The following is a 72,089-nucleotide window of genomic DNA, read 5'->3' as shown; positions in this document are numbered from 1 at the left end:
TTCTTTTTTCCATTATTGGCCAAAGCCAGCCATCTCGTAACCACGCCTCCATCCCGCCTTCCATACCCTGCTGAAACGCCCCCTTGAACTTTGGCCGGCCCTGCGACAGAAAGCAATTGAAGCCAGCAAAAATCGGCTTTTGATTATACCGATTTTGCCGGCTTCAGGAGATGGCCGGCCATCTCTCAATTTGTGTCGGAAGATGGCCGGCCTTCTCATTCGAAAATAAGCAGGTTGGACGTCTTTGAGCCATAATGGAACAAAGCAAAAATGTCCAGCACTAAAACTTGGAAGTTCTGAGCTGGACCTGTTTTTGATACAAATAAGGCACAAAAAGGTTCCTCAAATGACCAGATGACCACTTTAGGGGAATCGAGGGTGACCTCTCCTCAGTGGCGTACTAAGGGGGGGGGGCGGTGGGGGCAGTCCGCCCCGGGTACACGCCGCTGGGGGGGATGCCGCGCATCTGTCGGCAACTCTCGTTCTCTGCTCCCTCTGGCCCTGGAACGGGTTAATTCCTGTAATGGGACAGAGGGAGCAAGGAACGAGCGTTGCTGACAGACGCGCACCGCCACCCCCCCAGCAGGTAAAGATGCATCGGGGGGTGTCGTTTCGCTGGGGGGAGCTGCCCCTTTCTCGTCCCCTGTCCGCCCCTTCCACGCCCTCACCTCCCCCCTGTCATCTCTCCTCCCCCTCCCCTCCCCTTACTCTGCTATCCCAATCCCTGGTGGTCTAGAGGTACCTCTTCGGGTCAGGAAAGAGCCCCCTCTTTCCTGCCCGGAGCTGCTAGCTGCCCTGCATCCTCCTGTCCTGGTGAGTCCGGCTCTTGGCGTTTCAAAATGGCCGCCGAGAGTTGAAGTCTCGCGAGGCTGCTTCAACTCTCGGCGGCCATTTTGAAACGCCAAGAGCCGACCTCACCAGGACAGGAGGATGCAGGGCAGCTAGCAGCTCCGGGCAGGAAAGAGGGGGCTCTTTCCTGACCCGAAGAGGTACCTCTAGACCACCATGGATTGGGATAGCAGAGTAAGGGGAGGGGGGATAGTCGCATTTCGCCGGGGGGGGTCGCTGCACCCAGGGGGGGGCGCATCGGCGATCCGCCCCGGGTGTCAGCCCCCCCTAGGAACGCCACTACCTCCCCTTACTCCCCTAGTGATCACTAACCCACTCCCACCCCCAAAAAGTGTGGTGAAGAACATTACTTGCCAGCCTCTACGCCAGCCTCAGATGTCATATTCAGGTCCATGACAGCAGCATGCAGGTCCCTGGAGTAGTTTAGTACACTTCATACAGGTAAACCCAGGCAATCCCCCCACTACCTGTTACACTTGTGCAGGAAACTGTGAGCCCTCCAAAACCCACCAGAAACCCACTGTACCCACATATAGGTGCCCCCTTCACCCGTACGAGCTATGGTAGTGTTGTAAGTTGTGGGCAGTGGGTTTTGGGGGCTCAGAACACAAGGTAAGGGAGCTGTGTACTTGGGATCATTTCATGAAGTTCAACGCAGTGCCCCCTAGGGTGCCTGATTGCTGTCCTGACATGTCAGTGGGACCAGTCTACTAAAAATGCTGGCTCCTCCTACGTCCAAATGGCTTGACTTTGGATGTTTTAGACTTGGACGTCTTTGTTTTGAAAATGGCCAAAAATGAAAGACGTCCAAATTGCAAAACGTCCAAATTCAAGGATGTCCATGGTATTTTGGAACACAAAAGATGGACGTCCATCTTTTTCGAAAATGACCTTCTCCCCGCCTCTGAATGTGGACGTCTTTCTAAAACGTCCAAATTCTGACACGTTTCTTTCGAAAATGCCCTCTAAGTATATTTTGGGCTGGTACTTATTCCTATACCCCAGAATTTTGTATAGTTGCCCAAAGTTGAGCGGACAATTTTGGGTGTAGGTCACAGAACTGTATATAAACTAGTTGGCTAAATAGGAAATAACTATTAATTATTGCTCGCACACAAAACTAGGAGAACAGGACAGTGACACAGCATTAGGCGGTCATAAGCACAAATGGGCGGTGGCCCAGCACAGCAGGAATAGGAGGGGGTATGGGGGTCCTCACTGCTTGGCTTGCCTGTGTCTTCTGGATAGGGTGTAATGTGCCCACAGAGAGGCGGAGTGCTGGTGAGTGTGCCAGCGGCCGTGGTAAGAACAGCATGGTTCCATTTTATAGAAGGGTGCTGCTGGATTGGTTGGGAATCGGTATGCATCTGTGGCTCTGGCAGACGCATTTCCGCTCCTGCATGTGCGGAGCAAACCATGGTCGCGGGTAAATGACTGTGCTGCTGTGATGGGCGGTGTCTGCAAAATCATGATGAGCCATCCGCGGTGCACTTGGGGTGCACAATTAACATCAGCTGTGCTGGTACCAGGCATTGTTTGAGGGCGGATTGCAGGCAAGTTTCAATTTAAAATGTGTTTGTGCCAGTGGTCTGGGTTTACTATATAATTTAGGGTTCAGTATGGCCCCTGGGCGTCAGGCAGCATCTGTATAAGGGATGCCCCCTTCTCTGTGAACCATCAGGTCATGGGTTTGTGACCATGAAAGCGTGTGCGTTGCACATGGTCGCATCTGGGAATGTGGACAATTTTTAGGCCTTTGAGTTGTGCCGTGGTCCTCCTGAGTAGGCAGGTGTGTTTTTCCTTTGCATGCATGTGACTCTGTGAATGTGCCGCTTCGATGCACAAATCGCAGTGTCAGGGTGGGGAACATGTGTCAGCTCATAGTGCCCCTGATCAATCTGTGGGTTGATTCTGAGTCGCTGCATATAGGGCCATTCTGTGCAAGCCGGGCGGCAGAGAGTGGTTTCCAGGTGAATCACTACAGCACCTGGCGGTCATCTTAGGAGGGGTTATAATACTGTGCAATTCAGTTATTGTGGCAGCCATACTGGTGAGGTCTTAGGACACTCAGTGCGCAGGTGGCTATTTTATGTCCCCCCTATGTCCCCCTCCCCCCAAAAAATATTCATTCCACCTATAGCAGAACAGGAAAGAACTCCTTTTCAAATCCATCCGCCAGCAAGTTGGTTGTACTTAAAAGTGTTACAGATTAATAATTAATGTTTTTGGATTTATATAAAAAAAAATCCTCCTCTTGTATGAAGAAAGGTTAAAGAGGTTAGGGCTCTTCAGCTTGGAAAAGAGATAGATGAGGGGAGATATGATTGAGCTCTACAAAATCCTGAGTAGTGTAGAACGAGTAGAAGTAAATCAAATTTTACTCATCCAAAAGTACAAAAACTAGGGAACATTTGAGGAAGTTACATGAAATACTTTTAAAACAAATAAGTGGAAGTATTTTTTCACTCAACAATAGTTAAGCTCTGGAACTCTTTGCCGGAGGAGGTGGTAACAGTAGTTAGTGTATCTGGATTTAAAAAAGGTTTGGACAGACTCCTGGAGGAAAAGTCCATAGTCTGGTATTAAGATAGACATGGGAAGCAACTGCTTGCCCTGGGATCTGTAGTATGGAATGATTCCACGATCTGGGTTTCTGCCAGGTACTTGTGACCTGTCTTGGCCACTGTTTGGAAAACAGGATACTGGGCTAGATGGACCATTGGTCTGACCCAGTATGGCTACTATTAGGTTCTTATGTCTTATGCTACTAAAGATACATTGGATAAATATGTTTCCCATATATATAGTACTCTCTCTGTCTATACATAGGCTTTAGAACATCCAGCAACTTTATAGAGGACTTATTCCATTACTATACTTTGAAAGACATACTAAAGGACAAAATCAGGGCTGCAATGAGATATGCACTCCAGGCAGCCAAGCTACACCACACAAGCAAAACACTGCCAAGGAACTATACTATTGTAAGGTTACAAAGGACTGCTCATTAGAAGGCACATTAAGGTCAAGCTGACATCATACAATATCTATGCCTATGGAATGTTTGTGCTGTTCAATGGATATATCCAGTGGTGTGCTGGAGCTGGCTCGCACCGGCTCGCAAGAGCCGGTTGTTAAACTTTCTACCGACTTGCGAGCCGGTTGTTAAAAATCGCGAGCCGGCTCTGGCTCTCCTCCCTCCCTCCAGATCCGGTCCCTCACCGACTCCTTGTCCTTCTAATTCTTCGAGGCAGGCAGTCTTGCCTGACTGCTGCCAGCTGACTCTCCCCCGCTGCCGATTTGCGCTTTAAAAATGGCCGCCGAGACTTCCAGAGGCGGCCTCGCGAGACTTCTGCTGAAGTCTCAGCGCCCATTTTGAAGCATGAACTGGCAGCGGGGGAGAGTCAGCGCTGGCAGCAGGCAGGCATGACTGCCTGCCCCCAAAAATTAGAAGGACAAGGAGTCGGTGAGGGACCGGATCCGGAGGGAGGGAGGAGAATTCGCTGAACAACTCAGGAGGGGGTGGCAGGGGAGAGAATGGAGTCGCTGGGCATGGGTGGATGGAGGGGAGAGAAGGGTCGCTGGGTATGGGTGCATGCATGGCAGGGGAGAGGAGGGTCACTGCTGGACATGGGTGGATGGAGGGCAGGGGAAAGGAGGGTCACTGGGTATGGGTGTATGCAGGGCAGGGAAGAGAGCCTGTTGTTAAACATTTACCAGTACACCACTGGATATATCATACTAAGTACATAAGTACATAAGTAATGCCATACTGGGAAAAGACCAAGGGTCCATCGAGCCCAGCATCCTGTCCACAACAGCGGCCCAATCCAGGCCAAGGGCACCTGGCAAGCTTCCCAAACGTACAAACATTCTATACATGTTATTCCTGGAATTGTAGATTTTTCCAAGTCCATTTAGTAGCGGTTTATGGACTTGTCCTTTAGGAAACCGTCCAATCCCTTTTTAAACTCTGCTAAGCTAACCGCATTTATCACTTTCTCCGGCAACAAATTCCAGAGTTTAATTATACGTTGGGTGAAGAAAAATTTCTCCGATTTGTTTTAAATTTACTACACTGTACTTTTCATCGCATGCCCCCTAGTCCTAGTATTTTCGGAAAGCGTGAACAGACGCTTCTCATCCACCTGTTCCACTCCACTCATTATTTATATACCTCTATCATGTCTCCCCTCAGCCGTCTCTCTCCAAGCTGAATAGCCCTAGCCTCCTTAATCTCTCTTCATAGGGAAGTCGTCCCATCCCCGCTATCATTTTAGTCGCCCTTCGCTGCACCTTTTCCAATTCTACTATATCTTTCTTGAGATGCGGCGACCAGAATTAAACACAATACTCAAGGTGCGGTCGCACCATGGAGCGATACGACGGCATTATAACATCTTCACACCTGTTTTCTATACCTTTCCTAATAATACCCAACATTCTATTCGCTTTCCTAGCCGCAGCAGCACACTGAGCAGAAGGTTTCAGTGTATTATCGACGACGATACCCAGATCCCTTTCTTGGTCCGTAACTCCTAACGTGGAACCTTGCATGACGTAGCTGTAATTCGGGTTCTTTTTCCCCACATGCATCACCTTGCACTTGCTCACATTAAACGTCATCTGCCATTTAGCCGCCCAGTCTCCCAGTCTCGTAAGGTCCTCTTGTAATTTTTCACAATCCTGTCGCGATTTAACAACTTTGAATAACTTTGTGTCATCAGCAAATTTAATTACCTCGCTAGTTACTCCCATCTCTAAATCATTTATAAATATATTAAAAAGCAGCGGTCCTAGCACAGACCCCTGAGGAACCCCACTAACTACCCTTCTCCATTGTGAATACTGCCCATTTAACCCCACTCTCTGTTTCCTATCCTTCAACCAGTTTTTAATCCACAATAGGACATTTCCTCCTCTCCCATGACCCTCCAATTTCCTCTGTAGCCTTTCATGAGGTACCTTGTCAAACGTCTTTTGGAAATCCAGATACACAATATCAACTGGTTCCCCTTTGTCCACATGTTTCTTTACTCCTTCAAAGAATTGAAGTAAATTGGTCAGGCAAGATTTCCCCACACAAAAGCCGTGCTGATTTGGTCTCAGTAATCCATGTCCTTGGATGTGCTCTGTAATTTTGTTTTTAATAATAGCCTCTACCATTTTCCCCGGTACCAACGTCAGACTCACCGGTCTATAATTTCCCGGATCTCCCTGGAACCTTTTTTAAAATCGGTGTACATTGGCCACCCTCCAATCTTCCAGTACCACGCTCGATTTTAAGGATAAGTTGCATATCACTAGCAGTAGCTCCGCAAGCTCATTTTTCAGTTCTATCAGTACTCTAGGATGAATACCATCCGGTCCAGGAGATTTGCTACTCTTCAGTTTGCTGAACTGCCCCATTACGTCCTCCAGGTTTACCGTGAAGTCAGTAAGTTTCTCCGACTCGTCCGCTTGAAATACCATTTCCGACACCGGTATCCCACCCAAATTTTCCTCCCTGTTGTTTCATTATTAAGGGGTAACTGTTAGCTCCAAGTTGTTCAATGCAATTTTATGTGCATTATGTCCATTCAGGTGTTATCGTGGTATGATGGTAACCCTATGGTAAGTTTAAAGTTTATCCAGTAACCTGTGCTACACTTCCCGGGACGTATTGCTTGGAGAAGAGGTAATCCCAAGGACATGTGTATAGCAATAAACAGGATACCGGATAGGGTTAAAAACACGGTATCCATTCCCTTCTTCACTAAATTTGCCCTCCTGGCACTGAACTTATGACCACTTGGACCCACTTAGTTCCTCTGCTTTAGAACTTTTAGAATATCTGTGTTGGTGTTGAGGGTAGAGGCTAATTGTTAATATGATTGAGAGTATTACACTCACTAATTTACATCCTCTTCAGTATGGTTTTGCAGGTATGCCTCCATTCACGGAATACTCTGAAGCAGCAGGCAGAGAGACGGTACCAGCTTGGTGCCAGCAAATAATGGCATGGATGTGAAGTTTTCCTGGCCTTCCAGGGCACACTACATCTGCCTTAGTATAGGTATGTAGAATTTGTCAGCAGGTACTGCCGTGCCTGCATGCATTCAGTCTACCGTTTGGAAGACATGTAGCACACCATATGGTTATTCCTAGCTTTCCTACTCATAATTAGTAAGTATATTATCTCATGCTTATTGTTGACTTAAACTTGAATAATGAATGTTAACTGCTGGGTAGACGGGATGGATCATTCAGAACTATATCTCCTGGCACTCACTATGTTACTAGCATTCGGACTCATGGGGCATGGTACATCTACACATATTTTACATACCAACATATACTGTACAGCCTTTTCCGAATGGTGCCTGCAGGAGGGTGCTGAATCCAACTAAACAAAATCCATGGCTTGGATCATGACAGATGGCACTCTACACACGCACACCAGCAACTAGCCACTGAATAGCACTCAGATCATACTATGTTTTCACAATTCAGTTTTGACATGCACGCACTCACATGTGACTGGGCCCCAGTTCAGATCCTTGGCGTTACACCTCAATTGATACGCTGTGGTGTGCATATAACTAGCATAACTAGCTTTGCACTTGGAAACCTGCTACGGTTAACTGGAATGTACATCAAGAAATCAGTGGTTAACCAACATTCAGTATGTGGTATTTAAGGCTGAGGTCGACAATGCTTAGTGATGAGCATGAGGCTATTGACAAAGGGCTTTGGGAACAGAATTCATGACAGCAATTCTTACCTTTCTATCAGTACAGAGTCTCCATTGGCTTTGATGTTCAACTTGGCATCACTTAGGTTCCCCAGCTAAGAACATACCTGACTGCTAGATAGGGTAACTACATCTACACTGTTGGTAGTCTCAGGCATAATGGATTTACCTTGAATGCTAGCACTTACAATGGTAAAACCAGCATATAATTGAGGCTGGGTGGGGTAATTACATAAACACTGGAGGTTACAGTGTAGTATCAGCACACATTAGTTTTACATCTATCGGCTCTCAGGCTTGTTAACTATCGAAGGGTGACACATCCATCTTTTCTACAGCACATCTTCTCTTCAGCACTTACCTATACATAAGAGTGTTTTCTTGCATTTATGTCACCAGTATTCTTTATGGGGTATCCATGGCAACAATGATTAACACACTGGTTATTTGCATTTTGCTCGCATTTCGCTTGGGGTAGACAAAGGGCTTTATGAACATAAGACATGGCAATAGTTCTCACTTTTCAGTTTGGTTCCTTATACTAAAAATATACATTGCTGCTACACCGAGTACTGACACCAGCACAGGAGGTCATCATTAGGCACATAATTGATGCTAGGTAAGGTTATTATACCAACACAGCAGATTACACATAACCTACGATCAAGCTGGTTAATTATTGAAGGACTTAACATTCAAGTAATCTATCACAGTTGACTCACGACATTTCACTATGCACCATATAGTGTTAAGACAAAAGGGTCACTTTCATGTGCAGTTGATATTGCACTCTCCATAGAGCCCAATCCACTTACTTAGATGCACTTCGGAGTGTCAATCAAAGGTCATAGGAAAGGTAGTAGCATGACCCCTTTTCCTGTTCCTCATTAGCCAATATGGTTCCATCAGGCTATAGCGTTTTTGCATTGTGCCTTCCTTTTATCATAGGCTATCAGTGGGGCAAGTTTAGGGCACACGTGGAAGGATTACACACAGAATTTCTTCTCCAGGCAATAGTGGGTATAGTAATTTCATCCACGTATTCTTGGTTGGGTGAGTATAGAATAAGACACGGGTAGCGAAACTACTGTCCTATCATTCTGGACAGTGCAAGTTGGGTCCCAGTGGCATCCTAATGTTTTGTCGGGCCACCATTATAGATTTAACTGCCACTACGCCGGTATGAGATGAGGTGCCCGTATCAGATGAGCATGACCCTTTGACTTTATGGAATGAGGAAGCGCTCTGCATCACAGGACAGCACTGCTCAGGTTTAAGATGCATTACAGATGTCAAATCAAGCGCTGCTCATGTTTAAGATACAAATCAAGCGCTGCTTATGTTTAAGATATGATCAACTACAATTGTCAGATACTCTTCACGTATTTGAAATGACTTAATGGCTGGAATTATAGGTGCCAGCTTTGGCTGTAACACATATATACAGGACACAAGATGACAGGTGCACATACATGCGTACGTACGGGATACTGGTCCATGCATAAGTTCCTACTAGAGGGAATGCGCTTCTTATGCCAGAAGGTTCTGACGAGCCTCAGTAGAACATATGATGTCACGAGTGGGAGAGAGACATGGGGACGGAGGCAAGTGTGAATTAAAACTGTTTGGTTTGGGCCACAGAAATGCACACCACTAATTACCACTGATTGGTTTGGGGCATAGAAAGGCCCACTGGTGAGGTGTGGTGCCAGTTGTTTGTCAGTTGTAACATTACCTGTGTTGGCAGTCATGACAAGCTGCAAGAGACTCACACGGCAGCAGCCTAACAGGGAGCAAGGAATGAGTTGGATGTAGTAGTGCACATAGTATGGACAGATCAGCGCAAGATCTAGCGAGGCTCTACCAGGGAATTATTTGCAGTCCAGCCATAAGTGTCAGAGTGAATGTGGCCGCAGATAGGATGGATTATGGTGGGGGACCGCGACAAGTGAGGTTTCGCTGTCCCAGTCTGTGGCGGTGGGTCCTAGCCTGAAAGAGTACACAGCACTATGTTTCAGGCCAAAGCAAGGTCAGAGGTCATGTGGTTGTTGTCCCATGCTAGCAGTGGCATGGATGATGTCTAAGATCAAGGGCAGTTCCCCTCTTGTACTGAGGGGGGCCAGTGCCAGATTAGCAGATGATCAGCGGAGCCCACCTCAGACTTGGATGGAATGGGGAGGCTGAAGGCTTCAAGAAAGAGAGTCAACGGGTATGAGAGGGAAAATGCTTTTACGGCAATCCCTTGAGCAAAGCTGTGATGTTAGCGCCTGGGCATGTCAGTGGTATATGCCCCAGGTGGAGCAAAAAGCTACAGCGTAATTATGCAGAAAGAGAGAGAACTGTGTGACTCAAAAAGGCTAGGCCACTTGCCTCAAATGCTCTAGATAGAAATCGGGTCATATATTTGATTGTTTATTACTGTAAAATGTATACATGATTGGAAATTGCTTGCTATTGTGAATAATTCATAGACATAAATTGTAGAATGCTGCAGCCACAATAAATTCCACTCTTTATCAGATAACTGGTCAAGTGTGAATATATACTGTGTATGGTCTGGACTGAAAGAAGAGTGTTGAAGTGCCACCTGCCCGATTTGTGTCTTTATCGAGTGCTAGCTTTGTTGGCCTAAATTTGGGCAACATTTACTAAATAGTGGCGTCTGGGCCTGTAACCTTTATTAAACCCATAACTGCTGTGGTGTTTGCTGAGTCACAGACCTACTGTGAGCAGAATCACTTTGGAATCATGACTTTTGCAGTATATCTGCACTTTACTCTCAGTCTCAGTTTATCATTGACCAACAATTCACTCAGAAAGCTTCAGTAATTGTACACAAGGATATTTTACTTGGGAGAAATGGAGATTGTGATCAGCAGTTTTTCAAAGGGATTCACCATTTTTCCCAAGGCATTTATTCCCAAATTTTTCTCAATATTTCCACACTCTCCCCCTTTGAGTATTACAGCTTTCCCTCTCAGCTGGGGTGAGGTTATGGCCATCACCTTGCCTCTGAGTTGGCTGGACATAGACTCTGTTTTGCAGACGTTTATAGTAAGTTCACCTTGCATCTGAGTTGGCTGGACATGGACTCTGTTTTGCAGAAGTTTATAGTAAGTAGTTTATAGTTTTATTACATTTACTGTACTGCTTTAACTGACAAGCAGAGCAGAACAGTGTACAAGGTAATTAAAAACATATAGTAAAAGGAAGAAGGAAAAGAAGCTACAGTTTTTGATAGGACAGTTAAATCAATCATACAGAAGGTAAAGTGGGACAGACTAACTATCACTGGGGAACCTAATCAAATACCCTCACTGAATGCCTCAGAAAAAAGTCAGATTTTTAATTAACTTTTGAACTTAAGAGAGATTTACATGGAGAGAGAGAAGAAATCCATTCCAGATAAAAGGAGCAAGAATAAAGAAGACAGACTATGTAGTTGATTTGAGTTGAGCAAGTTTAGGACCAGGAAGAACCAGGCAACAATCACTGAGTGAGCGGAGAAGTCTGACAGGAGAGTACAGAATTGTGAGACAGGATAGGTAATCAAGTGTGCCAAGACGAAAGGCTTTAAAGGTGAGTGATATGGTCATTACAATGAGCATGACAATGAAGATGAATAGTGGTATTCTGGAGCATTTGGAGTTTCCTTATTGTTGATCATGGAAGATCAGCATAGAGGATATTACAGTAGTCAAGACATGTCATAAACAGAGAATGAATCAGAGCATGAAAGGTATAGAGATTAAAATAATGTCGGATAGCACGGTGTGAAATTTGAGGTAAAAATGTAAGAGCTTCAACACTGATGGTCACTATAAAAATTTAAATGCTAGCTATGGTGTTTAAATAAATGTATATAGTCATTGGCACTAAATACATATGCAGTGTAGTAACTGTTCTTGATGCCATCCTAAATGTATGGTTTCTCTATATAGCAGTTGAATATCGCTGTTAAGAGGAAGATATTTGGTCACTGCCCTTGCTTTCCCTTCCCTTTGCTTTTTCACTGTCTACTTAGTTCTATAATCTTAGTGCCTAAATGATATATGCCACTTCCATGATAAGATTATACTGGCCGATATTCAAAATATTTCACCAGCCAGGAATGGCTCCTGGCCAGTTTAATAGCATTTTAGCTCCCAACCACAGATATTCAGCGAGAAATAACTGGTTACTGTGCAACATGGCTGGTTAGGCGTGGATATATAGGGTCAAACCGGCTATGTTTAGTGGTTAAAATGGGCTGCATAAATAGCAGGCCTATCTTTAACCACTAAACAATTGGCTGTTAGCACTGAATATCAGTGTCACTAGATTGGGGGTGGGGGGGGGGGGGGGGGGGGTGAGGTGAGCCCTTGGGCTGCAGCTGAGTTTAAACTGCTTAAATAAACCCAGAGGCTAGGTAGGTCCTGACTGGCAGAAGGCGAGTCACATCCAGGCTAGGATCAGGGCAGACCAAGTCTTGAGGTTCACCTCTATTCTGTTCCTGTCTGCTCCAGCATGTGTCTTACGCACTGTTCTTGACTCGACCCAGTCTGTGCCCTCCATCTAGTTCCCTATTCCATTCAGTAAGGCATGGAAGCTGTTTACCCAGCAAATAGGACTCTTGGTTTTCTCATCAAACTAACTATGGGGTGAAACACAATCTACTTTTGACTTGTATTTGTTATGCGCTAACTGCCAATTAATTCTTCATTACTCAGGCAGCATGAAGTATGGGGCTTGGGCACTAGACGGCTTCAGCTGATGGCGCTTGGGCATGCACACCTGCAAAGGAAGGACTCAACGTTACTGTGGGGAGTTAGAGGGGTGAGGGAGAAGATCTGAGAGGAAATGTGAGGCCTAGGGGTGCCTTGAAGAAATTGCATAAATACTAAGGGCGCCGTCAGCGGAGAAAGTTTTGATCATGTTTATGATAACCCTTCCATGTCTACCAGCTCATCACGAACATTCCTGAATCTCCACTACCCAAACTGTAAGGGACTGAAATATAAATTAACATATGCATCCAGCTTCTCTTACATATGCACGCAAATTTGGAATGAATTACCAAAATCCATAAAAATAACACACGACATCATGACCTTGTGTAAACTATTGAAAACTTATCTATTTAAGAAAGCATACAATAACAACTCCTCATAAATTCAAATTAACAAAACGCAATTATACAGCATGTATTCTCTATATCTCAACTGTTTTGCTAATTATCTTGATTTCCAGTTTAATGATCCTAATTGTTCAAGCTATTTTTTGTCATGATTGAAGTTTAACCTAATACCTTTAGCTCTTATCAAAGGACGAACTTTCCTCTTGTAACCTAACCTAATCTGTCCCTTTGCCCCAACTATGTATTTCTCCTATCCGGAACTGGTAATCACCACTTGCGGAATTATGTAAGCCACATTGAGCCTGCAAATAGGTGGGAAAATGTGGGATACAAATGTTATAAATAAATAAATATACAGCAATGCTTTGGCAGGAGTTTTTGACACAGCAAACAATGCACCTGAATAATCATTTGGAAAGTTTCTTGAGTAAATAATATGGAAGACTTGATTGGAAGTTAAGTTCAACCAAGTTCATACAAATATAGCCCCATGATAATCCTATTAAATGGTAAACTGATTAATCAGGTTCCACCCTGGCTTCCACCTCTCAGCTTCTAAAGCTAGAACCCTGAATGGAGCTGGTAGGAGCTAGCATTTTCTTGCTGGTGGGATGTCTCACCTTACTAATGTTAGGCACAGTCCAGAAGAGAAGGAAGCAAGGTATCGGCAAGCTTCGCCCTGGACCCACTGGTCTCCCATTCCTGGGCAACATCCTGCAGCTGAACAGTAAAGATATCTCCTCTCACTCAATAAGGTGCATCATCTTCTTCTTTCTGCTCAGTTGGTAGTAGCTTAAGCCAAGGACAGAGCTGCTTTATTTAAAGAATCTGATCTTGAATCTTATTTTAGAAATAATCCTATTATCTTATTGCAAGCGAAGGGGGCATAGTGAGACAGAAGCAGATGTCATAGCATAAGATTAATAGGAGCAATATACAAACTATGTATTTTGTTACAAAGTGTGTGGTCACTTTTTATCCATGTATTTTGTCCCTATTTTCAAAGCAGAAGTATGCATGTCTCCCAGAGACGTCCAAATCGGTATAATCGAAACCCAATTTTGGACATCTCCAACTGCAGTCCGTCACAAGGACGTCTAAATTTCAAGAGGGTGTGTCGGAGGCATAGTGAAGGTGAGACAGGGCGTGCCTAACACTTGGACGTCTTTGACGCATAATCGTAAAAAACAAGGACATCCCTGTCGAACACTTGGACGTTTTCACCCGGACGTGTTTTAATTACGAATAAGGAGCAAAAAGGTTCCCGAAATGACCAGATGACCACCGGAGAGAATCGGGGATGACCTCCTGTTACTCCCCCAGTGGTCACTAACCCCATCCCACCCTCAAAAAACATCTTTAAAAATATATTGTGCCAGCCTCTAAGCCAGTCTCAGATGTTATACTGTGGTCCATGACAGCGCATGCAGGTCCCTGGAGTAGTTTTAGTGGGTACTGCAGTGCACTTCAGACAGGTGGACCCAGCCCCAAAACTCCCTACCTGTTATATTTGTGGAGGAAACAGCGAGCCCTCCAAAACCCACCAGAAACCCACTGTACCCATATATAGGTGCCCCCTTCACCCATAAGGGCTATGGTAGTGGTGTACAGTTGTGGGTAGTGGGGTTTGGGGGGCTCAGCACACAAGGTAAGGGAACTATGTTCCTGGGAGCATTTTATGAAGTGCACTTCAGTGCCCCCTAGGGTGCCCGGTTGGAGTCCTGGCATGTCAGGGGAACAAGTGCACTATGAATGCTAGCTCCTCCCACGTCCAAATGGCTTGTATTTGGACGTTTTTGACATGGATGTCTTTGGTTTTGAAAATCGCTGAAAGTCAGAAACGTCCATGTCTAGGGATGTCCAAATTTAAGGATTTGGACGTCTCTGACGGTATTTTCAAAACAAAAGATGTACCTCCATTTTTTTCCAAAAATATGGGTTTCCCCTCCGCTGGATTTGGATGATTTGCAAAGACATCCAAATCGCAACTTGGATGTTCCTTTTGAAAATGCCCCTCCATGTTTTTTTAGTTACATTTGTACCCCACACTTTCCCACTCATGGCAGGCTCAATGCAGCGGGCAATGGAGAGTTAAGTGACTTGCCCAGAGTCACAAGGAGCTGCTTGTGCTGGGAATTGAACTCAGTTCCTCAGGACCAAAGTCCACCACCCTAACCACTAGGCCACTCCTCCACTATCAGCTGTCTCACCTTTATCCATGTCTTTATTTACACCTTAAAAGAAATGAAGCAAATTGATAAGGTAAGATTTCCCTTGGCTGAACCCAAGTTGACTCTATCCCATTAAACCATGTTTGTATACATGATATGTAATTTTATTCTTTATACTAGTTTCCACTATTTTGCTCAGCAATGATGTCAGGCTTACTGGTCTGTAATTTCCCGGATCACCCCAATTGGAGGCTGGCCAATGTGACGCTGATTTTTAAACTCCAATCTTCAAGTACTATGGACAATTGTAATGACAGATTACATATTACTAACATCAGATCAGCAATTTCATGCTTGAGTTCTTTCTTGGATGTATACTATCTGTTCCAGGTGATTTGCTACTCTTTACTTTGTCAATTTGGCTCAGTACATCTTTGAGGTTCATTGAGATTTCCTTCAGATTCTCCACATCATCACCCTTGAAAACCATTTCAGGTACAGGCAGATCTCTTACATCTTCTTCCGTAAATACCGAAACAAAGAATTCATTCAATTGCTTCACTATAGCCTTGTCCTCCCTGAGTGCCCCTTTTGCTCCTTCATGATCTAACGGTCCCACAGATTCCCTCGCAGGCTTTCTGCTTCTGATGTACCTGAAAAAGTTGTTCTGTGAGTTTTAGCCTCTGTGGGAAGTTTCTCTTCATATTCTCTTTTACCTTTCTTTTTTTAATGCTTTGCATTTGACTTGCCAGTGCTTATGTTAGAACACCAGTCTTGCAATCCAGAGGTGGCCGGTCCAAATCCCACTGCTGCTCCTTGTGATCTTGGGGAAGTTACTTAACCCTCCATTGCCTCAGGTACAAACTTAGATTGTGAGCCCTCCTGGGACAGATAAATACCCAGTGTACCTGAATGTAAGTCACCTTGAGCTACTACTGAAAAAGGCGTGAGCAAAATCTAAATAAATAAATAGATAGCATCAGGCAAGTGAGAGGGATTTTTGGCCTGACCATCTGTAGAAGAGGCAATTGTATAACATGGCACCACCATTTATACGCCATATTACACAGGTAATGAAACTACCAGTTGTTACACGGCAAGAGGATTGTGTATGAGACTGGGATACTGGGCATTCAAATGGCAGATGGCATTTAATGTGAGCAAGTGCAAAGTGATAAATGAGGGAAAGAGGAACCAAACTGTAGCTATGAGATGTAAGGTTCCACTTTAGGAGTCACCACCAAGGAAATGGATCGTGGTGTCATCACTGATGATACTATGAAACTCTCCGCTTTGCATCTAAGAAAGCAAATAGAATGTTAGGAATTATTAGGAAAGGAATGTAGATCAAAATTGAGAATGTTTTGAAGCCTTTATATAGCTCCATAATGCAACTGAACCTCAAATACTGTGTGAATTCTGGTCACTGCATCTCAAAAAATATATAATGGAATTATAAAAGGTACAGAAAAGGGCAACAAAAATTATGAAGGGGATGGGACAACTCCCCTATGAAGAAAGGCTAAAATGGCTAGCACTCTTCAGCTTGGAGAAGAGACGGCTGAGGGGATATATGATAGAACTCTATAAAATACTGAGTGGAGTGGAATGGATTGACGTGAATAATTTGTTTACTCTTTCCAAAAATACTAAGTCTCCTTTACCTAGACGACATCCTAGTTTACGCTCCCACTTTTGAAAAACATTTAGAACGGCTGGACCTTGTTCTACAGAGATTGAAATCGTGCGGTCTTAAGCTAAAACCCTCAAAGTGCAAGTTTCTCTGCCAAGAAGTGAGGTTCCTCGGTTTTATAGTTTCCAGTGAGGGTGTCTCTGCGGATGTGGAGAAAGTGAAAACGGTACAGGAGTGGAATACTCCGAAGACTAAGACCGAAGTGAGACGATTTATGGGACTGACGAGCTTCTATAGAAGGTTTGTGAAAGATTTCGCCAAGATAGCAGCTCCTCTGCATGCCCTGACAGGAAAGTCAGTTCCGGAGAATTCGATGATTTGCTGGAATCATGAATGTCAACAGGCTTTTGACATCTTAAAAAACAAGCTTACGTCAGCACCTATATTAGCCTATCCAGTATTTACTAAGCCTTTCATTCTCACCACGGATGCAAGTTTTCAAGGACTGGGGGCGGTGCTAAGTCAGATTCAAGAGGGTGAAGAAAAAGTGATCGCATTTGCCAGCAGAGGCCTAAGAAAATCGGAGAGAAACGCTAACAACTATTCAGCGTTTAAGCTGGAGCTGCTGGCTCTGAAATGGGCGGCCACAGAGAAGTTTCGGGAATATCTAATCTATCAGAGGTTTATCCTGAGAACGAATCACAATCCCCTAAAATATCTAGAGACCGCCAGGATTCAAGCTGTAGAGCAGAGATGGTTGGCGCAACTAGCTGACTTAGAGTTTGAAGTGGAGTACAAGCCGGGCCGTAATAACATGGTGGCTGATGCTCTTTCTCGTATTCCTAATGAGGAAGAGCCAGAACTGGAAGGACATGATGCTGAAAAAGATTTCTTTGGATTTACTTGTAAAAAAATCTCAGTGGTAAGCAGAAAGAAAAGAGTGGGTGCTCAGAAATTCTGTCAGGGGTTGACAGGGGAAAGTCTAAATGAAACAGTAAAGAGAGCCCAGAGGGAGGATAATGCGATCAAGACCATAATTGAATGGAAAGAAAATCAGTATATTCCTTCCTCAGAAGAACTAAGCAGTCCGGAAGTGAGAGATTTATGGAAACATAGAGAGCGACTGCAGGTGAAAAATGGAATGTTATTCCGAAGATATGAGGATTGCCGTTTAGGGAAAGACGTTTGGCAGATCGTAGTGCCTGAGGTATTGAGGAAGGAAATGTTGGAAATTTTCCATAATCAGATGGGACATTACGCCCTAGATACAACCTTCAAGAATCTTCGGAAACGCCACTTTTGGATTAATATGAGGAAGGACGTGGAGAACTGGATTCAAAACTGTAGGAGGTGCTGTTTTTCTAGAGAATTATTCCCTCGAGAGAAATATGAGTTGAGCTGTTTTAATGTCATCCGACCACAGGAAGTGGTAGCGATGGACTATACGATGTTGGAAAGGGATGGACGAGGATTTGAAAACATACTCATAATGACGGATCTCTTTTCCCGATTTGCAGTGGCAGTACCGACCCGTAACCAAACAGCCAGAACAACAGCGGAAGTACTAATTAACAAGTGGTTTGCAGTATATGGGCCACCCGAAAGGTTGCACTCAGATCAGGGTCCAGCTTTCGAGTCTTCAGTGATCAAGGAAATTTGTGCTTGGTATGGAATTAAGAAGACAAGAACCACTCCATACCATCCACAAGGCAACGGGAGGTGTGAGCGTTTTAATAGGACATTACATCAGATCCTACGCACCTTCCCGGAGCACAAAAAGAGAAATTGGTCCAAGTTCCTGCCGGAAGTAACCCAAATTTATAATAGTTCCGTACACCATTCAACGGGATTTACACCTGCAGATCTGTTCCTGGGAAGAGAGTCACTGTTACCGCGAGTGTCCTTGGTGAATGACGAAGAAAATAAGGAAAGCTGGGAAAGAATAAAGTGTTTAGATGACTGGATATGTGAACATAAGGAAAATATGACACTGGCGCAGGAACAGGCCAGAAGATTTGCTGAACACCAAAGTAGAAAAATGAAAGAGCAATATGACAAGAAGACAGGTGCGGAGAGACTTCAGGTGGGGGATAGGGTCTTGTTGCGGAGACAGAGATTTCCAGGCAGACACAAGATACAGGACACCTGGGAACCCTTTCCTTATAGCGTGGTGGAAATGTTTGGGGAGAATTTCAATGTTGTAAAAATCAGAAATGAAAAGTTTGGGGATAAAACAGTACACAGGGATTTGTTAAGAAAATTTGTATTAGAAGAAATAAATATTGAAGGGGAACAAACTCAAGAAAAATTGATCTTTCCAGAGGATAAGAAAGGTATTCCGGTAGTACTTCCAAAAGAGAAACAAAAAGGTTATGCTGTTATTACCGAATTTGTGTTTAATCCTGGGGTTTGGACAAGTGAATGTGTAATTGATGGAAAGGTGAAGACTTCACACAGAAGTAATAAAGGAGTGTGTTCAACATTTCTAACGGAAAATTATATATTAAAATGAGTTAGATATTGGTTGTTTTGTTAGTAATGAAGTTGGTTACTTCGTATCTCCAGATTCGGGGAGAGCTAAGCTGGTGGAGGAGGGATGGTCATTGTAAAGAATTTTGATAGATCACAGATCAAAATTCTGTTTTCCCTCATCCACACGCATTCTAAATTATTTGAATGCTGACTGAAAAAATGTATTACTGTTGGAGTTCTGATATGAAATGTTGTTTGCTGAATAGAAAAGTTAGCAGTGATATTTTGAAAAATTTGGGGGGTTTTTCAATAATTAAGTTAGGAAGGTTTATGTGAAGATGTTGAGCTAAATGTGAAGGGTTGATTGGTGGAATGAAGTGTGTGTAGTTTATTACAGGCTTAAAATGTGCATCCAAAGTTGGTTTTAGGTGAGATTGCTGAACTGGGGTTTGAGAGGATTGAAAGGAGGGATGGGTGAATGGAAATGATGAATGAAATAAATAGTTTGTTAATGGAGGAGGTTTGTGTTGAGTAAGTCTGATACTTCGGGCCTGTATATTTGTTGGAATGGTGGAAATGGTGGGTTGTGAATATTGGGGACAATATTTATTTTAAGGCCGGCCGAATGTAACAGGTGGTTAAGAATAAAAAGAAAAAGAAAGGGTTTTTTTTATTTACCTGATTGCCAGGGAGACGTGCCAGTGTTCAGGCACTGTGGTTGTCCAGACCCTGGTTATGGCAGGGCTGGAGGCCTTGCCGAGGGCAGCAGTGCTGTTTTGGAGAGACCCGGGACGGTTTGGGGCCGTTCGCGCGTAGAGGAGACGGCGCTGGAGTTTTCTGACTCCCGGGGAGGATGAGGCACATCCCCGGGAGAGACGTGAGGAGAGACGCTGAAAGAAACAGCGCCACTGTTTGTGGGCGCTGTCGCTGCTTTCGGGGCAGGGGAAGAAGCGCTGGGGCCGGTGAGAGGAAGGTGACCGGTTGGGGAGAAGGGGAGGCGACGTCGGGTTGTTTTCGGCGCCGATTTGGGGCCATAGGAGAGAGTGCAGCCCTCTGCGCTGGAGAAACGAGGAGGAGGAGAGGAAACGCGACGAGTTGGCGTGCGCGCGCGTGCACGAGAGGCGCGCGAAGCTCCGTGTAGGCCGAAGCCGGGGCCTAAATTTTGGGCCGGCTTCGGAGTTTTTTTTGTTTTGGCTCCGTTTTCGCGTCGGGACGTCGTGGACCGGAACGGAGGGAAGGGGAAACGTGAAGAGAAAATCCCGGATCAGGTAAGGGGTCACTTGACCCAAAATGTTAATTGGTTGATTTTAAATTTGCATAAATAGTGTTATTTATTTTTAAAAATTCGGGGTTTCCAGTTATTTAAATTTAGTTTTCAGATTTGGGTTCTGGGAATTTTTTAGGATTTTTGTGGTGATTTAGTTTTTCAATTTTTAATTTTTAAATAGGGGTTTTGGGCGAGCGTGGATTTAACAGGGTTAGGAAAGGGTTAAATTGATAAATTTGATAGGGCAGGTTAAGGAAGTATTTATTGAATTTTTGGAATGGTTTTTATTGAGTTTGGGATTTTTGGAAGGGGTTTAGGTGGAATAATGGCGGGCGGACGTTAAATTGTGGGATATTTAAATTCTAAAAATACAGTTTAGTAGGGAATGGGAAGTTTAGTGGCCATAGTAAATTTGGGGTGATTTAACATAAATTTATTGTGGTTTTTGAATAATTTAGGAATTTCCCATAGATTTCTATGGGGATTTCTTATTTAAAATGGAGATTTAGTTGTGCTGCTCAGCATTCCGTTTGTCAGCAGGCAGCTGCGGAATGTTGAGCAGGACTTAGGATTGGCTGCTAGGGTTTGAAACCCCAAGCTGAAGGGTCCGTTTCCTAGGAAACGGCTCGGTGGACAGTTGGCCAGAGTGGTTTTGACCTTCAGAGAGTGAGGAAGCGCTGTGGTGTTGTGGGTGTGGAAAAGTGATTTTGAATGAAAAGAGGGGAACAAATAATTTTAGGGTAATAGAATTATTAAGGGTAGTTAGAAAGTATGCATGTGTGAGTAAAATTTAGAGTGAAAAGTGTTCTATTAAGGTTATTTTGAGTTTGAATGTCCTGAGTGAGTAAAAGGTGATTGAGAGTGAAAGTTAGGTTAGATAAGGTGAGGGGGAAGGTTAAGTGGTTGAGTTAAGTATTTTTTAGGTTGGGTTTTGGGGTTTTAGGTGAGGGTAAAGGAAAGAATCTTGAAAGGCTGTATGAGTGCAGGGAAGGTGAAGGAGCGGAATGTTGGGAAGTAAGGCTGGCTTGGAATGTTGAGTTGCACTGCTCTGCTGCAAGTGATCAGACACTGTGTAGCCTAGGGCATATATAAAAGAAAGCCTAGAATTGACATAGAAGGGTGTTTAAGTTAATTTTTGTTTAATTTTAGCTAGTGTGCCCAGTTTAATATTATAAATTCCCAGAAATAGAATATTCTAAAAGATTTAAAATAAGAAGGTAGGGTTTTGCTCCCATTTTATTTATTAAGGGAGAGGTGTAGCACACAGACGTCACAGAGGAAAGAGTGGATATCCGAAGTTGGGCCCCACCGCAAGAAAGATCCTGTGTACAAGTTTGGCGACAGCTAAGTACAATTGAATAACAAAGAGAGTTAAAGAATACAGATAACAGAAATAGACAAAAGTTATTACTTACCTTAAGTCTCCCGGGAGTGAAGATCCTTGACACCTGTAAAGAAAAGAATAACAAAGAATCAAATTCTAAAAAGGGGCGGGTCACTGATTATAGGGGTTTTTCTTAAACATATACATTTTCAAATTCTAAAAAGGGGTAGTGTGAATATTATAGTACTTATCTGATTTATTCTTGTCTGCAATGGTAAAGATGATAAACCTGTAAAGAAAGGAAAAGTTAAAAGGTTAATGTTGTGTAAATGTATTGATTCCATTAAGGAAACTGATAATAGAAATTATAGTTTAATTATTCCAAACCGGTTTACCATTTTCATGCACTGAAACTGTTGATGTTATTGAATAAATATCAAATTATTACATTTTACAAACTAGTCTGTTTTCCCTCAGAATCAGGAGTAATCCAAATTTTAGTTTTTTTCCCCCTTTAATTCTAGGAAGTAAAGGGCGGGGTTAGTGACCTGTGCAGCTTTCTGACGCTCAGTGGTGGGAAAGCTGGGAATTGGCCACGACTAATACCATCAGACTTCCAGCCTAACACTGTTAACTGAGTGTGAGCAAAGCTGATTACACTAGGGTGCACGCAATGAAGCTACTAAGAAGTAAATTTAAAACCAACTGGAGAAAATATTTCTTCATTCAATGTGTAATTAAACTCTGGAATTCGTTGCCAGAGAATGTGGTAAAAGCAGTTATCTTAGCAGGGTTTAAAAAAGGTTTGGATAATTTTCTAAAAGAAAAATGACCATAAGTCATTATTAAGATGGACTTGGGGAAATCTACTGCTTATTTCCAGAATAAGCAGTGCAAAATCTGTTTTATTGTTCTGGGATCTTGCCAGGTACTTGTGATATGGATTGGACACTGTTGGAAATAGGATAATGGGCTTTATGGATCTTCAATGTTTCCCATTATGACAATGCATATGCACTTATGCCCTTATTCTGTAAGGACAGTTATGCATGTAACTACTAGTGTACACCTGCATCAAAATGCCTAAATGTACAACTGCAGTACCTTGAGGCTGCTGCAAGAGGTCACAGCAGCCATTTTGAGGATGTTGCCACTAGGGGAAGGAGCGAGTTGGGTTCTCTCCTTCTCTCATTGCCCCTACTGTGCCACAAGGGATCTAAGGATGTAAGATAGGTCCAGGGGATCCTATATAGACCAGAGAGGGGGTTGTGTGTGTCACCGCTGTGGCCATGCCCAATGCCCAGGCTCACCCACTATCCTTGGGGGGTGTCAGGGTTTGGCTTCATGGCATCCTCCATTGACTTGGACAACTTTCCTAATGAGGCGGGCCATCAATGCCATTGCCCTGAGGCATCTGCCTGGAGTTGCAGCTTATGCTTGCTGTGTTCTGTCAGTGTAGGCTCCTCTAGGTGTGCACATGTTTTGAAGGTGCCAATTTAAAGGGCCAGTGGCGGGAAAGTCCCAGGAATGCCCATGATAACATCACAACTGGGTGCCTCATAAGGGATCCATGAACTTTTCATGACTGCCTTTGCAATGGGTGGCCTAGTCTGCCTAGTGGAAGTTGCAGCCTGTCCTCAGGCTTGTGTTCAGCCTGATCTTCAGCCCTGTCACTAGCCTAGTCTACAGCCTCGTCTTCAGCCTGTCTAAAGCCTCATCTTTAGCCTGTGTCCAGCCTTGTCTTCAGCTTGTGACTAGCCTTGTCTTCAGTTGTCTCCAGTCTTCATCCTGTTGTCCATCTCCAGCCCTGTTCCCAGCCTGTTCCATCTCAGCGTCATTCCAGTCCATGTCCTGTGTTCTGTTCCTGTCTGCTCCAGCATGTGTCTTCCGCCCTGTTCTTGCCTCGACCCAGTCTGTGCCCTCCGTCTAGTTCCATATTCCATTCAATAAGGTATGGATGCTGTTTACCTAGCAAATAGGACTCTTGGTTTTTTCATCAAACTAACTACAGGGTGAAAAAAATCTACTTTTGACTGGCGCTTACTGGCAATTAATTCTTCAGGCAGCATGAAGTACTGTATGGGGCTTGGGCAGTGGACAGCTTCAGCTGGTGGGCTTGGGCATGCACACCTGAAAAGGAAGGATTCAACATCACTGTGGGAGAGGGGTGAGGGAGAAGATCTGAGAGGAAATGTGAGGCCTAGGGATGCCAAGAAGAAATTACATAAGCACTAAGGGCGCCATCAGAGGAGAAAGTTTTGATTGTTTTTATGACAACCCTTCTGTGTTTCATATACAGCAATATTTTGGCAGGAGTTTTTGACACAGCAAACAATGCACCTGAATAATCATTTGAAAAGTAAATAATATGGAAAACTTGGTTAGAAGTTAAGTTGAACCAAGTTCACACAAATATAGCTCCATGATAATCCTGTTAATGGTAAACTGATTAATCAAGTTCCACCCTGGCTCGTTATATATAAAGTTGTGTGGCCCTAAATCACCTCTCAGCTTCTAAAGCTAGAGCCCTGATAGACATTCAAGAATGGAGCTGGTGGGAGCTAGCATTTTCTTGCTGGTGGGATGTCTCACCTTACTAATGATAGGCACAGTCCAGAAGAGAAGGAAGCAAGGTATCGGCAAGCTTCCTCCTGGACCCATTGGTCTCCCCTTCCTGGGCAACATACTACAGCTGAACAGTAAAGATATCTTCCTCTCACTAAATAAGGTACATCATTTTCTTCTTTCTGCTCAATTGGTGGTAGCTTAATCCTAGCATAGAGTTGCTTTATTTAAACAAATTGATCTTGACTCTTATTTTTGAAATAATAGAAATAATATTATTATCCTATTGCAAGCAAAGGGGGCTTTGTGAGACAGAAGCAGATGTCATAGCCTAAGATTAATAGGAGCATTGTACAAACTATGTATTTTGTTACAAAGTCTGTGGTTTCTTTTTATTCATGTATTTTGTCCCTATTTTCAAAACAGAAGTATGCACATATCATAACTTTGATGCTTATATGGATACAAAGTACCAACAAACATTTTGCATATCTTTTTTTCCCCTCAAGTAGCTTTTTCCCTCACATTTGAAAACGGAATTGCTATTTGTTAATCCCCCCGCCAGGATCATTTCTTTTAGGAATATTGAGGAAGGGCAATTTTCTGATGGCTAACTTACATAATCGTAACAGACTGACAGATATATACTCAAATCATGACCAGAGGCATTTTTCTCTATGTTAAATTCAAGTACTTAAATTAAATATTTGGAAATAGATGAACATGGGATACTTTGGACATGGAGGCTGTAGTTGAGGTGAGGGTGTGCAAATTGGAACATGAGTGAAAGCAAGATGGGGTATATGTGTGACTGTATGAATAGAAAATTACTGGATATAATGTGTCTTTGTGAGTGAGACATGTCTGTGAGGGACAGTGTGGGTTTCATGCTCGATATCTTTGAGATTGGAGTGAAGTTGGTATTGATAAGGCTGGTGAACTTTGGGCAGTAGTGGTATGGTCTACAGCTTTGTATTTGGGTGTCTATGGGTAGAACAGTCCTACATATGGAAGGACACATAAGAAATGAGAATCCTTCTGGACAAAAAGAAACAAACAAACAACAACAAAAACAAAGAGGAAAAAGCAAGTCCATCTGCCCTTTCTTCCTTCCTTCTTTTTTTTTTTTTTTACTGCATAAAAGGACTTTCTACTGTGCTAACTGAGTACTTCTAGTCAAAGCGGCTGCAAAATGACTTTTTGTACATTTTTTAAAGTAAGCTTTGGCTTGGCAGTTACAACCCTAAAAACAAAGACATAGGGGAATTAACCCACACAGTGTGAAGAGCGTACTTTGCAAGTGTGCAATCACAAGGGTGGAGTGTGGGTGGAATGTGGGCAAGGTACACTTAAGTTGCATGCATATCTCTTGAATCTAGGCATGAGTGTTTACACCAGCTGTAAATTCTCACACCTAAATATACACAAATATACACTGTTACACTTACGTTCTACAAAGGAAAGTAGAACACTAGAAAAGAAAGTACTTTCTTTCGAAGATCAGGCGTCCCTTGATAGATCTGTCCTCTAAAGGGTCATTCAAAAGGAGGGCACCAGCTTTTAGTTCAGCAGTGCCTAGTTACCCCGTTCCAGGCTGGAGAGTTTTGGACAATCCTGGTTTTGAACCAAAATTCTATGGTTCTTTAATTATGTCGATAGTTTACTAGAATCTATCCAAATTGGTCAAAATGAAAAACTAGTAGCTGAGAAATCCTCCAGAGTATTGGAAGTGATTTTAGATTCAGCTTTATCTTTTGAAGGCCAGATTAATAGCTTGTTTTAGAGAGTATTTTTTAGATTGCGACAATTATGGACAATTAGATCTTATTTCCATGAGTATCATTTTAGATTATTGGCTCAGAGTCTGATTTTAGCCCAGTTGGATTATTGTAATGTGTTATATGTGGGTACCTCTGTAAAACCAAGGAATCGATTACAGCTGTTGCAGAATAAGGCAGCTGGCATGATAATTTGATTGACTAAATTTGATCATGTGTCTCCATTATTAAGAGACTTACATTGTCTCTCTCTGCAGGCACTGATATCCTTTAAATATTGCTTGTATGGTTTTCAAGATTTGGCACAGTTTGATACCATTGTCTGATACCATTATAAGTTATTCATCTGGTCTCTGTTTTATTCAGACTAGGTTTTACATGCTTATCGGACAGGATGGATTTGATTGGCACTTCATTCAAGGGAGTTAGATTTCAGAAACCATTACAGAGTTCTTTTTCATATCAAGCTGTCCAAACTTGGAATAAATTATCTTCTGGATTAAAATATCAGACCACTTACAAATTATTTAGAAAGGGAATCAAAACTTACTTTTCTGAAAAATATATGAAAGTAGATGTTTGAATAGTTGTGCTCTGATATTGAACTTATGAAAGGTTATAATCCAGCTTATTTTCGAAGGAGATCGCTGGCCATCTTCCGACACAAATCAGGAGATGGCCGGCGATCTCCTGAACCCGGCCAAATCGGTATAATTGAAAGCCGATTTTGGCTGGTGCCAACTGCTTTCCGTCGCGGAGTCGGCCAGACTTCAAGGCAGGTTACAGAAGGCAGGGCGGGACGGGGGACTGGGTGGGGCATGGTTACGAGATGGCTGGCTTCGCCCGATAATGGAAAAAAGATGGCCGGCTTGGATGAGCATTTCGCCGGCTGCACTTGGTCCATTTATTTTTAGGACCAAGAGGGGCATAATCGAATGGCGTCGGCCATCTATATGGCCAGCCATCTTCAGGGCCGGCTCCGCAAAAGGGTGGAGCCAACCGTATTATCGTTGTGGGGAGTGGGTTTTTTTTTGGGGGGGGAGATTTGGGAGGCTCAGCACACAAGTAAAGGGAGGTATGCACCAGGGAGCAATTTTTGAAGTCCACTGCAGTGCCCCCTAGGGTGCCCGGTTGGTGTCCTGGCATGTGAGGGGGACCAGTGCACTACAAATGCTGGCTCATCCCACGACCAAACGGCTTGCATTTTGCCAGGTTTGAGATGGCAGGGCCCGGTTACTGGATATAATGTGTCTTTGTGAGTGAGACATGTCTGTGAGGGACAGTGTGGGTTTCATGCTCGATATCTTTGAGCTTGGAGTGAAGTTGGTATTGATAAGGCTGGTGAACTTTGGGCAGTAGTGGTATGGTCTACAGCTTTGTATTTGGGTGTCTATGGGTAGAACAGTCCTACATATGGAAGGACACATAAGAAATGAGAATCCTTCTGGACAAAAAGAAACAAACAAACAACAACAAAAACAAAGAGGAAAAAGCAAGTCCATCTGCCCTTTCTTCCTTCCTTCTTTTTTTTTTTTTTTTACTGCATAAAAGGACTTTCTACTGTGCTAACTGAGTACTTCTAGTCAAAGCGGCTGCAAAATGACTTTTTGTACATTTTTTAAAGTAAGCTTTGGCTTGGCAGTTACAACCCTAAAAACAAAGACATAGGGGAATTAACCCACACAGTGTGAAGAGCGTACTTTGCAAGTGTGCAATCACAAGGGTGGAGTGTGGGTGGAATGTGGGCAAGGTACACTTAAGTTGCATGCATATCTCTTGAATCTAGGCATGAGTGTTTACACCAGCTGTAAATTCTCACACCTAAATATACACAAATATACACTGTTACACTTACGTTCTACAAAGGAAAGTAGAACACTAGAAAAGAAAGTACTTTCTTTCGAAGATCAGGCGTCCCTTGATAGATCTGTCCTCTAAAGGGTCATTCAAAAGGAGGGCACCAGCTTTTAGTTCAGCAGTGCCTAGTTACCCCGTTCCAGGCTGGAGAGTTTTGGACAATCCTGGTTTTGAACCAAAATTCTATGGTTCTTTAATTATGTCGATAGTTTACTAGAATCTATCCAAATTGGTCAAAATGAAAAACTAGTAGCTGAGAAATCCTCCAGAGTATTGGAAGTGATTTTAGATTCAGCTTTATCTTTTGAAGGCCAGATTAATAGCTTGTTTTAGAGAGTATTTTTTAGATTGCGACAATTATGGACAATTAGATCTTATTTCCATGAGTATCATTTTAGATTATTGGCTCAGAGTCTGATTTTAGCCCAGTTGGATTATTGTAATGTGTTATATGTGGGTACCTCTGTAAAACCAAGGAATCGATTACAGCTGTTGCAGAATAAGGCAGCTGGCATGATAATTTGATTGACTAAATTTGATCATGTGTCTCCATTATTAAGAGACTTACATTGTCTCTCTCTGCAGGCACTGATATCCTTTAAATATTGCTTGTATGGTTTTCAAGATTTGGCACAGTTTGATACCATTGTCTGATACCATTATAAGTTATTCATCTGGTCTCTGTTTTATTCAGACTAGGTTTTACATGCTTATCGGACAGGATGGATTTGATTGGCACTTCATTCAAGGGAGTTAGATTTCAGAAACCATTACAGAGTTCTTTTTCATATCAAGCTGTCCAAACTTGGAATAAATTATCTTCTGGATTAAAATATCAGACCACTTACAAATTATTTAGAAAGGGAATCAAAACTTACTTTTCTGAAAAATATATGAAAGTAGATGTTTGAATAGTTGTGCTCTGATATTGAACTTATGAAAGGTTATAATCCAGCTTATTTTCGAAGGAGATCGCTGGCCATCTTCCGACACAAATCAGGAGATGGCCGGCGATCTCCTGAACCCGGCCAAATCGGTATAATTGAAAGCCGATTTTGGCTGGTGCCAACTGCTTTCCGTCGCGGAGTCGGCCAGACTTCAAGGCAGGTTACAGAAGGCAGGGCGGGACGGGGGACTGGGTGGGGCATGGTTACGAGATGGCTGGCTTCGCCCGATAATGGAAAAAAGATGGCCGGCTTGGATGAGCATTTCGCCGGCTGCACTTGGTCCATTTATTTTTAGGACCAAGAGGGGCATAATCGAATGGCGTCGGCCATCTATATGGCCAGCCATCTTCAGGGCCGGCTCCGCAAAAGGGTGGAGCCAACCGTATTATCGTTGTGGGGAGTGGGTTTTTTTTTGGGGGGGGGGATTTGGGAGGCTCAGCACACAAGTAAAGGGAGGTATGCACCAGGGAGCAATTTTTGAAGTCCACTGCAGTGCCCCCTAGGGTGCCCGGTTGGTGTCCTGGCATGTGAGGGGGACCAGTGCACTACAAATGCTGGCTCATCCCACGACCAAACGGCTTGCATTTTGCCAGGTTTGAGATGGCAGGGCCCGGTTTCCAATATGGCCCAAAACCGATGCCGGCCATCTCTAAATCCGGCGATCTCAAAATTTGACCTAAATGTTGAGATTTAGCCGGCCCCAACCGTATTATCGAAAGAAAAGATGGCCGGCCATCTTTTTCGATAATAATGTTGGCTCCGCCCCTTTGCGGAGCCGGCCCCGAAGATGGCCGGCCATATAGATGGCTGGCGCCATTCGATTATGCCCCTCCACATGTAATTTTATTGATAAGAACAGAACAGTAGCCATACTAGGTCAGACCAATCGTCCATCTAGCCTAGTATCCTGTTTCCAACAGTGACCGAGCTATGTCACAAGTACCTGGCAGAAACCCAAATTGTGGCAACATTCCATACTACAAATCCCATGGCAAGCAGTTGCTTCCCCATGTCTCTCTCAATAGCAAACTATGGACTTTTCCTCCAGGAATTTGTCCAAACCTTTTTAAATAATACTCTAACTGCTGTTACCACCTCCTCTGGCAAAGAGTTCCAGAGCTTAACTATTCGTTGAGTGAGAAAACATTTCCTCCTATTTGTTTTAAAAGTATTTCAGTGTAACTTCCTTGGGTGTCCCCTAGTCTTTGTACTTTTGGAACGAGTAAAATATCAATTTACTTCTAATCATTCTACACTACTCAGGATTGTTATACCTCAATCATATCTCCTCTTATCCATCTCTTTTCCAAGTTGAAAAGCCCTAACCTCTTTAGCCTTTCCTCATACGAGAGGAGTTCCATCCACTTTATCATTTTGGTCACTCTTCTTTGAACCTTTTCTACTTCCGTTATATATTTTTGGAATTATGGTGACCAGAACTGAATGTAATGCTCAAGGTGTGGTCGCACCATGGAGCGATGCAGAGGCATTATAGTATTTTTGGTCTTATTCATCATCCCTTTCCTAATAATTGCTAGCATCCTGTTTGCTTTTTTGGTCACAGCCACACACTGAGCAGATTTCAATATATTATCTGCAGTGAAACCTAGATCTTTTTCTTGAGGGCTGAGCCCCAAGGTGGACCCTAGCATCAGGTAACTATGATTCGGATTATTCTTTCCAATGTGTATTACCTTGCATTTGTCCACATTAAATTTCATCTGCCATTTGGATGCCCAGTCTTCCAATTCCCTAAGGTCTTCCAGTATTATTTCACAGTCCCCTCATGTTTTAACAATTTTGAATAAGTACATAAGTATTGCCACAGTGGGACAGACCAAAGGTTCATCAAGCCCAGTGTCCTGTTTCCAACGGTGGCCAATCCAGGTCACAAATACCTGGCAAGATCCCCAAAAAGTTCAATACATTTTACACTGCTTATCTTCAGCTTGGAGAAGAGATGGCTGAGGGGAGATATGATAGAGGTCTAGAAAATAATGAGTGGAGTGGAACAGGTAGACGTGAATTGTTTGTTTACTCTTTCCAAAATACAAGAACTAGGGGGCATTCGATGAAGCTACAAAGTAGTAAATTTAATATGAATCGCAGAAAAGTTTTCTTCACTCAATGTGTAATTAAACTCTGGAATTCGTTGCCAGAGAATGTGGTAAAGGTGGTTAGCTGAGCAGAGGGTTTCAACGTAACATCAACAACAACGCCTAGATCCTTTTCTTGGTTTGTGACTCCTAACGTGGAACCTTGCATTACGTAGCTGTAGTTCAGATTCATATTTCCCACATGCATCACTTTTCATTTGCTCACATTAAACATCAGCTGCCATTTAGACACCCAGTCTCCCAGTCATATCAGGTCCTCTTGTAATTTTTCACAATCCTCTCATGATTTAACAACTTTGAATAACTTTGTGTCGTCGGCAAATTTAATTACCTCACTAGTTACTTCCATCTCTAGATCATTTATAAATATACTCAAAAGCAGCGGTCCCAGAACAGACCCCTGGGGCAGTGGCGTAGGAAGGGGGGCGGTGGGGCAGTCTGCCCCGGGTGCACGCCACTGGAGGGTGTCGGCTCTGCTGGTTCACTGCTCTCTCTGCCCCGGAACAGGTTATTTCCTGTTCCGGGGCAGAGAGAGCAAGGAACCAGCAGAGCCGACGCAGCTCCCAGCAACAACGTGCACTCGAGGCGGAGCGCCAGTGGTAAGAATGCGCTCCGAGGGAGGGTGCGCGCGCTGAGGGGGGGGGTTGTGCCATGCTGCACCCGGGGGGGTGCGCAGCGATGACCCGCCCTGGGTGTCAGCTGCCCTCGCTACGCCACTGCCGTGGGGAACCCCACTATCTACCCTTTTCCATTGAGAATATTGACCATTTAACCCTACTCTCTGATTTCTATCTTTTAACAAGTTTTTAATCCACAGTAGGATATTACCTCCTGTCCCATGACTCTCCAATTTCTTCTGGAGTCTTTCATGAGGTACTTTGTCAAACGCCTTTTGAAAATCCAGGTACACAATAACATCAACCAGCTCACCTTTATCCACATGTTTGTGTCATCTTCAAATTTAATCACCTCATTTGTCAATCCGATTTCCATATCATTTAAAAATATGTTAAATAGCACTGGGCCCATTACTGATCACTGCTGCACTCCACTGTTCACCCTCCTCCATTGAGAGAAATTGCTATTTAACCCTACCTTCTGTTTTCTGTCCATTATCCAATTCCTAATCCTCACCAGAACCTTGCCTCCTATCCGATGGCTCTTTAGTTTCCTCAGGAGTCTCTCATAAGGAACTTTATTAAAAGCTTTCTGAAAATCTACATGCACTGTATCAACTGCCTCACTTTTATCCACATATTTATTTACACCTTAAAAGAAATGAAGCAAATTGATAAGATATCCCTTGGCTGAACCCAAGTTGACTCTATTCCATTAAACCATGTTTGTATACAGGATATGTAATTTTATTCTTTATCTAGCTTCCACTTTTTTGCTCGGCAATGATATCAGGCTTACCGGTCTGTAATTTCCTGGATCACCCCGATTGGAGGGTGGCCAATGTGACACTGATTTTTAAACTGCAATCTTCAGGTACTATGGACAATTGTAATGACAGGTTACATATTACTAACAGTAGATCAGCAATTTCATGCTTGAGTTCTTTGAGTACCCTTGGATGTATGCTATCCGGTCTAGGTGATTTGCTACTCTTTAATTTGTCAATTTGGCTCAGTACATCTTTGAGGTTCACTAAGATTTCTTTTAGTTTCTCCACATCATCACCCTTGAAAACCATTTCAGGTACAGGCAGATCTCTTACATCTTCTTCCGTGAAGACCGAAGCAAAGAATTCATTGAGTTTCTTCACTATGGCCTTGTCCTCCCTGAGTGCCTCTTTAAATCCTTCATGATCTAATGATCCCACGGATTCCCTTGCAGGCTTTCTGCTTCTGATGTACCTGAAAAAGTTGTTCTGTGATTTTTAGCCTCTATAGGGAGTTTCTCTTCATATTCTCTTTTACCCTTCTTTATTAAAGCTTTGCATCTGACTTGCCAATGTTTATGTTGCTTATTGTTTTCTTTATTTGGGTCCTTTTTCCATTCTTTGAAGGACAATCTTTTGGCTGTAATAGCATCTTTTACTTCACCTTTTAACCATGTTAGCTGTCGTTTTCTCTTCTTTCCACCCTTGCAAAGACATGGAATGCATCTGGTCTGGGCTTCTAAGATAGTATTTTTGAATAATGTCCACACCTGATTTAGTGTCCTAACCTTAACAACCGATCCTTTTAGAATCTTTTTAACCGTTTTTTCTTCATTTTATTATAGTCGCCCTTTCAAAAATTAAATGCTGCTACAATAGATTTCCTTTGTGGGTTCATTCCAGATAGTAGCTCAAACTTGATCATGTTATGATCACTGTTTCCTAGGGGACCCAACATTGCCACCTCTCGCACCATGCCCTGCATGCCTTCTGAGCTCGATGTTTTAAGTTGTAAATTTTGGACTTTTGGGATCTAGCGGGTTAAAATGCCATTTTAGATTAGATTAGAGCCCAAAGCAGTGTGGGATTTGTAGTGTCCAATCCTGACCATGCTAAAATCAGTGCTGCAAGTCCCATAGTACAACAGGATAGAGTGAACAGAAATTCAGAACTGTTCCAAATTCTGCAGCCTGGAACTGGATAACTTTCATGTGTCTCTCTTATTTGCCAGGAAGATGTATAAATGACCAGTATACTGGCATATTGGATTGTATGTGTGCATAGCTGACAAGCACAGTTACATGTGTAAATTACACGATATTGTGAGTTATGTACAACTTTTAGCAATCTTGGCATGAACATTTACTGCAGCTCTGTGACTGGTGTAAGTGTATTTGCCCTGTTACACTAAATGAAAAAAGAGGTGCCTGGTTTCCTTTATAGAATAAGCTCCAAATAGGTGCCCCTTTGTAGAATTACCCTGCACATAGGTCATTTTTATCATTCTTTTTCGCATGTATAATCATTTTACAGTGGAAAATATATTTTTTAGAAAACTACTTGACCACATGTGCATGTGCCACATATGCAAACAAAGTGTTGGCCTATTTTTTATGTGATTTTGAGTAGGTGTTTCAGGCAATGGTGTAGCTGCTGGGAGGGAGGGTGGGACAATTTGGGCTCAGGCATCTCCAAAGTCTGCAGTCTCCATTGCTGTGGGTGGCCAATATCCGGAAGCTCCACCAGCTGAAGACCACTTCCTCTTCTGCCTCCAGGGCACAGCACTTTCCAAGCTCTACAGTGGGCAGCATTGTCCTGAGCTGTTGTTACTGCTGCTGGCACCCTTTGTGCATGTTTTGTTTTCATGCATGCATGCATGAAAACCGAACACGTATTGGGGGGGTGGTAATGGTAACTGCACAGCAGCTGCAGCAAATCGTAGATATTGCCACTGGCTTCAGAGCTTGGAGAGTTTTGACAGCATTATCTATAGTCATCAATCTATATCTTGGCATCTAACCATTTTCATAGTATAATTTTGAAGATAGATCTCTTTCCTGGTGTGTAAAGATTTAGTAGATGTATATTTATTTATTTGTAGCATTTGTATCCCACATTTTCCCACCAATTTGCAGGCTCAATGTGGCTTACATTTGCCGTAATGGCGGATGCCATTTCCGGGTAATAGAATTATAGATGGTATTGCATTAGTGTGCGGACATACATGTTAAGAAATATACAATGGAACGTACATGGAACGTAACATAAATGGAGTAGATCATGGTAGAGAGGAATACATTAAGGTATTACATGAAGGTTTCTGAGTTATGAATTGGATTGTAACATACATTAGGTCATCTACTATAAAAGAGCCTATTCGACATGAGGTAGTGCTTGATCTTTGGTTATGTGAAAAAGTGTTTCGGTTTTATGTAGAACGTGTATAGTGTTATTATTTAGTATTTAAGATGAATGTTTATTGTATGCCTTCTTAAAAAGATCTGTTTTCAGTAGCCTTCTGAAGATAGTTAGGTCTTGCATTGTTTTTATGGCCTTCGGTAGTGCGTTCGGTAGCTTGGAGAATTCCCGCATAAAATTAAAGAAACAAACCACAGTTTAATGCAAGAATTCCAATCCTACTCCCAGATTCTATAAGGGTTGCCCAAGATCCATATGCAAACTAATTAGTTAATGAGCCATCAACAATCAATTATTAACATTAATTGACATAAATTAGGACTTACAAGCAGATCTGCCTATTTACTGTTTTATAACATTGCATGCCTAAATTTCCTTGCCTGCAAATCAAAAGGGGGTGTGGCCATGGGAGGGGCATGGGTGGGTCAGTGGTGTTCCAAAACTTTAGGTGCGGTGTCATAGAAGAGGATCATTTATGCACCCAGTGGCCATTTACACCATGTTTCAGCAGGCGTAAGTCCTCGCGCTCAAAGTTGGACGTGAGAATCCATGCTAAGTGTTATTCTATAAAAGTCCCTTAGCAATGAGCAACCTTTACAGAACTGGCAGTTAGTGTGGATTTTAAAGGTGCCTAACTTTGGGCAGCATTTACTGAACCTGGCCCCTACTGCACAGCAATTTTAATCATTCTGGTTGTATTCTGTGCATCTTTAAGCATATTTTAGAAATTCTATCTACTCAGATGTGCTTAGACTCTGTTGATCCCAGAAATCTTGGTGAAAGCTTGAATAGTTCAAACTGCAACTCAGCAGGGCCATGGTAAAAAGATGGCTTACAGAGTGGAGGAGTAGCCTAGTGATTAGAGCACCAGTCTTGACATCCTGAAGTGGCTGGTTCAAGTCACACTGCTGCTTCTTGTGAGCTTGGGAAAATCACTTAACCTCCCATTGTTTCATATGCAATATCAGATTGTGAGCCCTCCAGGTGTAGAAAATACCCAGTGTACCTGAATGTAACTCACCTTAAGCTACTACTGAAAAAGGTATGAGCAAAATGCACATAAATAATAATCTCAGTTATTCCCCAAACTTAGTTTTCTTCCTTACCCCTCCCATTTTTAGTTTACTCCTAAGAGCTATAAAAAAAATCTCTGGGGTATCTTTGTGATATAAAATAAACTCCAAATGCCAGATAAAGACAGTCTGTATTTCCACAGCTTTGACATTTGAAAATGTATGATCTGTAGTGGACTCATCCTTGAAAGTTCATGCCTCAATAAATAGTCTTTTAGAAACTGGTTAATGAATACGATAATATCAGCTTATTTATTCATTCTCTTGAAGACAAAAGGCTCTGGAAGGGGGCATGGGGTCCAATATATAATGATGAATAAATGTTAGCAATAGATTTTTGATAGCTGTTAGATTCATAGATAATGATCTGTCCATGATTGTTTTCTTAGCTAAGTGAGAAATATGGATCAGTGTTCACCATCCATATGGGCTCAGAACCAGTGGTGGTTCTGCGCGGTTATGACGTTGTAAAGGAGGCACTGAATGAACGGGGTGAGGATTTTGCCGGCAGGGGAAGCCTACCTATGTTGGACAGAGTCACCAGAGGTCACGGTAAGGACATTTCAAAGCATAAGAGTGTGGTAGCCGTGTTAGTCCACTCTTAAGGTTATCAATAGAAATCAAACAAAATAAAACATGGAAAAGAAATAAATAACCAAAGCATAAGAGAAATAAGAGGAAAACAAAGAAGCAGCAGACAAGTGGATGTGTAACCAGTGTTATATATAGATAAGATAATTGCCTTCTGGTGCTAGTTCCTCCCATCCCCCCTCTAATTTGGTTAGCCGATTCTCTAGGGTTTCCTTAAGATTTGCTACCCTTTATTGAGAGGTAATATAAAATTACATTATTATCAGTAAGTCCAGAAATATCAGGATAAGAGAATCTATAATCTTCAACATACAACAATTACCTCTCTCATATAAGCTGCAAAGTACTTAATGTACTATACTTATCCTGTGGAGTGCAAAAATTTTTAAAAAGTGTGAAAAAAGGACAAAGCCTCTGTACCTCAACCTCCACCCTTTATATGTTCAATGGGTAAGGAGGAAATCAAGGGGTCCAACTTGCTTCATCTGCATAAAAAAACTTTTATCACTGTAAGTTTTTGATAAAGACTACACAGGAAATTCTAATTTTAAAAAGGATTAACCTCCCCCCCCAAAAAAACATTTAGTTTTTAGGTTGGTGGCAGACACAAAAAACGTGCAAGCAAAGTCAGTCACACCGACTGTGGCCAAAGTTCAGCTATCGTGGGCTGTTTCAAGGCGTGCTTGACCAATCAGTAACGCTGAGCACACTTCATCTTCAATCTATCAGTAATACATTTTTATTCCATATAGTACCCAGAGCATGTTACAATAAGCATATATGCATATATAAAATAATCAACAGCATAGATAAGCCATTATTATAAAATTGCTTCACATTATGCTTAGTTCACTCCACATCAATTGCATAATAACAGAAAGTTTTCCTATACAACAAATTAAGATAAATCATAACCGGAATAATCCCTTCGATAGTCAGCCCTCAATGGTCAGCATTTGAGGCTGGCAAAAAATATTTAAAACATTTTTTTAGGGTGGGAGGGGGTTGGTGACCACTGGGGGAGTAAGGGGAGGTCATCCCCAATTCCCTCCGGTGGTCATCTGGTCAGTTTGGGCACCTTTTTGAGCCTTGGTCGTAACAAAAAATGGATCAAGTAAAGTTGCCCAAGTGCTCGTCAAGGACGCCCTTCTTTTTTCCATTATTGCTTGAGGACTCCCATGTGTTAGGCACGCCCCAGTCCTGCCTTCGCTATGCTTCTGACATGCCCCATAAACTTTGGTCATCCCCGCAATGGAAAGCAGCTGAGGACACCCAAAATCGGCTTTCAATTATGCCGATTTGGGCAACCCTGGGAGAAGGACGCCCATCTCCCGATTTGTGTTAAAAGATGGGCGCCCTTCTCTTTCGAAAATACAATACAAAACCAGAACACTGCACCAGTGATTTCATGGTAAGAATTCTGAAAGGGAACTTTAAAACAATACAGGAACGTAAGACCTTTGAAGTCAGAATGATTAAATATTTTGACACACACCAGACAGGACTTAACAAAGATCTGGGTTTTCTAGCCCATTATAAACCATAAAATTGTACTGCTTTGTCACCCTCTTGTCTCTTACCTATCCACCCCCATCCTGTTAGACAATCACTGAAATGCTTTGATGTTTCACTTAATATATACTGTCATCTACCAACATTTGCTTATTTCCGATCTGATGAAGAAGGGCAACCTGTGAAAGCTAATCAAGAAATGTATTAAGTTATGTCCAATAAAAAAGGTATCATCTTATTATCTTTTCCATGTTTTATTTCTATTGATTACCTGAAAATAAGCCCGATAATCTCTTGTGTCTGGAAATAGTTGTCACCTAAATTGTAATGCTCAATCAGAGAGAGAAGTACCATATGTGCTTTGAGTGGATGGTAAGCAGCCATTTATTCAAAGGCAGATTCAAATCACTTACTATGATAATAGGAACTGGAGGACATTCTGCTTCTGCCACTCCATGGAAGAAAGCAGGCTCAACCTTATTTGGGGCGTATAAATTAAGCAGAAGTAATTCACTATTGTTGATTAGTGTGTGAAACAGCAACCATCTACCTTAACTGTCCTTGACTTCTTTCTTGATTTGAAGGGAAATATCATTACTAAAAAGAATAGCTATGCCTCCTTTCTTACCTGTAGTTGGGGTTTGATAGTAGTAATTAACCCATTTAATCCCATTTGTCAGTTGTTTAATATCCTGTAAATTAGTCTTTTGGAGAAACATTATTTTAGCGTTCAACTTTTTTATTGCCATCATAATTTTCTTCCTTTTGACGGGATGCCTAAGCCCATGAATATTCCAAGATATTATCTTGGTGTCTTTAATATGTGGAGCCCAATGTAGGCAAGCTTTTTGCATTGAATATCTTGTTTCAAGGTGTGTCTTTTGTTCCTATTATAAAGACTGAATGTGTCCCTGATGCAGGCAATTCAGTTGTAGAAACGTGTTGCATGATGACTGAAACACTTCTATGATAGGAATTAATAACATACCTCATTATTAAAGATGGCTTCTTACAATAAATTCTCTATTCATTATCACTAGTTGGTTCTTTTGGCTGGTACTTTTTATGACATTTGCGATAAGACCTGTCCAGTGGATAAGTAAAATTTGCAACTATGAGGAACTGCTATATTTTTCTTGGTTATGTTCCATCATTGTTAATAGCAATTGACCAATATTTGGTTAACACCATTTACCGATCATGATCAGTTAGTGCAATGTAGTAATCTTCTATAACACAAGCATTCAGGAATGTTTCATTAAGATAAAGTCAAGGTTTTGCTAGGAGGTTGTCAGATGTCTCAAGCAGCAAGTGCCTCAGACCAGTTGCCATGTCCTTATTTTCTACAGTATACGGATACCCTCAGACAAGAAAATACTTTTGCTATAAGTTCCTGGAGTCTTATTATCTATTGTAATTTCTCTCTCGCTGTCTCTCTCATCCTGCTCCCTGACCTCAGATGTTTTTCTCCAAGAAAATATTCTTACTCTGAAGTTCTTTCTCAGTTTCATCAGCATCTTCTAGCTTTTCAACAGCTGCCAAACTTCCTTTGTCACTGGGCTTGGATTACTTTTACTACTGTGTAGAGGTGAAATTCTGCTGGACTGTTTCCACTGAATGCTGATTTTGTTTGTCGAATTTTCTTCATGTTTTGTGGGAGGACATTCACCATTATGCAATCACAAGAAATGCCTATCTGATTTATATACAGGTGACACTAAATTTTCAACAAGACTTATGAACTGTGGACTCATGATGCAGGCACTCTAGCCAAAACACGGCCCATGTTGAGTCCCTGTTATTGTTTTCCAATTATTTTCATTAATTAAAGTTTGTGAAAAGACTGTTTTGGCTTTGCACTGGTCCTTGGTTATCTACGCTGTGTTTTGCTTTCTACCCATGGAGATCGATCTTTTTTTTGCTTTTTTTTGTGGTCTCAGTACAGCCAATGTATCCCTTTCCCAGATTTCCTTCAAAGGATTAAATTATTTGCCTTGTTTCTAGCTTTGTTTTACCTATGTGAAATTGTCTCTTCTTTCTTGAACCATATGAGAACTTTTTTTTTAAGTTGCTTATTGCTCTTGGGTCCTCGAGCACTGTTCCCTCTTAGCTGAGTGGGAGTCCTCCACACACAGTTCTGGCAGTAGGGGGTGCTGTTTCGCTATCACATTTTCAATAGTGAGGGAAAGGCAAGCTCTTCGGGACTCCAGGGAACCTGCCTGTCTCAAGCCATTGAAAAGTACGTATTCCCTAAGCATGGTTCCTATCCTGTTTCCAGCTGCCTTCTATAGAAGGTTGGAGAAGCTAGTCTCCAACTTCTTATGGAATTCCAAATCACCCAGAATCTCCCTAGGGAAACTTAAATTATCAAAATTAAAAGGTGGAGTATGATTCCCTGATCTCCTATCTTATCAGAAAGCTTTTATTATCCGGCAAGGTCTAGAATGGATTGCCCCCTCTAATGCCAATTTTCCCCCTAGATTGTTGCTGCTGGAGCAGTCCGTAATCAATCCTCTCATACTTATTTAGTAGGTATGCAACTCCCCAAGCGTATTGCTTCTAACCCTATCATTCTCACCACCCATAGATTGCTGTCCTCGTTTGATAAACTATTAAACATTCCCTGGTCCTCTACTTTATATATGCCCATCTGGAATAACCCTAAATTTACAATTGGTAAAAAACAAGTGTCCTGGTCTCATTGGCAACGAATAGGTATATGGACTCTTGGACATTTTTGTTGATGTAAGCACTCATGCTTGGAAGTCGTTCTCAACTATGCAGGCTGACTTTCCCTTATTAAGCTCTCACTTTTACCAGTGGTTACAACTTAGCTCCATGTTGAAAAAATCCAACTTACAAATTACCAAGATGCCCCATTCTCCAGAGGTTATTGATGTAGCTTTCAGTCCACCAGACATGTTGCATTGCACGTTTATACTATCCTTTTAAGTAAATCTTCCATCACATGTCTGGGCCTCCATAGGTGTTGGGAAGAGGATATTCAGCAGCCCATTTCCGATAGCAGCTGGAGACGGGTATGGAACTCAATGTTTAAGTGCTCCAGATCTGCGGCCATAACACGGTCCCTCTATTTTTTCATGCATAGATCACTATGGACTCCCTTCAGGTCGCATTCAATTAACCCTTCCATTCCCAGCTCGTGTTGGTCTTGTCATAATCAACTGGGCACTATCAAGCATCTTACTTTTGAATGTGTATGTATAAAACCATTTTGGGATGACATCTGGCTCACTTTAACAGATGTGTTTCATTTCACTGGCCCTATGTTATACAAATATGTGTTGCTTCGAGACCAGTGTTTTCAATCTATGTTAAGTCAGAATGCTTCCTTGCTTGTTAATACTTTACTTGCTTTAGCCTTGAAAACTGTATTCTGCCACTGGAAGACTCTGAATCAAGCCACACATCAAGGCTGGTGGAAATTAGTATTTCAGACTTATAAGTATGAAACATTCCTTGCTAAAAAGTCCTGTCGCTATATTTCTTATAAGGAAAAGTGGTCTTTGTTGCTCACGTACTTTAGAGATGCATGTTGAGAAGTCCTTTCCCTCATGGGTGTTTTTTTTTACTTTTCCTTCTTCTTCTTTTCTCTTTTCCCTCCCTCATGCTTTTTGGCATTTGTATGATGTTATAATGCTTTCTAATATGTTATTCTGTTCTTAAATCAATAAAAATACCAAGACTGAAAACACAATATTAAAGCACTCCTTCCCCCCCCCCCCCCCACACACACAAACTGTCAGCAATGCAGTTGGATAACTCCTGCTCAGCATAGAGGGAACAGTGTCCTTCTGTTGTGGAGTGCCTGCCCACAATCACTGTTATTCAATAAATTGGTTTAATAATATTTTTTTTAATTACCCTAATCCTTTTCAGAAGAATTCAGTAACACTTATTCACTCTCTTCAGGAGTCATAGGCAGCAATGGAGCACGGTGGAAGCAACTCCGACGGTTTTCCCTCATGACTCTGAGGAATTTTGGGATGGGGAAGAGAAGCATTGAGGAACGAATCCAAGAAGAGGCCCAGTTCTTAGTGGAGGCACTCAGAAAAACTGAAGGTTTGTGCTATAAGGTTTACTAAACAATGATCATTATTCCTTTCCTTTTTGGGTTTTCACTAGTACCAGATGATAATGTATGGTTGCAATGCAGGTTCATTTAAAAAGGTTTATTCACTTTTCTATCTATAGTATAACTTGATGGATAGAAGAAGAGCTTTTGGCCTGAATCTTCCTATGGGAATCTTTGAAGGCTGCATGATATTTTTTTGTTCAAGAGGTGGTGTTAAGAATTATCAAAGATGTTTCACATGAACTTTCCATATGACATACTATGAGGAAACTTGTTAGGTGAGACTAGAACTAGATACTTTTTGGTCTAGATGAAACAGCTCTATCTATCATTCAAAAGGTGTGGGTTTGCGTTGGTTTAACTGTAGAAGCAGTTCTGTCTTTCTGTAATAGTAGCTACATTCCACTACTAGAGGGGATTCATTACGAGGCCATTTTCCAGATATTTATTTAAAAAGTGTTATATACTCTATTCTTAGTAGGTCCTAGTCAAGATAGATTACAAATTAATATGCAACAAAAGTATAGAAATTAAGCTTTCAGACGTACTGCCAAAAGCCCTGAAAACTACCTGCGACCACCTACAATTCAGAAAAATGCTAAAAACTCACTTGTTTAAAAAAGCATATCCTACTGACCCAACATAACCAAAAGATTCCCCACAACACAACATCAATAGAACGTAATGGACATAACACAACTCTTCATTGAATGATCCTCTAATGTGGCAGTACCACATGAACTTTATCTTTATCCTACCACAACATCACATTGTATTTGTTTACCCCGGAGATTGTAAACACCTCTCTGGCTCTATGTAAGCCACATTGAGCCTGCAAATATGTGGGAAAATGTGGGATACAAATGTAACAAATAAAATAAAATAAAATAAATAAAAACTGGGAGAATACTTGAAGAAGGAGCTTTTGGAGTGGGAAGGTGTTGGAGAAGTGGAAAATCAGTGGTCAAAGCTAAAGGCTGCTATAAATATGGTGACTGATCTTTATGCGAGGAAAGTAAACAAAACAAAGAGAAACAGGAAGCCTATATGGTTCTCTAAACAAATAGCTGAAAAAATAACAGTAAACGATGCTTTGTTCAAGAAATACAAAAGAATTCAACGAGAGGATCACGGAAAAGATTATTGAATTAAACTGTACTAGGCTGCGTTTTGTGTTCAGATCTTAACCAAAGATAAAGATCAAGGAAGATTGAACATTGTTCATTTGCCGTATCACGGAGCGTTTTGCAATATAAAAGCATTACTTTGCCCCGGGCTTGCATCGGTTTTCTGCACAGGACACCAGTGCCCTCATCATCCTACTTATAAAATCATCCCCCTCCAGATTCAACAAGAGCTCTTTTGCTACAACTATTCAGCTAAGTAGCCACTTTTATGACTGTTTATGACTTTTTTGTTTCTTTTGGGCAATCTTTTATAGGCTAGGAGGTAGGGTGTGCGATGATGCTGGGATGGTGTTTTTATATGTCTGCAGCCCTCGGGTTGCTGTAAAGCACCAAAACAAAATGAGCACAATTTATCACTTATAATTTTATATTTAAATGTTGCATATTATTGATTTTTGATTTTTCTTTAATACATCTGTATTTTGGTTTCTGTTATATTAATGAGTTTACTTTGTTGGAAACCGACATTTAACTGAAAACCCACCACATTTATCAGCCAGTTAAAATGTAATACCAAGAAGTGCAGAGTGATGCATTTGGGGTGCAGAAACTCAAAAGAGAGATACCGAATAGGAGGGGAGAAATTAGTAAGCTCGACTCAGGAGAGAGACTTTGGAGTGTTGGTGTCCAAGAATCTGAATGTGAAGAAACAATGTGACAAGGCGACGGCCGTGGCCAGAAGTATGCTAGGCTGCATAGAAAGGGGTATAACCAGCAGAAGAAAGGAGGTGTTGATGCCACTCTACAAGTCATTGATGAGGCTCCACTTGGAGTATTGTGTTCAGTTTTGGAGGCTGTATCTTGCTAAAGATGTAAAAAGACTGGAAGCGGTGCAAAGAAAAACTACAAAAATGGTATGCAAACCATATGAGCAGAGACTTGCCGACCTGAACATGTATACCTTGGAGGAATGGAGAAACAAGGGTGACATGATACAGACGTTCAAATATTTGAAAGATATTAATCCACAAACGAACCCTTTCCAGAGACGGGAAGGTGGTAGAACTAGAGGACATGAAATGAGGTTAAGGGGGGCAGACTCAGGAGTAATGTCAGGAAGTATTTTTCACAGAAAGGGTGGTAGATACGTGGAATGCCCTCCCACGGGAGGTGGTGAAGGTGAAAACAATAATAGAATTCAAACATGCGTGGGATAAACACAAAGGAATCCTGTTTAGAAGGAATAGATCTATGGAATCTTAGCGGAGATTGGGTGGCGAAGCAGATAATTGGGTGGACTTCTTCGGTCTGCGCCCTTATCTTGGCTGAATAGATATGGATGGGCTGGAGTGTAAATTTAAGGGGCTTCAATGTTAGCTTCAGAACTTTTAGTACAGGAACAGTGCTGGGCAGACTTTTACGGTCTGTGCCCTGAGGGTGGCAGAGTCAAATCAAGCTTGGGTATACATATAAAGTATCACATACCATGTAAAATGAGTTTATCTTGTTGGACAGACTGGGTGGACCGTTCAGGTCTTTATCTGCCGTCATTTACTATGTTACTATGACATGAATGCATAATGTAGGTTTATAGAGTCTTAGACAGAAGTATATTATACTGTATGTGTATCAGATGGTGGCAGAAAGCAATTTAGAAAATCATGTAAATGATGCATAGGGTACAACTTTAATCTGTATTGGGTTACACTCAACGGAATAATAACTGCTTTAGACTTTTCTTCAAGGATAATAATTGGAGATCCCATTTTCTTAGCATATCAGGGAGTTTGTCCCACTTTTCTGCAGCAAACTCTCTAAAAGCTTTCCTATATCATGATTCTTTTTTCCATTATTTGTCTGCCTGGATAGAATAATAGGATACTCTGAGTGAATCACAACAGACAATTTGGGATACATTTTATTAGATGCTAAATAGAATTGTTGGCTTCTGAGTTTGTATCACTTTAAAAATTAAAACCATAGTTTAAAGACACATAGACTGATTTTCAAAGTAATTTAACTGGGTAGGAGTTCTCCTCATTGCTTACATCACTTCCCACTGCCTAAGTGAGGATAATTGGTGGCAGTTAACTGGAGAGTAATGCTGAATTTCCCCACAGATTGCCCAACCAAAATGTGGGCAGATTAGCGGAAGTGCTGGGGGCGACACTAGAGAGGAGCCCGGGCTTATATGGATGCCGGAAAAATTCATTGCCAGCACCCACATAACTCTCTTATGCAGCATGCTGGTCAGCCTCTCATAAGGTCTGGCAAGCCCCAAATTAACCCCCAATAATGGGAAGGGAAAGGGAAATGGGACTTGATATACCGCCTTTCTGAGGTTTTTGCACCTACATTCAAAATGGTTTACATATATTCAGGTACTTATTTTGTACCAAGGGCAATGGAGGGTTAAGTGACTTGCCCAGAGTCACAAAGAACTGTAGGGGGAATTGAACTCAGTTCCCCAGGAGCAAAGTCCATTGCACTAACCACTAGGCTACTCCTCCACTCATCAGTGCCAATGCCTGGACAAAGCTGGCACTGAATATTGGGAGCTAACTTAGCAGGTGACTATGTTTTAAAAATCGTTGACATTTGCCATCTGAATATCAGGAGGTCAGTGTTCTTTAACAGACAGCCAGTGTAAGGAAGGCAGAAATGGAAACGTTTTATCACTTCTTTCATGACTTGTTAGGTATCTAGCTAACATATTTTGTGTTATCTGCAGTTTCTTTAATGGCTTGGCTGATAAGCTCAGATATTGATGGTTGCAATAGTCTAGAGAACTTACAATTAAGGTTTGTACAATTGATATGAACAAGTTAGGGTCCAAATATAGTCACTGCTTCTTTACCATGCTCATGTTGCAGTAAATCTGACATATTACTTTTTTTCTCCATTATACTAGAGTTGCCCTTTGATCCCACATACTTCTTCAGTCGCTCTGTTTCCAATGTCATCTGCTCTGTGGTCTTCGGGGGACGATTTGACTATGAAGACAAGAACTTCCTTATCTTACTCAGTTTGATAAATGATTTCTTTCGAATTTTTAGCACAGGCTGGGTGCAGGTAAAATACTAAGTTTTAATTTGTTTTCTTGTAAAGGTGTACTTTGGAGTCACTTTAAAGCAAGAATGACTGGGAAAGGAAAGCTCTTCTATTGGTCAGAGGCTGTGGGAGGGATCACAGGCAGCCAGGAGAGCCGTAACTAGTCAAGTTTGATCCTATTTTATCTAGCATCAGCTACAGATATATGGAACCAAATACAAAGCTGACATTTTTAGTGTCCTTGGGATCATGCAAAGTACCTGTGGGCTTATAGATTGATTTTTAAAGTGAAAGACCCCAAAGGCAAAGTTCCCTCTAAGCTGAGCAGTAGGTCCTCCAACTTCATTGCTGCCAGTAGGGGGTGATGCTTCAGTATTATATTTTCAATTGATAGGGACTGACTGTTTCCCTGGAGGGGATTGCCTGTCCTTCACTATTGAGACTAGCGAAACAGCACCCCCTATTGGCAGGACTATAGGTGTAGGACTCCTGCTCAGCTTAGAGAGAACATAGTTTTCCTTTAAAAATCAGCTGGCTGGGGCTGCGGTATGATCGGCGTCAGCGGACGCGTTGCAACCTACCTCTAGCAAACGCTGGAACGAGACTCTTGCCTGCCGATTACGATGGGTAAGAGACGGGGGAAGGTCAGGGAGACTCCCTCTCTCCCTGGAAGTAGACCCTCGCTCCAACAGCCGACGCTCGAGCGGTTTGGAATTGCCTCCGGTTCAGAAGTGACTTCTACCCCTGCTGCTGGAGCCAGCGTATCAGAGCTGGCCGACAGTGTTAACGGGGCTTCCTTGAGCCCTGTTTTGCGTGCAGCGCCCCCTCAACCAGGAAGTGAGCGCTTCGTGATGAGTCCTGCTGCTCAAACCCCGTCTGGAGAAGAGAGCATTCAGGGAGGGAACCTACACGAAATTGGAACAAACGCTGCCAGCTTGAGTATTCCAGAGGATAGTTCTGCTCCTGTAGTTTCTACTACACTTGTGAGTATCCTGGAACAAACTGCTAGAGCACCCCGACTGGTTTTTGAGGGAAAAGAAAAACCTGCTGTAGTGACATTAGAGTCACTTTGGGAACTGAATTCTTCCACTCTCAATGCTTTACAGACTTTGATAACAAAGAATACTGAAAGTATCAAGGTTATAGCCGAAACTGCATTAAAACAGTTACAAGTTAATGATTACCAAGCCAAGGAGGTTAAAACTCTATCCGAAAAATTTGCAAAAATGGAACTTGTGGAACAATCTTTGATTAAGGACAGGTGTTTTGCCTCTAAGCGCTTGGAGTATTTGGAGAACCAGTCAAAGAAACTTAACCTTCGTATTATAAACTTTCCAAAATCGCCACTTATTACCTCTGTACAAATGGTTAAGAAATATTTAGTGGAGGTTCTGGGAATGACTGATAGTTCATTACCACCTATTACAAGAGCATATTATTTACAGAGTACTGGTAAAGTACTTGATAACTTAAATCCTACAGGTGGAATGAATCTAACTGAGTTCCTAGAATCTTCTTTGGAGGTAGTCACACAAAGGTTAACTTTGTTGGTGACATTCGCTCTAGAGATAGATAGAGATGCAGTGCTTAGGCTGTCCTTGAGACATCTTAATTCTTTATTTTTGGGCTCCAAAGTAAGGGTTTTCCCGGATCTTGCCAGGGAAACCCAGAAGAGACGAAAGTTATTCTTACTACTCCGTTCAAGGGTAGTAGCAATTGGTGCAAATTTTCAATTAAAGTTTCCTTGTGTTTGTAGAATTTTACACCAAACAAAACAATTTCAGTTTTTTGAGCCTAGTCAATTGGAGGACTTTTTGAAAAGCAAAGAGGGTGTGATTGTGAGAATTTAGAACCAAATGAAACACTGTATAGCAGCTTGGAGTAGGTCATTCTGAATATGACGCAATCTGTTGATTAATATTTTGATTGAGCTTTGTTAAATTAGCTCATAAATATATATTTCTTTTCCTCTTGGGTCAATTACATTTATTTGTGGACGATAGTTATTATACCCCTTGTTTTTTTTTCTTAGAATTTTGCTTTTGTAAGTAAAGATGATATTATTATTGCATGTATCGTGTTATATTCAAGACTGATTGAATATTGTATAATGGAAAATTTTGAAAAAAAAAAAAAATCAGCTGGCTGGCCAGTGCTGTGTGAATCTCTTACTCTACATACTGTGCAGGTGCAAAACTGGTGTGAATGATAACAATGCTACAAGGAATTGAGTTTGCAAACACTGCTCGACCAGTTGTAATTGTTAAGTCTTCTTCTATTTTTCCTGTTTTGAGTCCCCTGGACTAACACTGTGTTGAACTTGCACCTGCAGCCCTTGTCAAATAATGTTTTCCTTGCCTTCTAGCTCTATAATTTCTTCCCTAATGTGATGGAGTACCTGCCTGGTCTTCACAAGAAGGCGGTTAAAGAGGGTGCTCAGATGATGGCTTTTGCGGCAGATAGAGTGAAGAAGCACCAGGAAACCCTGGATCCCAACTCTCCTCGTGACTTCATTGATTGCTTCCTCATAAAAATGGAAAAGGTACTGTGAAACTGGGTAGGGGGGTGGAGTGCATATGAGGAAAGAGAAATAGCAGGAGCTCCTACGTATCTTTCCATAGTGTATAGTCAAGGATACTACTATAGAAGAATAGATGTGGATCAATATTTATAGGAATATATACATTTACAGACTACAAATATGGGTGCAGTTCTACAACAGGGTAGTTCCATAGAGCCGGTCCGGTAATGGGGGGGGGGGGGGGGGGGTGGTGAGAGTCTATTCTGTATTGTCACTGGGCAACAGATTCTATTTTAGTAGAGGCTCCTACCACACAGCCTTGGGGCTCCAAGATGGAGCCGCCATTTATTGAATTGCATCCTAACTGTGAGCTTGAAAAAGAGGCAACTGAGGAGGGATATGATAGAGGTCTACAAAATCCTGAGTGGAGTACATTTACATCAGGCGGTAAATGGAGTGCATTGAGTGGATCTCCACTTGTAAATGGTAGCTTTTTGAAAATGGTATTTACAAGTGTATCCACAGTGCAGACATAAATGCCCATATTTATATGTGGATATGTTTCTAAAATAATGGCCTTGATTTAGGACATTCTTTTTATTATTATTAATTAAACCACAAGAAGCCAAATGGATAGTAGCTGAATACTGTGGACTGTCCATAAAGTTAGGCGAATGCCAATATTCCATGCAAGCATTATCCAGATAGTGTTGGGCTAGTTTGAAAGAATTATAGTGCCAATGGAAATTCATGGATGAGGCACTTATCTGTATAGCATCTGTTGCTGTATGAATAAGTACTTTGGACAATCAGACCAACTATATATCATACTTTAAGATGTGCAGCTACCTGAAATGATGTCCCAGTTATTAAGAACATTTGAAATGAAGCAACAAACAAACCCAGCACAATATCTGTTCTTGGTTCTGCATGCTGAAACAAAACCCAGAATAAAACAAGGGTTCTTTTCACTAAGGATTGTGAAAAATTACAGAAGGACCTTACGAGACTGGGAGACTGGGCGGCTAAATGGCAGATGATGTTTAATGTGAGCAAGTGTAAGGTGATGCATGTGGGAAAAAAAGAACCCGAATTATAGCTACATCATGCAAGGTTCCACGTTAGGAGTTACGGACCAAGAAAGGGATCTGGGTGTCGTCATTGATAATACACTCAAACCTTCTGCTCAGTGTGCTGCTGCGGCTAGGAAAGCGAATAGAATGTTGGGTATTATTAGGAAAGGTATAGAAAACTGGGTTTGTGAGCCCTTGGACCACTGCCGAGGAGCGGCAGTGGCAGGCAAAACCACCCCACACCAGGGGCAAGGCAGAACTCGGGCAGACACAGGCAGACTTCACTTGCACTTGGCCACCCTTCCCCAGGAGTTGAGCCCCTGGGTCTAGGCGGCCGGCAGGACTTGCTGGACAGGGCAGGAACAGAATACCCACTAGGCTGAACAGGGGCTGAGGGTCAGAGGGGAAAGGGATGTACATGGGCAGCAAGGCAGGAAACTGGGCTAGGACACACAGACAGACAATACTACACAAAGCAGGAGAAGGGCAAGCTAACGGGCGGGAACTGAAAGCTGCAAGCAGCCACTGAACAAGAAACACAGACAAACAGAAACCAAACACAGAAATACGAACAAGAAACAAGGCAAGGAAACAAGCATAAACCTAAGCTAAACTACACACAGACTACTAGAATCAGGCAAGAATCTCAGACAAACAACTGGACTAGCAGAAGTGCAACAAGCACCAACATACCAGGGCCTTAGGCGATGCAAAGGCAAAGCAGAGAGTATCCAAGTGGCTAATAAGCCCAGCAGCAGCTGAGATTCAAGCTGCAGCAATCACCAGGCAGTTACAGGTGCTGTGCAGGCTCAAACAGTACAAGCAAGTCTGGCAGGCCGGAAGATCTGGACTGGACTGGGCTGGTCTGGAAGGAGAAACAACACACAGACAATCCAATGCGGCCACCAGGTCTGGCCACCAGGTGGCGAAATGACTGAGAGTTTAAAACATGGGCAGAATCGAAACTTGCTGGCAGGACAATGGGTGGGTGGTCACCCATCTTCTACAGACAGGGGGCCCAATTGTCCAAGCACAAAGGGGGCATGCAATAGAAGCCAACAAGAAACAAAACAGAAAAAATGACCAACAAAAGCAAAAAAACAAAAAACATAAAATATATATATATATATATATATAAAACATCAAAATTTAAAATTAATCATAAGATATGTATTTAAAAGATGAATCCATCAAAATCAAAAAATTACATAAAAAAGAATATGTGTGTCAATAAACTGAAGATATAGTGCTCAATTGTACTGGAAACAAAGTTGTTGAGCGGAGAAGATCAGATAAGACGCTGCTCTGATCTTCTCCGCTCAACAACTTTGTTTCCAGTACAATTGAGCACTATATCTTCAGTTTATTGACACACATATTCTTTTTATATTTGGATAGAATTAATAATCAACAGGCGGCAGAGAAGACTCCTGATGCAGGCCAGTACGGCCGAAACACAGCTGTGTCGAGTCCCTTTCTCCCTGCTACAGTTTGGCTAATAAAGTTGATTCTTCATTTTTACATCCAAAGTGTTGCCTTTTTTATGTAATTTTTTGATTTTGATGGATTCATCTTTTAAATACATATCTTATGATTAATTTTAAATTTTGATGTTTTATATATATATACATATATATATATATATATATATATATATATATATTTTTTTTTTTTTTTAATGTTTTTTGTTTTTTGCTTTTGTTGGTCATCTTTGCTGTTTTGTTTTTTGTTGATTTCCTTGCGAAGTCTGGTTTCTTCTGTTTTTTGTACTACGTAATGCAATAGAAGCCACCAGTTACCTCCACCCAACTTCAATGGTCAGGGGAAGGGCACTGGCAGGCACACAGCGGGACCAGGTGAGATTAATATTCAGCCCAGGTGAAAAGACACGTCAGAAGAGTGACTGACTTTAACGGCAGTACCCAGCTGAACCCCCTTTCTACTGACCATTAAGAGGTACTGTGATACCCAAGTGGAATGTCTCCTATGGCGCAGACACTTAGATCGTCTGCCCAGTAAAGTTACCTAGTAAAGTTACCTCCCCTGGACAGGTAGACACTAAGAGGCTGTTTCATTCTGAATATTGTATAATTCAGCGCCTGTTTTTGTTTTACTGTTTCTTTTACTGTGTACGTTGATTTGTAATCTGCCTAGTGGTAGGCGGACTAGAAATATTTAAATAAATAAATATATTTTAACTATTGTAATTTGCTTTATTCACTGATTATTTTACACTACCTTGGTGATTATCTTTAAATGGTAATTAAGCAAACACAAATAAACTAAACACTGCATATTGATGGATAAATTAAATGTCTTGGCTGGTGTTAAAAAAAACCCCACCTGAACACAGTATTTGAATACTAACATGATAGTGTTAAACTTGCTTGCACTGTACAGTATCAAGTGGATGTTAACGTTAACTAGATTTGGCATCCCTGAATGTTGACCTCTTTGTCTTCCTGTGCATTTGAGTCTCAGCTGTGTCTCTGACTATCCACGAGTCAGTACTGTTCCTTTCTTTGACAATGACGCTCCATTTGTATCCTCAGCCTCATCATTTTCTCCTCCTTGTGGTCTAACTCAGAAGTTTACTAGTATCATTAACATTTCCTTTTGTTAAATAGTTTCATCATTGGTTCTTTGTATCTGTTAGGACAAAGAGAATCCCCAGAGTGAATTTTCCACAAAGGCCTTGGTAACCACCACTTTTGACTTATTAACAGCTGGGACAGAGACAGTCAGCACGACTCTAAGATACGGCTTCCTGATACTTCTGAAACACCCAGAAATAGAAGGTGAGAAAGAAAAGGCAGGTGATTAAATAAAAAGGAAAAACTTGAATGCCAAAGTTTTTGCTCAGACGGGGTTTCTTCCATAGTTAAGGACCTGATAAGCACAGAGGATCACCAGTGCCAACAGGTTGGTGGACGGATGGATCTGAAGATGGCAGAGAAGGATAATTATTGGTGAAAGTGGAGAGGCAGAACTGAGGATCATGTAGGAAGTAGTATTTACAATATCACATCAGAAAAAGGAAATGAGAAGAGAAAGGAAGGGAAAGAATGAGCTGTCGCTACCTGCATATACTCATGTTCCTATATTAAGAACCAGATTTGGTTAAAAGCATGTAAAGAGAAATTCTGTAAACTAATGCTCATGTTTACACGTGTTATGCATACAAATGTCTAGAATAATAACACACATGCACATAAACGTCAATATTCTGTCTAAGCACTTTTCTGCAAATACCTACTTAACTTATATATTGCACATTTATAAGTGGAGTGTACACAGGGGCAGAGCATGTGCAGGATAAAAGCAGGGTTCTCATTTATGCACATAATGTATTTTATTTTCTTCAAAAATTTCTATTATCCCCAATCTGAAATTCTTGGCATATTGCAATCTGTACATATAAAATAAAAAAAATGACATCCAATTACAACATTTTAAAACAATAGAATAAGACAATACAAATTTAGAAGACAGCACACTAAACAAACTTAAACTACAAATTTAAAAGGCATCACACTAAGCAGATGTAAACTAAGAACAAATTACAACACTATTGTAGTTTCAACCCTGCTGTCATCTATACTTAGAATCCATACGGTTCAGACCAATGATCTAGGGGAGATGTTATTCTCCTTTTATTGATGAAAAGGCCGGCCTAAATAAATATGCCAACATGATAGTATTGATCCAATTTACAGAGCTCACGAGGTAAAGAGTTCCATTATTGTGTACCAGTTACTCAGAAGGTAATAGATCTCACGTCATGTATGCTCATGAAATGAAAAGATGGCATATGCAATGAAATTGTTTTCAATGATCACAGTATTCTAGGACGACGATAGATCTTCAGTGTTGTGGCTATGATTAAAGGAGTTTCACTGTGTAGAGAATTGTGTTAACTGCAGAGCCTAAACTGAATCCTTCAGGCCAATGGAAGCCGGGATTGTACATCCAGGAATAACGCCGGTGGCGGGCAGCAAAATATTCACTACCGCCAGCTAAATAAGAGGGGATGGATTTTTTGAAAGAATAAACAATTGATTTGGAACTATCCGATCAGTGTTGGGTTGGTCCGTTTGGTTGAGTTGGGATGGAGACATAAGTTATTCAAAGACTCACAAATATGGGCAGCTGTCTAGATGACTCTCAGAATAGTGCCAGCAATTTACCACTCTATCCAAATATTCAGGAAAAGCCACTATCCAGAGAATGCTGCTGAGTATCTGGATTTGTGTTGTTACTGTTATTTTGCCTATGATAGCTGGCGTTTAAAAAAAAATGCTGACTGCCATGGCCATAGTATTAGAGGTACAGTTTTTGATGCCAAGCTATGCCTTATCTTGAATCTTGGAAGCTCTTTAAAATTTGGCAAATCCAGCCCAACTGCATTACCTTTTCTAACTGTATATTTCATCTTCATGATGGAACATCTCTCTATATAATAATTGGTCAATTTGCGTCCCTGGATGGCTGACTGACTGGGTTTGTTACCATATGCTAATGAGCTTACATCAGCTTGCCTCCAACGTTCCCTTCCCTCTCAGTGTCCTGCCCTCGTGGAAAGACAAAATGATGTCAGAGGAGGGCGGGACACTAAGAGGGAAGGCAAAGGAAGGGTGAAGGCGACGCGAGCCGAGCCCAGCCTGCCGCGGCGGCGACCTCAGGTATGGAGGGGAGGGGAGGATCGCTGGACATGAATGATATGAGATGGGAGGGCAGAGGAGGGGAGGGGAGAATCGGTGGACATGGAAGGGAGGGCAGGGGAGAATCGGTGAACATGGAAGGGAGGGCAGAGGAGAGAGATGAGAAAATGCTTAGACAACAGCCTTCCTAGGGCCCATTTCATTTGCTCCGAAATGGGCGTTTTTGCTTGTAGTACATATTTGACATAAAAGGAGCAAGTTCTTTATTGAGGAGTAAGTTCTTTATCAATTTAGAGTTCTTCAATATGAGTAGATTTTTTGCTTAAAAACTATAAACAAAGATTTGGAAAAGCCATCTTTTCCTCCCATGACCTAAACGTGCTGCCCCCCTCCCCCAAGGCATTTCCTATCTATGAAGATATTGGGGCTGCACTGTTAGAAGGCAGGTTTCAAACAGCCAATTAACATGAACTACTTGTATAAATCATCCTACGCTGCTACAGTTCAGGGGTTTCCACTGGTGTTTGCTGTCCTGATTCCTATCAGAAAATAAAAAGACCTCAACTGTCAAATGAGAGGACACACCTCATAGCCCTTGTGCTGCACATTTCGTTCTTTAAGTTTCAAATGATTGATACATGTCTGTCTTTTAGACTCCTGTTTTGTGCTTTTGATTTTTCCTGCTGCATGATCCTCACAGGGATGTTACTTCCAGAACCTCGATAGGAGGTGCAGAGTCACAATTCATAAACCTTGCTATATATGATTTTATTGCCATACTCTAAAATAATTCAACATGAAATCAGATTCTCCCTCTCCTCTCTGCCCAATAAGTTTACATATTTTTCTATTCACTTCACAGCAAAAATCCATGAGGAGATCGACCGTGTTATCGGACAAAACCGTTGCCCCTCTATCGAGGACAAGAATGCGATGCCATACACTGAGGCTGTGATTCACGAGATCCAGCGGTTCATAGACATCATCCCACTGGCTGTACCTCATGCTGTAACTCGAGATATCAAGTTCAGGGAATATGTTATTCCCAAGGTAAAGGTCTCACTGGGGGAAATATTCACTTATTGAGCCACCTGGGTGCTAAATGAACAGATGACTTATCTGCTTATCTTTTATGTCCAATATACACCCTCTTTATTCATTCCAGTAGGACTGCAGAATATGCAGTAATAAAGTTAAATAGATAACATCCTTTGACATCAGGACTCCCATTTGTGCTGGTTCTGGTTAGCCCACATCATCACTATCTTTTAGCCCACCCCTAGAATACCCATTGCTCCTTTTAATCTTCTATTGATAACTTTTAGTAAGACATCAAAATATCCAGTCAAAGGTTAAATGGCCTATATGGTCTGCATCAGGACTCTAAAAAATCAAAACAGATAAAATACATACAATATAAATAAATATAAATATAAATGTAATATAAATAAATATAATAGTCTGCAATCACGTGGAGGGGCATAATCGAATGGGGCCGGCCATCTCTAACGCCGGCCCCGTCAAGCGGTGTACCCGACTGTATTATCAAAACAAGATGGCCAGCCTAACTAATGATCGTACTGGACAATTTATATCTTCACTTCCTTTGACCCCTTGATGCCCGATCCACACCAACCTCATCTGACCACAATATAACTTTGTATCTGTTATCAACCAAATTGGCAACAGCCTCTACGGTACTATGTAAGTCACATTGAGCCTGCAAATAGGTGGTAAATTATGGGGTACAAATGTAACAAATAAATAAATAAACGGGCACATAAAAAACTTATATAAATAAATACAATATGGATAAATAGATTAGTCAAATAGCACAATAGAAAGCTATATAAAACCATAGATACAGAATAATTATAATTAATTGGAACAAATAAAAGAAGGACAAAAGGGGAACATAAAAGTAAATCCAAATACAACTAGTTAATACTTAAAAATATTAAAAATATATTGTAATATAGACAAATGTGGGTACACAGAAGTAAACCCAAATTAAACAATAAAAAGAGGTTTAAGGCCCTGCATAGTTAATACTTGAAAACATCAAAAATATATACTCCCCTGTTTACTAAACCACGCAGCAATGCCGACACAGCCCATTCAAAGTGAATGACTTGTGTCGGTATTAGCATATGGCAGCCAGTGTGGCTGTTTACTAATATATGGAAAACAGATACTAAAAATGACTAAGAATCCAAAAACATAAACAATATGAAATGTATTAGAAAGCACTCAAAAATAATTATAACGTCCCACTATCAATATGAACAAATATGTAAATGGCCACCAAGGATCAGCTACTCATAAAGAATGTATGTACCTTCTGAAGGAAGCAGTTGTATAGCTACGGGGAACCATGGGGGCCTGGGCCCACCCAAATTTTCTCTGGAGTCCCTGGTTTGGCTGGTGGGGGTCCCCAACCTCCGCCAGATGAAGTGTTTGTCCTGCGTTGGTCTCGCCATATTGCCTGCCCTGCTCTTCTCGGTCATGCCATGCATGCTCGTTTTAGTGAAACTGAGCATGTGCACATGCTCATTTTCCATTAAAACAAGTGTGCACGGGGTGAAAGAGAAAAGCAGGACAAGTAATGCAAGACCAGCACGGGGAAAACACTTCAGCTGGTGGAGGTTGGGGATCCCCGCCAACCAAGGTATGATCATGATGCGGCCGTGGAGGCGGGGGGGGGGGGGGGGGGGTGTGCGGCAGGGAGGTAGGCAAAATGTGACCTCTCATTTTGGACTCTGGCTGAATATCAGCTTCATGAGTTAAAGTCAGACCAGCCAAAGTGAAACCAGATATTCAATGCCTGTAATCAGAAACGTCCCAGCATTGAATATCCAGGTTCAGCCTGGCTATCTCCAGTAAACTGAAAATCGAGTGGTAAGTGTATTTATGGTTTTATATAGCTTTCTATTGTGCTATTTGTATATTTATTTGTATATGTTTTTACCATGTCAGTTTATTTGTTAATATTGTATATATTTTACATTTTCTGATTTGTAAACTCCTGATGCAGGCCATATAGGTCAAAATATGACTCGTGTCTTCGCTGTATTTGGTGTGTCAGCTAGATCCATTGACTCATTATATCAGAGTCTATTAGAACTCAAAAACAGCAAAGCATCAATTCCATTAATTTTTTAATTTTATCATTCACCTGTTTTAACCAGTTTTATGTCTATTCAACATTCTATGTATTAGAGCTATATGTGGCTCCTCCCACTTAATCCTACAATGTTATCAATGCCTGCATTAATCTTTCTTTCTAAATTCTGTTGTCTGACAGCTGCTTCCTTATTTTAAAGGATCTGATTTTTGTCTTCCAGGGTACCATAGTATATCCCATGCTGAGCTCAGTCCTGTCTGACCCTAAACTGTTTCCGAACCCAGAATCTTTTGATCCCAACCACTTTTTGGATGCCAATGGTTGCTTTAAAAGGAATGATGCCTTCATGCCATTCTCTGCAGGTATCACCACACATTTTTTTCATATCATTGTTTTATAGATGCATAACTTTCTTATACATGTTGTTCTCCTCAGGTATGACTACATACTTTTAACCAAGATTTATTTTACCCCTCTTGGATTTGGAATTCCCTGATTTTCTTTGAGAAATCAAGCCATACGCCCATACATGCAACTGGGGTCAAACCAGGACTAGATAAGCTTTTCCTGGAAAATGAAGCCTTCTGGTGGTCTTACTTATGTTAATGGCACTTTTCAGTAAAAACCATAACAGCAAAGTATAACTCAAACTAGAAAAGGGGGAATGAGTTCTTCCACAGCAATCAAACAAACCATCACAAAGTGAAAGGATACAGAAAGTTCCAAAACCTCCAGTAGTCCAATTTTGACTCACATGCTGTACTGCTGTTATTAGCGTTTGCATTATTGCTGGAATTAAGGTTACTCTTCCTACCACTTTTGTATTTTTATTTATTTATTTATAACATTTATACCCCACACTTTCCCACTCAGTAGCAGGTTCAATGTGGCTCACATAGTAAAACAGGTTAACAAGGTGATATAGAGTGAGTGCAGCTGTGATATTATAAGTAATGAGGCGGTCGTTTATGTGTGGATATGTAAAATAGGCCAGGAAGGAGGATGGAAGTGGTAGAGGAATGGGAGGAGGGTGCGCATTGAGAGTTAACGTGTAGTTAGTATGGGAAAAATGTAGGGGAGGGGTAGGAAGAAGGATATATTGGATTGTGTGGGGGCATGGGTAAAAAGAGGGATATACTAAAGGATCAAAATAGGGGAGCATATTCCAGTTCTGTATTCATAGATTGGTCTTGTAGTATACATGGACTAATAATTTAATTCAGGTTATTTGTGTAGGCTTGCTTGAAGAGGTAGGTTTTTAGTAGCTTCTGGAAAGGTAGAAGGTCAATGACTATTCGAATTGTCACAAATGGACACACCATTATTGAAGCTGGAATAATTTGTGTATGCTAGAGACCACAGGATTCCCGATTTAGCTGGTTTTTTCTTGACTTTTATGCACCATATTTGCCCCTTTACGAAGGTTTCAAATTAGACTACAACGTTACATCTGAAGGATCATCTTCAACGTTACTTTGCAATATTTTGCCTTAGAGTTAGCTGTAAAACTTCAAAAGGTTTGTCGTCACCTTTGCTACGCAGCACTTTACAAAGCAGACTCCTGATGCAGGCCTGATGGCCGAAACACGACGTTGTGTTGAGTCTTCAAACTATTAATAAATTGTATATTATTGAACATCCTCCAGTTTCTGGTATCCTTGGTCGCTCTCCCACTTTTTTTACACTTTTGTTTTTACCGTGGGGTGTTTGAGTTCTCCGCTTTCCTGGCGGATTTTCCCTCCTTTTTGCTTGTGTGCATTAAAATTTAGGCACGGTGCATTACAGAATATGCTTAGGGAGTTGTGCACGTAAATTCTAATTATTGTCAATGAGTACTCATTATTGCTTGTTAAGTCAATTAAGTTACGTGCGTTGTTACAGAATAAGCTTGGACTTTGGCACGAATCTCTAGGCTCACTATATAGAATCTGGGGGTAAATGCAGATAAATGTTCACATAGCCTTATCTACTTACGTTGCTCCATAAATTAAACAGGCAGAGATTTTGAAGGTCCTCTCTGAGCACTACAAAGCCAAATATGAATCTTCTTTCTGAAAACAATAAAACAACATTCAGCATGATCCAAATTGACAAATTAAATAGTAGTAAATCACCTGGATGACATACATCCAAGGGTACTCAAAAGAACTCAAGCAAGAAATTGCTGATCCGCTGTTAGTAATATGTAAACTGTTAAAATCGTCCATAGTACCTGAAGACTGGAGGGTGGCCAATGTGACGCTGATTTTTAAAAAAGGGTTATAGGGGGTGATCCGAGAAATTACAGACCAGTAAACCTGACATCGGTGCCGGGCAAAATAGTGGAAACTATTATAAATTATAGAACACGTAGACAAACATGGTTTAATAGGACAGAATCAGCATGGGTTCAGCTGAGGGAAGTCTTGCCTCACCAATTTGCTTCATATTTTTGAAGCTGTGAATAAACATGTGGATAAAGGTGAGCCGCTTGATGTAGTTTATCTAGATTTTCAGAAAGCTTTTGATAAACTTCCTCATGAGACACTCCTGAGAAAAATAAAGAGTCATGGGATAGGAGGCAAGATTCTGGTGTGGATTAGAAATTGGTTATTGGACAGAAAACAGAGGGTAGGGTTAAATGGTCATTTCTCTCAATGGAGGACAGTGAACAGTGGAGTGCCACAGGGATCTGTACTGGGACCGGTACAATTTAACATATTTATAAATGATATGGAAATCAGAATGACAAGTGAGGTGATCAAATTTGCAGATGATACAAAACTATTCAAGGATGTTAAAACATGTGCGGACCATGAAATATTTCAGGAAGACCTTAGGAAATTGGAAGACTGGACATCCAAATGGCAGATGACATTTAATGTGGACAAGTGCAAGGTGATGCACATTGGAAAGAATAATCTGAATCACAATTACCTGATGCTAGGGTCCACCTTTGGGGTCAGCGTTCAAGAAAAAGATCTGGGTGTCATTGTAGATAATACACTGAAATCTTCTGCTCAGTGTGCGGCGGTGGCCAAAAAAGCAAATAGGATGCTAAGAATTAGGAAAGAAATGGTGAATAAGACCAAAAATACTATAATGCCTTTGTATCGCTCCATGGTGTGTCCACACCTTGAATATTGCATTCAGTTCTGGTTGCCGTATCTCAAAAAAGATATAGCGGAATTAGAAAATGTTCAAAGAGCGACTAAAGTGTTAAAGGGGATGGAACTCCTCTCATATGAGGAAAGGCTAAAGAGGTTAGGGCTCTTCAGCTTGGAAAAGAGACGGAAGAGGGGAGATAAGATTGAGGTCTACAAAATCCTGAGTGGTGTAGAACAAGTAGAAGAAAATCGATTTTTTTTTTACTTGTTCCAAAAGTACAAAGACTAGGGGAAACTCAAGGAAGTTACAGTACATGGAAATACTTACAAAACAAATAGGAGGAAATATTTTTTCACTCAACAAACAGTTAAGCTCTGGAGCTGTTTGCCAGAGGAGGTGGTAACAGTGGTTAGTGTATCTGGGTTTTAAAAATATTTGGACAAATTCCTGGAAGAAAAGTCCATAGTTTGCTATTGAAACAGACATGGGAAGCAACTGCTTGCCTTGGGATTTGTAGTATGGAGTGTTGCCATGATTTGGGTTTCTGCTAGGTACTTGTGACCTAGCTTGGCCACTGTTTGGAAAACAGGATACTGGGCTAGATGGACCATTGGTCTGACTCAGTATGGGTATTCTTATGTTCAGTATGGGTACTCTTTATGTTCTTACGTAGCATTCCTAACTCAAATTCATCTTGCCCAACATCTTGCCTTTAGTAAATACCAGCTTAGCATCCGGTAAAGTCCCGCCCATTTGGAAATCTGCCATAGTATGTACTCTCTTGAAAAAAAACCTTCTTTAGACCCACAAGCTCCAGTTAACTACCACCCATTTTCTAACCTTTGCTCCCTGTCAAAGTTCTTAGAGAAAACTGTCTTCACCCATGCTTTCCCCTTCATTGAAAAATCCCTTGCTCTTCACAACAGATAGTAAAGTACACACTTTAGTACCAAAACAGTTCTAACAGGTGTTCTTAGTGAAATCTACTCCCATCTGTAGAAACATCAAGTTGTATTTACTGTCTCTTTAGATCTTTCCGCCACTTCCCATTTAGTTAATCATTCACTGTTTCTCTCACATCTCTCTTCTCTTGGATTTGCTGGAAATGTGCTAGCCTGGTTCACCACTTTTCTCTCCGACTGTTCTTATATAGTTGTGACTGCCACTTCTACTTCTTTCCATAATTTTTTGTTTTGCGAGGTCCTTTAGGGATTGATCCTGCCTCCCTTCTTTCAATCTCTTCCTAAGCCTCTTTGCTTCCATTTTTCAATCTGAGGAGTGGCCTAGTGGTTAGAGCACCAGTCTTGCAATCCAAAGGTGGCCAGTTCAAATCCTGCTGCTGCTCCTTGTGATCTTGGGCAAGTCACTTAATCCTCCATTGCATCAGATACAGACTTAGATGTGAGCTCTCCTGGGACAGAGAAATAACCAGTGTACCTGAATGTAACTCACCTTGAGCTACTACTGAAAAAGGTGTGAGCAAAATCTAAATAAATATGGGTGTTTTTTGCCATATTTATGCAGATGCATCCTTCTTCTCTTTCCAACTAACCCTTTTTCTCCTACTATTGGCCCTCTTCTGTCTCAGATGGGCTTGCTCATCACAAACTTGTCTTGATTAAGGAAATAACAGTTGCCTGCTGGTTCACCAGGGTTTATCACATCCACCACTTAATTTAAATCTGCTTGGGACAGTTATTCAATCTGTGGAATCTTTCTTATATTTAGATGTTATTTTTGACTCTCACCTCTCTTTCTCTACTCATGTCTCCAATGTAAAGCTGTTTTTTTCATTCTCTATCAACTTTGATATGTCAGGCGATACTTCAACCACACACTTTTCACTCTCTCATTCTTTCCCTTCTAATTACTAAAATAGACTATTGCAATGTCATTTATCTAGGCTATCTCCATTGTCAAATATAAAAACTACAATCACTTTAAAACACATCCATTAGATTGCTTTGCCATGCCCGCCATTTTGACCATGTCTCACCGTTACTACAAGATCATCATTAGCTCCCATCACTTTCAAGACCTTTACACTTGCCTTCAAATCACTCAGAATACGTCTCCCCTTTCATTTGTCTTCACTCACAATCCCCTACTCTCCTGCCCGTATGTTATGATCCTTAAATTACCATCGCCTGGTAGTACCTGGCCCTAGGAAGGCTCAGATAAGAATCAACTAGACACCAGGCTTTCTTTTTCGCGGCCCCTTTTCTCTGGAACTCACTACTCCTTCATATTAGAGCTGAATTATCATTTAAGAAATTTAAAGTTGAGCTGAAAATCTGTCTGTTTCATGTTGCATATGCCCCCCTCATAGGCTGATTGCGATCATGCTCTAGGAGTGTTACCTTGGTGTTTGCCATTTTACCCCTTCCTGACTTGGTCCTTTTCACTTTTCCCCTTATTGTTTGTTTTGCTGTGTTCTGCTGTATGAGTAAACATTTTCCATCTTTTCTGTTATAAATTGCAGTTCCTTTCCTGCTGTTTGATTTTTATTGTAAACTGCTTTGAACTGCATGTTAGCAAAGGCGGTATATCAAATGTAAATAAACTATAGACTATCAATAGTTCTTACCATTTTCTTCTTTGATGTACAGGTAGACGGATCTGCATTGGCGAAGGTCTGGCCCGCATGGAGATCTTTCTGTTTATCATCACCATCCTGCAGAACTTTGACTTAAAGTCTGTTGTCGACCTAAAGGAAATTGACCTGAGCCCTGAAATGAGTGGCATTACAAGAGTGCCACACCATTACAAACTCTGTCTCGTCCCTCGCTAAGGTGGCCTCCGGGATCTTACAGAATTATATGAAGACTCAGCTATGCTAAGACATAGGCCGCCTGTTAACCTGAGGAAGGGGAAGGAGAGGTGAAAAAAGAAAAAAGACTGCTAGTTCTATTGGGGAGGGGGGAATAATTCCTTTTTGACCCTAACTATGTCAATCATCTAAGGTCCCTCTCTAGGTCAACATTTCTTCTACTGAAACATATCAACACTGCAGCAAATCCTTTCTTAGTAATTACTTTGTGTCGTAGTTGACTCAAGTGGTAAAGCAAGAATGGTTGGCAATCAGGGTATCATACTCAGTTTGAAGATCAAATATATTTCTCAAAAGTAACACTGATACAATGCATGCAAGGAAACTTACAATGTTTTGACATTGACATTTCGTCCTTTAGATTGTAAGCTCCTTTGAGCAGGGACTGTCCTTCCTTGTTAAACTGTACAGCGCTGCGTAACCCTAGTAGCGCTCTAGAAATGTTAAATAGTAGTAGTAGTTTTGAATTAACTTTTACATATTTTCTTTTCATAATAGAAATCCATCTTTCGATAACAGAGGGAAAATGTTTGTAAATTTATAACAAAAGTTCTTGTCTCTCGTACAAGCAAATAAAATGTTAACACCTGTGTGGCAAGCAATAGAACAATTTTTTCCTATGAGTAACTGCTAGACAAGTACTCTCTCCTCCTTTTAAAAGTAATAGCTTTTTGTTTTTCTTTCTTTGAGATTTCTTCTAACTTTTCAGCTTTCTGTTTTTTTTCTCTGTATCTTTGTTGTTCCTGTTATATCCCTTCATATTTTTAAAAATATTTTTTTGTGTGCACATAAAGTTTTAAGTTTCTTAATTCTTGATTCCCCGAAAAACTCTCTTTCGGAGGCTGCCAGATGTCACTGAGACAGGGTCTGGAGTATCCTTGAACTGTCAAAATTTCCTCTGGTTTCTGCTGCAGAGAGGCTGTGCATCTATGGTCCTGTTTGTATATATGAGAACATTAGCCACACTGGGTCAGACTAGTGGTCCATCTTAACCCAGTATCCTGTTTCCAAAAGTGGTCAATCCAGCAGCCCACCCAAATCATGGCAACATGGCAGAAACCCAAATCATGGCAACATTCCATGCTACTAATCCTAGGGTAAGCAGTTGCTTACCTATGTCTGTCTCAAAAGCAGACTATGGACTTTTCCTCCAGTAACTTATCCAAACCTTTATTAAACCCAGATATTATAACCGCTGTTACTGCATCCTCTGGCAAAAAGTTCCAGAGCTTAACTATTCGTTGAGTGAAAAAATATTTCCTCCTAATTGTTTTAAAAGTATTTACATGTAACTTCCTTGAGTGTCCCCTAGTCTTTGTACTTTTGGAAAGAGTAAAAAAATAAATGTACTTCTACTAACTCTAAACCACTCAGGATTTTGTAGACTTCAATCATACCTCCCCTCAACCATCTCTTTCCCAAGCTGAAGAGTCCTAACTTCTCCAGCCTTTCCTCTTATGAGAGGAGTTCCGTCACCTTTATCATTTTGGTCACTCTTCTTTGAACCTTTTCTAATTTTACTAAATCTTTTTTGAGATACAGTGACCAGAACTGAATGCAATATTCGAGGTGAGGTCACACCATGGAGCAATACAAAGGCATTATTAGGTGTCTTATTCACCATTCCTTTCCTAATAATCCTTAGCTTTTTTGGCCGCCACCACACATTGAATAAAAGATTATACTTTTTTCTATGGGGAATAGGGCTAGACTACAACTCCCAGAAGACATAGAGGGTCATAATCGAATGGCGCTGGTGAAATAGATCGCCGGCGATCTAGTTTGGCGGCGGCGCAACAGCTGGCCGTAACCGTATTATCGAAAAAGATGGCCGGCCATCTTTTGTTTCGATAATACGGTTCGAACCGGCCAAATGCCTTGGATTTAGCCGGGTTTGAGATGGCCGCTTTTGTTTTTCAGCGATAATGGAAGCTAAAAGCAGTCATCTCAACCCCGGCTACATCCAAGGCATTTAGTCGTGGGAGGAGCCAGCATTTCTAGTGCACTGGTCCCCATGAAATGCCATGACACCAACCGAGCACCCTAGGGGGCACTTCTAAAATTTTTTTTTAAATACACAAATACCTCCCAGGTGCATAGCTCCCTTACCTTGGGTGCTGAGCCCCCCAAATCCCCCCCAAACCCACTCCCCACAATTCTACACCATTACCATAGCCCTTATGGGTGAAGGGGGGCACCTGCATGCGGGTACAGTGGGTTTTGTTTTTGGGGGGGGGGGGTTGGAGGGTTCAACACTTACCACCACAAGTGTAACAGGTAGGTGGGGGATGGACCTGGGTCTGCCTGCCTGAAGTGCACTGCACCCATTAAAAACTGCTCCAGGGACTTGCATACTGCTGTCAGGGAGCTGGGTATGACATTGAGGCTGACATACAGGCTGGCAAAAAAAGGTTTTTATTTTTATTTTTTTAGTGTGGGAGGGGGTTGGTGACCACTGGGGGAGTATGGGGAGGTCATCCTTCATTCCCTCATCTGGTGAGCTGGGGCACCTTTTTGAGGCTTGGTCGTGAAAATAAAACAACCAAGTAAACCCGGCAAAATACTGATTAACGCCACTTTTTTTTCCATTATCCGTGAAAGCCGGCCATCTGGTAGCCACGCCCATGCCGGCCCATGTCCCGCCTTCGCTACGCTGCTAACACGCTCCCTTGAACTTTCACCGGCTCGGCAACGGGAAAGCGGCGATGGTGTAAAAAAAGCAGCTTTTGATTATATTGATTTCGCTGCTTTTGCGAGATCGCCGGCCATCTCCCGATTTATGTTGGAAGATGCCCAGCGATCACCTTTGAAAATAAGCCTGATAGTGTCATTTCCCAGGCTTTATCTACTGTGGAGTTTTGATAGTTTATTCGCTTCTCTCCCATTGATCCCAGACATACAGGTTTCTCCTATAAGATGACCACAATGATCAACACATGTGAACTTCTCCACATGTATCAAGAACTGTCTTACAATGTTTACTTGTTATATTACTATGATGTTCTACCATTATCATGTTACCCAAGATCCTTCTGTAATACCAAATGCCTAATTTCTACTTATTTCCACTATTCATAATGTACTGTAAGCCACATTGAGCCTGCAAAGAGGTGGGAAAATGTGGGATAGAAATGCAATAAATAAATAAAATAAATAAATTGCTGCTTTCCCAGGCAGGAATCCTTATACCTGGACTCTGGTTGGGCTATCCCCAATCTCTGTTCAGCACGTGACTGCTCCTGTGACCCCTTAGGTGTCACACTGGCTATATCGCGTGATATAGCCTGCTATCCCCAAATATTCAATTCATATCTGGTTATTTTAAGTGGCCACATCTGGCATATTAAATAGCTGACATATCTTTAGCCCGTTTAAAGCTAACCGTCTATCTTCGAATATCCACTTTGCCAGATAACTTTAAACTGCTGATAAACTGGATATTCATGCCGGTAACCTGAAATGGCCAGCATTGAATATCTGGGCTGACCGCCGGCCGCAGGAGTTAGCTGGCCCAGTGATACCTAGCGTATTTGATACCCAGGACCGATTATTTTTTAACCCCCCCTCCTCTATATGAAAATATACACAACAAGGGTGTACCTAGGAAAAGCAGTATCTTAAACACTGCAGTGAGCACTAGAACATCAATACATCCATTGTAAAACTTAAACAAGATATTAGTAAAAATGATCCTGCCATGTCTTTTTCACAAACATAGAGCACAGATACATCCTCACCAAGTGTAGAATAAGTAACCACAAACTAAAATAGAAATATGTAGACGAAAATGAAACTGAACCCCCAAGAGGCCAGATTCCGCACACAATGCAAAACCATAGAAACAGTGATGCATGTCCCCTAGTACTGTGCAAAATAGAAAGATAGCAGACGTACATTTGAAAAAACTGACAAATACCAATGACCACTTTACAAATTAACAAATAGAAATAAAACAAAATACCATTTTATTGGACTAATACTTTTTCAATTAGCTTTCAGAGGCCAAAACCTCCTTCCTCAGGTCAGTACAGTATATTGCTGTTACGGTTCTGTCCTGACCTAAGAATGGAGGTTTTGGTCTCTGAAAGTTAGTCAAAAATGTATTAAAATTAATCCAACAAAAAGATCACCTTATTTTCATTTTCTATTTATCACCACAGCTACAATACTACTTTATTCTAAAGCAAATAAATAAATAAATCTTTTTTCTACTTTTGTTGTCTTTGGCTTCTGCTTCCCTAGTCATCTATTCTCTCTCTCCCTTCCATCCAGCATCTGCTCTCTTTCTCTCTCCCATTTATCCATTGTCTGCTTTCTCTGCCCCTTTTATCCACTGTCTGCCCTCTCTTTCTTCCATCCAGATGATATTTCTGTTTTTACGTTTCTGAAGTTTTTAATAAATACCGGTGCCTAAGCTAGGTGCAGAGCAGTTGTATTTTATAAACCTGAGCATAAATTTCTGGAATGTGCAAGAACCACCCATTCCACACCCATGACCACATCTGCTTTTTGACAGTGCTCATTAGAATTTATGCACACCATGTTACAGAATACATTTAGCAAGTAGTGCTTATAAATTCTAATTAAAGCCAATTAGTGCTAATTGCTTAACATCCAATTATCAGCACTGTAGCTTGTTAATCAATTAGGTTATGTGCATTGTTATGGAATGCACTTCAATTTCCATGCAGAAATCTCAGTGCAATATATAGAATGTAGGGGTTAATGAGTTATGAACATCTACTATAATAAAACTCACCCTCAACATTCTGAGGACACTGACGTCAGTGAAGCCAAGCCCTGACTTCCTTCAAAAAGGTTCGAAGGTTCATGGTGGTGAAGCCACCCAAATCGCTCCGGGCCCCGCCCTCGAGGGCGGAGCAATGGCAGAACAACGAAGGGGTTGGATGGGAGGGAGGAAGGGAGGCGGAGGGGGGTGGGAAATCGCTCCGGGCCCCGCCCTCGCGTCAAATGTCATGACGTTGGGGGCGGAGCAATGGCAGGGGTTGGCCAGGGAGGGGGGGTGTTCGCGACGAAAACCTTGCTAGCGCCCGTTTCATTTGCTCTGAAACGGGCCTCTTTTACTAGTAATTGATAAAAGCTCATGTATTAAAAATGCTTGTTTACGGTTGGAGAACTCTGTGAGTCTAGTGTCACAGAATTTTATCCCCATACACTATCTTCAGCAGCTAAAACAAGTCATCAATGTTTGAAGGAGTCTGGGGTAATGTCGCGTGCCCGCCCATGCGGGACGCGCTCTCGAGGTCCTTTGCATACCTTCAGGCTTCTTCCCCGGGAGCGCGGGGTTTGTGAGTCCTTTAAGGCAAATCACCCTCCAGGTAGAGAGGAAACAAAACTGGACCGGAACTCCGGACTGGATTTCTACACTGGAACACTCGGAACTGGAACGCACCGGACAGGTGCGCACTGGAGTGGGGCCCGCTGGACTGGACACACTGGAGTGGCCCCACTGGACAGGAACATACAGGAGTGAAACCCGCTGGACTGGAACACACTGGAACGGAACTGGAACACCCTGGACCTAGGCTTCACCTACACTTGACTGCCTCCCCCTCGGGTTGAGCCCTCAGGTTCTGGCAGCCGGTAGGACTTACAGGAACAACAGGAAGGAAGGTCCAGGGGTGCCCCCTGGCACCTAGGCGAAGGCAAGGCAGACAAGCCGGAACTGTCCGGGTTCTGGCAGTCAGCAGGAATCAACACAATGACTAGTAGACTGTACCCAGGCTAATAGGAACGCTATACCCAGGCAACCAGTCATACACAGGTACATACACAGAGCAAAACTCAGGAGACTAGAACAGCTATAAACCAGCTAACAACAAGCTGTGCCCAAGCTAACAAGTCATGCACTGGAAACATACACAGAACAAACTCAGGAGACTTAGCAAAGCTATACACCAGCTAACCACAAAGCTGTGCCCAAGCTAACAAGTCATACACAGGAAACAAACACAGAGAACTAGCAGAGCTAGGCACAGGCTACAAACCAGACGGAGCTAAGCAGGCTAATCTAACACTAGGAACAAACACAGAGAGCAAGCAGAGCTAGACACAGAAGGGTAGGAAACCCATAGAGCAAAAAACACAGAAGGGCTGAAACCCTACAGAGCTATACACACAGAAGGGCTGGAAACCCACAAGCGATAAACACGGAAGGGCTAAAACCCTACAGAGCTATAAACACAGAAGGGCTGAAACCCAACAGAGCTATAAACACAGAAGGGCTGGAAACCCACAAGCGATAAACACAGAAGGGCTAAAACCCTACAGAGCTATAAACACAGAAGGGCTGAAACCCAACAGAGCTATAAACACAGAAGGGCTGGAAACCCACAAGCGATAAACACAGAAGGGCTGAAAACCCACAGAAGGGTAGGAGACCCACAGAACAAATAAATACAGAAGGGCTGAAAACCCACAGAAGGGTAGGAGACCCATAGAACAAATACATACAGAAGGGCTGAAAACCCACAAAAGGGTAGGAGACCCATAGAACAAATAACAAGGAAAGCAAAACGGTGCTAACAGCACACTAACCTCGGGACCTAAGGCACTGCGGAGGGAATGGCAATGCAAAGGCCAGGACTGTAGTTTCCAAGTCACTAATAAAGCCCCTCAACACCAGAGCCACAGGTGCAGCAATCACCTTGCAACCAAACAGAGGCTTGACACTCAGAGCAGGCATCCCATAGAAAGTAACAGCGGGAGCCATCTTGGAAACTGGCAGAGACGAAGAGGCGGCAGCCATCTTGGAAGAGGCAAAGCCCACACAGGTGAGATTCAGTAGGGCAATCAGCACACAGAGCCAGAGAGAAACTAAGACAGAGACAGACACAGAGACAAGCAGAAGCCAGGACAGCCACTGACTCCCAGAAACAGGGTAAGTATGAGGGTGGTCACGGCCACAGACGTGACAGTACCCCCTCCTCAAGACCCCCCTCTCGGTCTCCCTGAGGAGGTCAGGTGTCCAGGGGTAACTGTGGTGAAACCTTCTGATCGGTTTCAACCCCCAGACATGGATCACTGGACTGGAAGTCACAAAGAAGTTCAAAACTGGCAGACAGGAGCGGAACTTGTCAACAGGAGGCTCCTTCCAATCACCGCTGGGCCAACTCAGGAACTTGGAAGCATCAAGAGGAACCATGTTCAAAAGGAACCCTTCTCTGAGGGAACCCAGACTGAACTCAGGAAGCAAACCGGGACTGGGACCCGGACTAGAGTCAAGAAGCACACCGGGACTGGAACCCAGGCGTGCGTCAGGAGCTTGACTGGAACTGGAACTCAGAGCAGGCTCAGCATTTTGGCTGGAAGTGGAACTAGGAACGGACTCAGCATCTTGGCTGGAACTGGAGCTCGGGGCAGGGTCAGCATCTTGGCTGGAACTGGAACTTGGAACAGACTCAGCATCTTGGCTGGAACTGGAGCTCGGAGCAGGGTCAGCATCTTGGCTGGAAGTGGAACTTGGAACGGACTCAGCATCTTGGCTGGAACTGGAGCTCGGAGCAGGGTCAGCATCGTGGCTGGAACTGGAACTCGGAGCAGGTGCAGCATCTTGGCTGGGACTGGAACTTGGAGCAGGTGCCGCATCTTGGCTGGAACTGGAACTCGGAGCAGGTGCAGCATCTTGGCTGGAACTTGGAAGAGATTCAGCTGCAAGGCTGGATGCCCCCCTCTGGCCGGACTGGGACGTCTCTCTAACATTAGCTTCAGGCGGCATCCGCCGAGCAGGGTTCAAGAGGAGACGGCCCTGGTATCCCCAGAGCATGCTAGCAGGCTGAAATGCAGAAAATGGGTTTCTCCGGGCCCCAAGCCGTTGAACACATCTTCTCTCAGCTATTGCTTCGGACTGAACAGGAGCTGAACCGGGACTGGGACCCGGACTTGAATCAGAGTCTTGACTGGAGCGGGAACTCTGGACAGGAGCTGAACCGGGACCGGGACCCGGACTGGTATCAGAAGCTTGACTGGCAGGGCCCCTCAAACTGGACTCAGGAGCTTGGCTGGGAGCGCCCCGCGAACTGGACTTTAACTGAGGCTTGACAGAACACACCCTTTGGACAGGGATCGGAGGCTCGAGCGGAAGCGCCACTCGAACTGGCCTTCGGAGCTTGATTGGAGGTACCCTCCAGACTGGAAGCGGAGGTGCCACCTGAACCACCCTGTGGACTGGCACCGGAGGCTTGATTAGAAGCCCCCCTCGCACTGGACTCAGTGGCTGGACTGGACGGGTCACTTGGACAAGAACTGGAGACTTGACCCGGAGTGCCACTTGCATAGGCCTTGGAGACTCCATCGAAGGCTTCCCTCGGACTGGACTCGGAGACTTCAAAGGGCGTGCCACTTGAACGAGGACTGGAGGCTCGACCTGGAGCGCCACTTGCATAGGAATCTGAGGCTCCGTCAGAAGCATCCCTCGGACTGGACTCAGGGGTTTCAAAGGGCTTGCCACTTGAAGGAGGACAGGAGGCTCGGTCAGCTGTGCCACTCGAACAGGAATCGGAGGTTCAATTTGCAGCGTCCCTCGGACTGGACTCAGAGGCTTGACTGGGAGCGCTACCTGAACTGGAATCGGAGGCTCAGTATGAAGCACCCCCTGGACTGGATTCAGGGACCTAGGTGTCGGCCCTTCTTGGACTGGAATCAGAGGCTTGGTACGCCGTCTCACTTGGCCGGACCTCATGGACCTGCATA

General features: G+C 42.2%; 1 protein-coding gene across 1 annotated transcript; it reads left to right on the top strand.

Moving 5' to 3' along the window:
• The first annotated feature begins 24,077 nt into the window (after positions 1 to 24,077).
• Positions 24,078 to 63,975, top strand: LOC115479938 (cytochrome P450 2C19-like). The gene is made up of 9 exons (XM_030218272.1): positions 24,078 to 24,293; positions 36,094 to 36,256; positions 41,741 to 41,890; positions 45,942 to 46,102; positions 48,447 to 48,623; positions 52,332 to 52,473; positions 55,199 to 55,386; positions 57,681 to 57,822; positions 63,157 to 63,975. The coding sequence occupies exons 1-9, from the start codon at positions 24,111 to 24,113 to the stop codon at positions 63,336 to 63,338; spliced, it is 1,488 nt and encodes a 495-aa protein (XP_030074132.1). The 5' UTR covers positions 24,078 to 24,110; the 3' UTR covers positions 63,339 to 63,975.
• The last annotated feature ends 8,114 nt before the right edge of the window (positions 63,976 to 72,089 follow it).

Source organism: Microcaecilia unicolor, chromosome 11 (genome assembly GCF_901765095.1).
Source record: "Microcaecilia unicolor chromosome 11, aMicUni1.1, whole genome shotgun sequence".
NCBI lineage: Eukaryota > Metazoa > Chordata > Amphibia > Gymnophiona > Siphonopidae > Microcaecilia > Microcaecilia unicolor.
This window is presented reverse-complemented; position numbering and strand designations above follow the sequence as displayed.

What these genes read in the sequence shown, in the direction of transcription:
- LOC115479938 (XM_030218272.1), top strand. Translation starts at nt 24,111, where the DNA reads ATGGAGCTGGTGGGAGCTAGCATTTTCTTGCTGGTGGGATGTCTCACC. An exon ending in TCTTCCTCTCACTAAATAAG is followed by an intron (nt 24,294 to 36,093) that starts GTACATCATTTT and finishes TTGTTTTCTTAG; the next exon opens with CTAAGTGAGAAATATGGATC. An exon ending in GGGAATATGTTATTCCCAAG is followed by an intron (nt 55,387 to 57,680) that starts GTAAAGGTCTCA and finishes TTTGTCTTCCAG; the next exon opens with GGTACCATAGTATATCCCAT.